At 40.0% G+C, this 72,089-nt stretch overlaps 3 protein-coding genes across 3 annotated transcripts; 2 read left to right on the top strand and 1 right to left on the bottom strand.

Annotated features, from left to right (window-relative positions):
• Window positions 1-32,491: 32,491 nt before the first annotated feature.
• Window positions 32,492-42,950, top strand: creb1b (cAMP responsive element binding protein 1b). Its single transcript, XM_084361317.1, has 9 exons — window positions 32,492-32,633; window positions 34,832-34,916; window positions 37,009-37,121; window positions 37,290-37,436; window positions 37,562-37,662; window positions 38,183-38,337; window positions 39,200-39,382; window positions 39,557-39,710; window positions 39,922-42,950. The coding sequence occupies exons 2-9, from the start codon at window positions 34,859-34,861 to the stop codon at window positions 40,064-40,066; spliced, it is 1,056 nt and encodes a 351-aa protein (XP_084217443.1). The 5' UTR covers window positions 32,492-32,633; window positions 34,832-34,858; the 3' UTR covers window positions 40,067-42,950.
• Window positions 42,951-47,471: 4,521 nt separating this feature from the next.
• ccnyl1 (cyclin Y-like 1) lies at window positions 47,472-61,799 on the top strand. Its single transcript, XM_084361166.1, has 11 exons — window positions 47,472-47,601; window positions 48,282-48,469; window positions 50,237-50,311; window positions 50,659-50,702; window positions 51,574-51,674; window positions 52,085-52,120; window positions 52,219-52,270; window positions 53,231-53,350; window positions 54,879-55,045; window positions 59,807-59,969; window positions 60,162-61,799. The coding sequence occupies exons 1-11, from the start codon at window positions 47,540-47,542 to the stop codon at window positions 60,276-60,278; spliced, it is 1,125 nt and encodes a 374-aa protein (XP_084217292.1). The 5' UTR covers window positions 47,472-47,539; the 3' UTR covers window positions 60,279-61,799.
• Window positions 61,800-62,295: 496 nt separating this feature from the next.
• On the bottom strand, window positions 62,296-66,860 carry fzd5 (frizzled class receptor 5). The gene has a single exon (XM_084361486.1). The coding sequence runs from the start codon at window positions 66,163-66,165 to the stop codon at window positions 64,411-64,413; it is 1,755 nt and encodes a 584-aa protein (XP_084217612.1). The 5' UTR covers window positions 66,166-66,860; the 3' UTR covers window positions 62,296-64,410.
• Between the last annotated feature and the right edge of the window lie 5,229 nt (window positions 66,861-72,089).

The following is a 72,089-nucleotide window of genomic DNA, read 5'->3' as shown; positions in this document are numbered from 1 at the left end:
TGGCTCAAATGACCTGGGAGCTATTGAAAAAATCGGGCGGTGTATTCGCCAAAAATGGTGGTTTTTCATTCAAATATTCATGAAAAATACAAATTCCACTAAAGTCCAATAAAACCTGCTGTGTCTCATTCTACCAGTATAACAAGACCTGTCGGCATTGATTTCGAGTCGATGGCTCAAATGACCTGGGAGCTATTGAAAAAATCGGGCGGTGTATTCGCCAAAAATGGTGATTTTTCATTCAAATATTCCTGAAAAATACAAATTCCACTAAAGTCCAATAAAACCTGCTGTGTCTCATTCTACCAGTATAACAAGACATGTCGGCATTGATTTCGAGTCGATGGCTCAAATGACCTGGGAGCTATTGAAAAAATCGGGCGGTGTATTCGCCAAAAATGGGGATTTTTCATTCAAATATTCATGAAAAATACAAATTCCACTAAAATCCAATAAAACCTGCTGTGTCTCATTCTACCAGTATAACAAGACATGTCGGCATTGATTTCGAGTCGATGGCTCAAATGACCTGGGAGCTATTGAAAAAATCGGGCGGGGTATTCGCCAAAAATGGGGATTTTTCATTCAAATATTCATGAAAAATACAAATTCCACTAAAATCCAATAAAAATTGCTGTGTCTCATTCTACCAGTATAACAAGACATGTCGGCATTGATTTCGAGTCGATGGCTCAAATGACCTGGGAGCTATTGAAAAAATCGGGCGGTGTATTCGCAAAAAATGGTGATTTTTCATTCAAATATTCATGAAAAATACAAATTCCACTAAAATCCAATAAAAACTGCTGTGTCTCATTCTACCAGTATAACAAGACATTTGGCCGTTGATTTGAAGTTGATGGCTCAAATGACCTGGGAGCTATTGAAAAAATCGGGCGGTGTATTCGCCAAAAATGGTGATTTTTCATTCAAATATTCATGAAAAATACAAATTCCACTAAAATCCAATAAAACCTCCTGTGTCTCATTCTACCAGTATAACAAGACATGTCGGCATTGATTTCGAGTCGATGGCTCAAATGACCTGGGAGCTATTGAAAACATGGGGCGGTGTATTCGCCAAAAATGGTGATTTTTCATTCAAATATTCCTGAAAAATACAAATTCCAATAAAATCCAATAAAACCTGCTGTGTCTCATTCTACCAGTATAACAAGACCTGTCGGCATTGATTTCGAGTCGATGGCTCAAATGACCTGGGAGCTATTGAAAAAATCGAGCGGTGTATTCGCCAAAAATGGTGATTTTTCATTCAAATATTCCTGAAAAATACAAATTCCACTAAAGTCCAATAAAACCTGCTGTGTCTCATTCTACCAGTATAACAAGACATGTCGGCATTGATTTCGAGTCGATGGCTCAAATGACCTGGGAGCTATTGAAAAAATCGGGCGGTGTATTCGCCAAAAATGGTGATTTTTCATTCAAATATTCATGAAAAATACAAATTCCACTAAAGTCCAATAAAACCTGCTGTGTCTCATTCTACCAGTATAACAAGACCTGTCGGCATTGATTTCGAGTCGATGGCTCAAATGACCTGGGAGCTATTGAAAAAATCGGGCGGTGTATTCGCCAAAAATGGTGGTTTTTCATTCAAATATTCATGAAAAATACAAATTCCACTAAAGTCCAATAAAACCTGCTGTGTCTCATTCTACCAGTATAACAAGACCTGTCGGCATTGATTTCGAGTCGATGGCTCAAATGACCTGGGAGCTATTGAAAAAATCGGGCGGTGTATTCGCCAAAAATGGGGATTTTTCATTCAAATATTCCTGAAAAATACAAATTCCACTAAAGTCCAATAAAACCTGCTGTGTCTCATTCTACCAGTATAACAAGACATGTCGGCATTGATTTCGAGTCGATGGCTCAAATGACCTGGGAGCTATTGAAAAAATCGGGCGGTGTATTCGCCAAAAATGGTGATTTTTCATTCAAATATTCCTGAAAAATACAAATTCCACTAAAATCCGATAAAAACTGCTGTGTCTCATTCTACCAGTATAACAAGACATGTCGGCATTGATTTCGAGTCGATGGCTCAAATGACCTGGGAGCTATTGAAAAAATCGGGCGGTGTATTCGCCAAAAATGGTGATTTTTCATTCAAATATTCATGAAAAATGCAAATTCCACTAAAATCCAATAAAACCTGCTGTGTCTCATTCTACCAGTATAACAAGACATGTCGGCATTGATTTCGAGTCGATGGCTCAAATGACCTGGGAGCTATTGAAAAAATCGGGCGGTGTATTCGCCAAAAATGGTGATTTTTCATTCAAATATTCATGAAAAATACAAATTCCACTAAAATCCAATAAAAACTGCTGTGTCTCATTCTACCAGTATAACAAGACATTTGGCCGTTGATTTGAAGTCGATGGCTCAAATGACCTGGGAGCTATTGAAAAAATCGGGCGGTGTATTCGCCAAAAATGGTGATTTTTCATTCAAATATTCATGAAAAATACAAATTCCACTAAAGTCCAATAAAACCTGCTGTGTCTCATTCTACCAGTATAACAAGACATGTCGGCATTGATTTCGAGTCGATGGCTCAAATGACCTGGGAGCTATTGAAAAAATCGGGCGGTGTATTCGCCAAAAATGGTGGTTTTTCATTCAAATATTCATGAAAAATACAAATTCCACTAAAGTCCAATAAAACCTGCTGTGTCTCATTCTACCAGTATAACAAGACCTGTCGGCATTGATTTCGAGTCGATGGCTCAAATGACCTGGGAGCTATTGAAAAAATCGGGCGGTGTATTCGCCAAAAATGGGGATTTTTCATTCAAATATTCCTGAAAAATACAAATTCCACTAAAGTCCAATAAAACCTGCTGTGTCTCATTCTACCAGTATAACAAGACATGTCGGCATTGATTTCGAGTCGATGGCTCAAATGACCTGGGAGCTATTGAAAAAATCGGGCGGTGTATTCACCAAAAATGGGGATTTTTCATTCAAATATTCATGAAAAATACAAATTCCACTAAAATCCAATAAAACCTGCTGTGTCTCATTCTACCAGTATAACAAGACATGTCGGCATTGATTTCGAGTCGATGGCTCAAATGACCTGGGAGCTATTGAAAAAATCGGGCGGGGTATTCGCCAAAAATGGGGATTTTTCATTGAAATATTCATGAAAAATACAAATTCCACTAAAATCCAATAAAAATTGCTGTGTCTCATTCTACCAGTATAACAAGACATGTCGGCATTGATTTCGAGTCGATGGCTCAAATGACCTGGGAGCTATTGAAAAAATCGGGCGGTGTATTCGCAAAAAATGGTGATTTTTCATTCAAATATTCATGAAAAATACAAATTCCACTAAAATCCAATAAAAACTGCTGTGTCTCATTCTACCAGTATAACAAGACATTTGGCCGTTGATTTGAAGTCGATGGCTCAAATGACCTGGGAGCTATTGAAAAAATCGGGCGGTGTATTCGCCAAAAATGGTGATTTTTCATTCAAATATTCATGAAAAATACAAATTCCACTAAAATCCAATAAAACCTCCTGTGTCTCATTCTACCAGTATAACAAGACATGTCGGCATTGATTTCGAGTCGATGGCTCAAATGACCTGGGAGCTATTGAAAACATGGGGCGGTGTATTCGCCAAAAATGGTGATTTTTCATTCAAATATTCCTGAAAAATACAAATTCCAATAAAATCCAATAAAACCTGCTGTGTCTCATTCTACCAGTATAACAAGACCTGTCGGCATTGATTTCGAGTCGATGGCTCAAATGACCTGGGAGCTATTGAAAAAATCGGGCGGTGTATTCGCCAAAAATGGTGATTTTTCATTCAAATATTCCTGAAAAATACAAATTCCACTAAAGTCCAATAAAACCTGCTGTGTCTCATTCTACCAGTATAACAAGACATGTCGGCATTGATTTCGAGTCGATGGCTCAAATGACCTGGGAGCTATTGAAAAAATCGGGCGGTGTATTCGCCAAAAATGGGGATTTTTCATTCAAATATTCATGAAAAATACAAATTCCACTAAAATCCAATAAAACCTGCTGTGTCTCATTCTACCAGTATAACAAGACATGTCGGCATTGATTTCGAGTCGATGGCTCAAATGACCTGGGAGCTATTGAAAAAATCGGGCGGGGTATTCGCCAAAAATGGGGATTTTTCATTCAAATATTCATGAAAAATACAAATTCCACTAAAATCCAATAAAAATTGCTGTGTCTCATTCTACCAGTATAACAAGACATGTCGGCATTGATTTCGAGTCGATGGCTCAAATGACCTGGGAGCTATTGAAAAAATCGGGCGGTGTATTCGCAAAAAATGGTGATTTTTCATTCAAATATTCATGAAAAATACAAATTCCACTAAAATCCAATAAAAACTGCTGTGTCTCATTCTACCAGTATAACAAGACATTTGGCCGTTGATTTGAAGTCGATGGCTCAAATGACCTGGGAGCTATTGAAAAAATCGGGCGGTGTATTCGCCAAAAATGGTGATTTTTCATTCAAATATTCATGAAAAATACAAATTCCACTAAAGTCCAATAAAACCTGCTGTGTCTCATTCTACCAGTATAACAAGACATGTCGGCATTGATTTCGAGTCGATGGCTCAAATGACCTGGGAGCTATTGAAAAAATCGGGCGGTGTATTCGCCAAAAATGGTGGTTTTTCATTCAAATATTCATGAAAAATACAAATTCCACTAAAGTCCAATAAAACCTGCTGTGTCTCATTCTACCAGTATAACAAGACCTGTCGGCATTGATTTCGAGTCGATGGCTCAAATGACCTGGGAGCTATTGAAAAAATCGGGCGGTGTATTCGCCAAAAATGGTGATTTTTCATTCAAATATTCCTGAAAAATACAAATTCCACTAAAGTCCAATAAAACCTGCTGTGTCTCATTCTACCAGTATAACAAGACATGTCGGCATTGATTTCGAGTCGATGGCTCAAATGACCTGGGAGCTATTGAAAACATGGGGCGGTGTATTCGCCAAAAATGGTGATTTTTCATTCAAATATTCCTGAAAAATACAAATTCCAATAAAATCCAATAAAACCTGCTGTGTCTCATTCTACCAGTATAACAAGACCTGTCGGCATTGATTTCGAGTCGATGGCTCAAATGACCTGGGAGCTATTGAAAAAATCGAGCGGTGTATTCGCCAAAAATGGTGATTTTTCATTCAAATATTCCTGAAAAATACAAATTCCACTAAAGTCCAATAAAACCTGCTGTGTCTCATTCTACCAGTATAACAAGACATGTCGGCATTGATTTCGAGTCGATGGCTCAAATGACCTGGGAGCTATTGAAAAAATCGGGCGGTGTATTCGCCAAAAATGGGGATTTTTCATTCAAATATTCATGAAAAATATAAATTCCACTAAAATCCAATAAAACCTGCTGTGTCTCATTCTACCAGTATAACAAGACATGTCGGCATTGATTTCGAGTCGATGGCTCAAATGACCTGGGAGCTATTGAAAAAATCGGGCGGGGTATTCGCCAAAAATGGGGATTTTTCATTCAAATATTCATGAAAAATACAAATTCCACTAAAATCCAATAAAAATTGCTGTGTCTCATTCTACCAGTATAACAAGACATGTCGGCATTGATTTCAAGTCGATGGCTCAAATGACCTGGGAGCTATTGAAAAAATCGGGCGGTGTATTCGCCAAAAATGGTGATTTTTCATTCAAATATTCATGAAAAATACAAATTCCACTAAAATCCAATAAAAACTGCTGTGTCTCATTCTACCAGTATAACAAGACATGTCGGCATTGATTTCAAGTCGATGGCTCAAATGACCTGGGAGCTATTGAAAACATGGGGCGGTGTATTCGCCAAAAATGGTGATTTTTCATTCAAATATTCCTGAAAAATACAAATTCCAATAAAATCCAATAAAAACTGGTGTCTCATTCTACCAGTATAACAAGACATTTGGCCGTTGATTTCGAGTCGATGGCTCAAATGACCTGGGAGCTATTGAAAAAATCAGGCGGTGTATTCGCCAAAAATGGTGATTTTTCATTCAAATATTCATGAAAAATACAAATTCCACTAAAATCCAATAAAAACTGCTGTGTCTCATTCTACCAGTATAACAAGACATGTCGGCATTGATTTCGAGTCAATGACTCAAATGACCTGGGAGCTATTGAAAAAATCGGGCGGTGTATTCGCCAAAAATGGTGATTTTTCATTCAAATATTCATGAAAAATACAAATTCCACTAAAATCCAATAAAAACTGCTGTGTCTCATTCTACCAGTATAACAAGACATGTCGGTATTGATTTCGAGTCGATGGCTCAAATGACCTGGGAGCTATTGAAAAAATTGGGCGGTGTATTCTCCAAAAATTGTGATTTTTCATTCAAATATTCATGAAAAATACAAATTCCACTAAAATCCAATAAAAACTGCTGTGTCTCATTCTACCAGTATAACAAGACATTTGGCCGTTGATTTGAAGTCGATGGCTCAAATGACCTGGGAGCTATTGAAAAAATCGGGCGGTGTATTCGCCAAAAATGGTGATTTTTCATTCAAATATTCATGAAAAATACAAATTCCACTAAAATCCAATAAAAACTGCTGTGTCTCATTCTACCAGTATAACAAGACATGTCGGCATTGATTTCGAGTCGATGGCTCAAATGACCTGGGAGCTATTGAAAAAATCGGGCGGTGTATTCGCCAAAAATGGTGATTTTTCATTCAAACATTCATGAAAAATACAAATTCCACTAAAGTCCAATAAAACCTGCTGTGTCTCATTCTACCAGTATAACAAGACATGTCGGCATTGATTTCGAGTCGATGGCTCAAATGACCTGGGAGCTATTGAAAAAATCGGGCGGTGTATTCGCCAAAAATGGTGATTTTTCATTCAAATATTCATGAAAAATACAAATTCCACTAAAATCCAATAAAAACTGCTGTGTCTCATTCTACCAGTATAACAAGACATTTGGCCGTTGATTTCGAGTCGATGGCTCAAATGACCTGGGAGCTATTGAAAAAATCGGGCGGTGTATTCGCCAAAAATGGTGATTTTTGATTCAAATATTCTTGAAAAATACAAATTCCAATAGAATCCAATAAAAACTGCTGTGTCTCATTCTACCAGTATAACAAGACATTTGGCCGTTGATTTCGAGTCGATGGCTCAAATGACCTGGGAGCTATTGAAAAAATCAGGCGGTGTATTCGCCAAAAATGGTGATTTTTCATTCAAATATTCATGAAAAATACAAATTCCACTAAAGTCCAATAAAACCTGCTGTGTCTCATTCTACCAGTATAACAAGACATGTCGGCATTGATTTCGAGTCGATGGCTCAAATGACCTGGGAGCTATTGAAAAAATCGGGCGGTGTATTCGCCAAAAATGGGGATTTTTCATTCAAATATTCATGAAAAATACAAATTCCAATAGAATCCAATAAAAACTGCTGTGTCTCATTCTACCAGTATAACAAGACATTTGGCCGTTGATTTCGAGTCGATGGCTCAAATGACCTGGGAGCTATTGAAAAAATCGGGCGGTGTATTCGCCAAAAATGGTGATTTTTCATTCAAATATTCATGAAAAATACAAATTCCACTAAAGTCCAATAAAACCTGCTGTGTCTCATTCTACCAGTATAACAAGACATGTCGGCATTGATTTCGAGTCGATGGCTCAAATGACCTGGGAGCTATTGAAAAAATCGGGCGGTGTATTCGCCAAAAATGGTGATTTTTCATTCAAATATTCATGAAAAATACAAATTCCACTAAAATCCAATAAAAACTGCTGTGTCTCATTCTACCAGTATAACAAGACATTTGGCCGTTGATTTGAAGTCGATGGCTCAAATGACCTACGAGCTATTGAAAAAATCGGGCGGTGTATTCGCCAAAAATGGTGATTTTTCATTCAAATATTCATGAAAAATACAAATTCCACTAAAATCCAATAAAAACTGCTGTGTCTCATTCTACCAGTATAACAAGACATGTCGGTATTGATTTCGAGTCGATGGCTCAAATGACCTGGGAGCTATTGAAAAAATCGGGCGGTGTATTCTCCAAAAATTGTGATTTTTCATTCAAATATTCATGAAAAATACAAATTCCACTAAAATCCAATAAAAACTGCTGTGTCTCATTCTACCAGTATAACAAGACATGTCGGCATTGATTTCGAGTCGATGGCTCAAATGACCTGGGAGCTATTGAAAAAATCGGGCGGTGTATTCGCCAAAAATGGTGATTTTTCATTCAAATATTCATGAAAAATACAAATTCCACTAAAATCCAATAAAAACTGCTGTGTCTCATTCTACCAGTATAACAAGACATGTCGGCATTGATTTCGAGTCGATGGCTCAAATGACCTGGGAGCTATTGAAAAAATCGGGCGGTGTATTCGCCAAAAATGGTGATTTTTCATTCAAACATTCATGAAAAATACAAATTCCACTAAAGTCCAATAAAACCTGCTGTGTCTCATTCTACCAGTATAACAAGACATGTCGGCATTGATTTCGAGTCGATGGCTCAAATGACCTGGGAGCTATTGAAAAAATCGGGCGGTGTATTCGCCAAAAATGGTGATTTTTCATTCAAATATTCATGAAAAATACAAATTCCACTAAAATCCAATAAAAACTGCTGTGTCTCATTCTAACAGTATAACAAGACATTTGGCCGTTGATTTCGAGTCGATGGCTCAAATGACCTGGGAGCTATTGAAAAAATCGGGCGGTGTATTCGCCAAAAATGGTGATTTTTGATTCAAATATTCCTGAAAAATACAAATTCCAATAGAATCCAATAAAAACTGCTGTGTCTCATTCTACCAGTATAACAAGACATTTGGCCGTTGATTTCGAGTCGATGGCTCAAATGACCTGGGAGCTATTGAAAAAATCAGGCGGTGTATTCGCCAAAAATGGTGATTTTTCATTCAAATATTCATGAAAAATACAAATTCCACTAAAGTCCAATAAAACCTGCTGTGTCTCATTCTACCAGTATAACAAGACATGTCGGCATTGATTTCGAGTCGATGGCTCAAATGACCTGGGAGCTATTGAAAAAATCGGGCGGTGTATTCGCCAAAAATGGTGATTTTTCATTCAAATATTCATGAAAAATACAAATTCCAATAGAATCCAATAAAAACTGCTGTGTCTCATTCTACCAGTATAACAAGACATTTGGCCGTTGATTTCGAGTCGATGGCTCAAATGACCTGGGAGCTATTGAAAAAATCGGGCGGTGTATTCGCCAAAAATGGTGATTTTTCATTCAAATATTCATGAAAAATACAAATTCCACTAAAGTCCAATAAAACCTGCTGTGTCTCATTCTACCAGTATAACAAGACATGTCGGCATTGATTTCGAGTCGATGGCTCAAATGACCTGGGAGCTATTGAAAAAATCGGGCGGTGTATTCGCCAAAAATGGTGATTTTTCATTCAAATATTCCTGAAAAATACAAATTCCACTAGAATCCAATAAAAACTGCTGTGTCTCATTCTACCAGTATAACAAGACATTTGGCCGTTGATTTCGAGTCGATGGCTCAAATGACCTGGGAGCTATTGAAAAAATCGGGCGGTGTATTTGCCAAAAATGGTGATTTTTCATTCAAATATTCATGAAAAATACAAATTCCACTAAAGTCCAATAAAAACTGCTGTGTCTCATTCTACCAGTTTAACAAGACATGTCGGCATTGATTTCGAATCAATGGCTCAAATGACCTTGGAGCTATTGAAGAAATCGGGCAGTGTATTCGCCAAAAATGGTGATTTTTCATTCAAATATTCATGAAAAATACAAATTCCACTAAAATCCAATAAAAACTGCTGTGTCTCATTCTACCAGTATAACAAGACATGTCGGCATTGATTTGAAGTCGATGGCTCAAATGACCTGGGAGCTATTGAAAAAATCGGGCGGTGTATTCGCCAAAAATGGTGATTTTTCATTCAAATATTCATGAAAGATACAAATTCCACTAAAATCCAATAAAAACTGCTGTGTCTCATTCAACCAGTATAACAAGACATTTGGCCGTTGATTTGGAGTCAATGGCTCAAATGACCTGGGAGCTATTGAAAAAATCGGGCGGTGTATTCGCCAAAAATGGTGATTTTTCATTCAAATATTCCTGAAAAATACAAATTCCAATAAAATCCAACAAAAACTGCTGTGTCTCATTCTACCAGTATAACAAGACATTTGGCCGTTGATTTCGAGTCGATGGCTCAAATGACCTGGGAGCTATTGAAAAAATCGGGCGGTGTATTCGCCAAAAATGGTGATTTTTCATTCAAATATTCATGAAAAATACAAATTCCACTAAAATCCAATAAAAACTGCTGTGTCTCATTCTACCAGTATAACAAGACATGTCGGCATTGATTTCGAGTCGATGGCTCAAATGACCTGGGAGCTATTGAAAAAATCGGGCGGTGTATTCGCCAAAAATGGTGATTTTTCATTCAAACATTCCTGAAAAATACAAATTCCACTAAAGTCCAATAAAACCTGCTGTGTCTCATTCTACCAGTATAACAAGACATGTCGGCATTGATTTCGAGTCGATGGCTCAAATGACCTGGGAGCTATTGAAAAAATTGGGCGGTGTATTCGCCAAAAATGGTGATTTTTCATTCAAATATTCATGAAAAATACAAATTCCACTAAAATCCAATAAAAACTGCTGTGTCTCATTCTACCAGTATAACAAGACATTTGGCCGTTGATTTCGAGTCGATGGCTCAAATGACCTGGGAGCTATTGAAAAAATCGGGCGGTGTATTCGCCAAAAATGGGGATTTTTGATTCAAATATTCCTGAAAAATACAAATTCCAATAGAATCCAATAAAAACTGCTGTGTCTCATTCTACCAGTATAACAAGACATTTGGCCGTTGATTTCGAGTCGATGGCTCAAATGACCTGGGAGCTATTGAAAAAATCGGGCGGTGTATTCGCCAAAAATGGTGATTTTTCATTCAAATATTCATGAAAAATACAAATTCCACTAAAGTCCAATAAAACCTGCTGTGTCTCATTCTACCAGTATAACAATACATGTCGGCATTGATTTCGAGTCGATGGCTCAAATGACCTGGGAGCTATTGAAAAAATCGGGCGGTGTATTCGCCAAAAATGGTGATTTTTCATTCAAATATTCCTGAAAAATACAAATTCCACTAGAATCCAATAAAAACTGCTGTGTCTCATTCTACCAGTATAACAAGACATTTGGCCGTTGATTTCGAGTCGATGGCTCAAATGACCTGGGAGCTATTGAAAAAATCGGGCGGTGTATTTGCCAAAAATGGTGATTTTTCATTCAAATATTCATGAAAAATACAAATTCCACTAAAGTCCAATAAAAACTGCTGTGTCTCATTCTACCAGTTTAACAAGACATGTCGGCATTGATTTCGAATCAATGGCTCAAATGACCTTGGAGCTATTGAAGAAATCGGGCAGTGTATTCGCCAAAAATGGTGATTTTTCATTCAAATATTCATGAAAAATACAAATTCCACTAAAATCCAATAAAAACTGCTGTGTCTCATTCTACCAGTATAACAAGACATGTCGGCATTGATTTGAAGTCGATGGCTCAAATGACCTGGGAGCTATTGAAAAAATTGGGCGGTGTATTCGCCAAAAATGGTGATTTTTCATTCAAATATTCATGAAAGATACAAATTCCACTAAAATCCAATAAAAACTGCTGTGTCTCATTCAACCAGTATAACAAGACATTTGGCCGTTGATTTGGAGTCAATGGCTCAAATGACCTGGGAGCTATTGAAAAAATCGGGCGGTGTATTCGCCAAAAATGGTGATTTTTCATTCAAATATTCCTGAAAAATACAAATTCCAATAAAATCCAACAAAACCTGCTGTGTCTCATTCTACCAGTATAACAAGACATGTCGGCATTGATTTCGAGTCGATGGCTCAAATGACCTGGGAGCTATTGAAAAAATCGGGCGGTGTATTCGCCAAAAATGGTGATTTTTCATTCAAATATTCCTGATAAATACAAATTCCACTAGAATCCAATAAAAACTGCTGTGTCTCATTCTACCAGTATAACAAGACATTTGGCCGTTGATTTCGAGTCGATGGCTCAAATGACCTGGGAGCTATTGAAAAAATCGGGCGGTGTATTTGCCAAAAATGGTGATTTTTCATTCAAATATTCATGAAAAATACAAATTCCACTAAAGTCCAATAAAAACTGCTGTGTCTCATTCTACCAGTTTAACAAGACATGTCGGCATTGATTTCGAATCAATGGCTCAAATGACCTTGGAGCTATTGAAGAAATCGGGCAGTGTATTCGCCAAAAATGGTGATTTTTCATTCAAATATTCATGAAAAATACAAATTCCACTAAAATCCAATAAAAACTGCTGTGTCTCATTCTACCAGTATAACAAGACATGTCGGCATTGATTTGAAGTCGATGGCTCAAATGACCTGGGAGCTATTGAAAAAATTGGGCGGTGTATTCGCCAAAAATGGTGATTTTTCATTCAAATATTCATGAAAGATACAAATTCCACTAAAATCCAATAAAAACTGCTGTGTCTCATTCAACCAGTATAACAAGACATTTGGCCGTTGATTTGGAGTCAATGGCTCAAATGACCTGGGAGCTATTGAAAAAATCGGGCGGTGTATTCGCCAAAAATGGTGATTTTTCATTCAAATATTCCTGAAAAATACAAATTCCAATAAAATCCAACAAAAACTGCTGTGTCTCATTCTACCAGTATAACAAGACATTTGGCCGTTGATTTCGAGTCGATGGCTCAAATGACCTGGGAGCTATTGAAAAAATCGGGCGGTGTATTCGCCAAAAATGGTGATTTTTCATTCAAATATTCATGAAAAATACAAATTCCACTAAAATCCAATAAAAACTGCTGTGTCTCATTCTACCAGTATAACAAGACATGTCGGCATTGATTTCGAGTCGATGGCTCAAATGACCTGGGAGCTATTGAAAAAATCGGGCGGTGTATTCGCCAAAAATGGTGATTTTTCATTCAAACATTCATGAAAAATACAAATTCCACTAAAGTCCAATAAAACCTGCTGTGTCTCATTCTACCAGTATAACAAGACATGTCGGCATTGATTTCGAGTCGATGGCTCAAATGACCTGGGAGCTATTGAAAAAATCGGGCGGTGTATTCGCCAAAAATGGTGATTTTTCATTCAAATATTCATGAAAAATACAAATTCCACTAAAATCCAATAAAAACTGCTGTGTCTCATTCTACCAGTATAACAAGACATTTGGCCGTTGATTTCGAGTCGATGGCTCAAATGACCTGGGAGCTATTGAAAAAATCGGGCGGTGTATTCGCCAAAAATGGTGATTTTTGATTCAAATATTCCTGAAAAATACAAATTCCAATAGAATCCAATAAAAACTGCTGTGTCTCATTCTACCAGTATAACAAGACATTTGGCCGTTGATTTCGAGTCGATGGCTCAAATGACCTGGGAGCTATTGAAAAAATCGGGCGGTGTATTCGCCAAAAATGGTGATTTTTCATTCAAATATTCATGAAAAATACAAATTCCACTAAAGTCCAATAAAACCTGCTGTGTCTCATTCTACCAGTATAACAAGACATGTCGGCATTGATTTCGAGTCGATGGCTCAAATGACCTGGGAGCTATTGAAAAAATCGGGCGGTGTATTCGCCAAAAATGGTGATTTTTCATTCAAATATTCATGAAAAATACAAATTCCACTAAAATCCAATAAAAACTGCTGTGTCTCATTCTACCAGTATAACAAGACATTTGGCCGTTGATTTGAAGTCGATGGCTCAAATGACCTGGGAGCTATTGAAAAAATCGGGCGGTGTATTCGCCAAAAATGGTGATTTTTCATTCAAATATTCCTGAAAAATACAAATTCCAATAGAATCCAATAAAAACTGCTGTGTCTCATTCTACCAGTATAACAAGACATTTGGCCGTTGATTTCGAGTCGATGGCTCAAATGACCTGGGAGCTATTGAAAAAATCGGGCGGTGTATTCGCCAAAAATGGTGATTTTTCATTCAAATATTCATGAAAAATACAAATTCCACTAAAGTCCAATAAAACCTGCTGTGTCTCATTCTACCAGTATAACAAGACATGTCGGCATTGATTTCGAGTCGATGGCTCAAATGACCTGGGAGCTATTGAAAAAATCGGGCGGTGTATTCGCCAAAAATGGTGATTTTTCATTCAAATATTCCTGAAAAATACAAATTCCACTAGAATCCAATAAAAACTGCTGTGTCTCATTCTACCAGTATAACAAGACATTTGGCCGTTGATTTCGAGTCGATGGCTCAAATGACCTGGGAGCTATTGAAAAAATCGGGCGGTGTATTTGCCAAAAATGGTGATTTTTCATTCAAATATTCATGAAAAATACAAATTCCACTAAAGTCCAATAAAAACTGCTGTGTCTCATTCTACCAGTTTAACAAGACATGTCGGCATTGATTTCGAATCAATGGCTCAAATGACCTTGGAGCTATTGAAGAAATCGGGCAGTGTATTCGCCAAAAATGGTGATTTTTCATTCAAATATTCATGAAAAATACAAATTCCACTAAAATCCAATAAAAACTGCTGTGTCTCATTCTACCAGTATAACAAGACATGTCGGCATTGATTTGAAGTCGATGGCTCAAATGACCTGGGAGCTATTGAAAAAATTGGGCGGTGTATTCGCCAAAAATGGTGATTTTTCATTCAAATATTCATGAAAGATACAAATTCCACTAAAATCCAATAAAAACTGCTGTGTCTCATTCAACCAGTATAACAAGACATTTGGCCGTTGATTTGGAGTCAATGGCTCAAATGACCTGGGAGCTATTGAAAAAATCGGGCGGTGTATTCGCCAAAAATGGTGATTTTTCATTCAAATATTCCTGAAAAATACAAATTCCAATAAAATCCAACAAAAACTGCTGTGTCTCATTCTACCAGTATAACAAGACATTTGGCCGTTGATTTCGAGTCGATGGCTCAAATGACCTGGGAGCTATTGAAAAAATCGGGCGGTGTATTCGCCAAAAATGGTGATTTTTCATTCAAATATTCATGAAAAATACAAATTCCACTAAAATCCAATAAAAACTGCTGTGTCTCATTCTACCAGTATAACAAGACATGTCGGCATTGATTTCGAGTCGATGGCTCAAATGACCTGGGAGCTATTGAAAAAATCGGGCGGTGTATTCGCCAAAAATGGTGATTTTTCATTCAAATATTCATGAAAAATACAAATTCCACTAAAATCCAATAAAAACTGCTGTGTCTCATTCTACCAGTATAACAAGACATTTGGCCGTTGATTTCGAGTCGATGGCTCAAATGACCTGGGAGCTATTGAAAAAATCGGGCGGTGTATTCGCCAAAAATGGTGATTTTTGATTCAAATATTCCTGAAAAATACAAATTCCAATAGAATCCAATAAAAACTGCTGTGTCTCATTCTACCAGTATAACAAGACATTTGGCCGTTGATTTCGAGTCGATGGCTCAAATGACCTGGGAGCTATTGAAAAAATCGTGCGGTGTATTCGCCAAAAATGGTGATTTTTCATTCAAATATTCATGAAAAATACAAATTCCACTAAAGTCCAATAAAACCTGCTGTGTCTCATTCTACCAGTATAACAAGACATGTCGGCATTGATTTCGAGTCGATGGCTCAAATGACCTGGGAGCTATTGAAAAAATCGGGCGGTGTATTCGCCAAAAATGGGGATTTTTCATTCAAATATTCATGAAAAATACAATTTCCACTAAAATCCAATAAAAACTGCTGTGTCTCATTCTACCAGTATAACAAGACATTTGGCCGTTGATTTCGAGTCGATGGCTCAAATGACCTGGGAGCTATTGAAAAAATCGGGCGGTGTATTCGCCAAAAATGGTGATTTTTCATTCAAATATTCCTGAAAAATACAAATTCCAATAGAATCCAATAAAAACTGCTGTGTCTCATTCTACCAGTATAACAAGACATTTGGCCGTTGATTTCGAGTCGATGGCTCAAATGACCTGGGAGCTATTGAAAAAATCGGGCGGTGTATTCGCCAAAAATGGTGATTTTTCATTCAAATATTCATGAAAAATACAAATTCCACTAAAGTCCAATAAAACCTGCTGTGTCTCATTCTACCAGTATAACAAGACATGTCGGCATTGATTTCGAGTCGATGGCTCAAATGACCTGGGAGCTATTGAAAAAATCGGGCGGTGTATTCGCCAAAAATGGTGATTTTTCATTCAAATATTCCTGAAAAATACAAATTCCACTAAAATCCAATAAAAACTGCTGTGTCTCATTCTACCAGTATAACAAGACATTTGGCCGTTGATTTGAAGTCGATGGCTCAAATGACCTGGGAGCTATTGAAAAAATCGGGCGGTGTATTCGCCAAAAATGGTGATTTTTCATTCAAATATTCATGAAAAATACAAATTCCAATAGAATCCAATAAAAACTGCTGTGTCTCATTCTACCAGTATAACAAGACATTTGGCCGTTGATTTCGAGTCGATGGCTCAAATGACCTGGGAGCTATTGAAAAAATCGGGCGGTGTATTCGCCAAAAATGGTGATTTTTCATTCAAATATTCCTGAAAAATACAAATTCCAATAAAATCCAACAAAAACTGCTGTGTCTCATTCTACCAGTATAACAAGACATTTGGCCGTTGATTTCGAGTCGATGGCTCAAATGACCTGGGAGCTATTGAAAAAATCGGGCGGTGTATTCGCCAAAAATGGTGATTTTTCATTCAAATATTCATGAAAAATACAAATTCCACTAAAATCCAATAAAAACTGCTGTGTCTCATTCTACCAGTATAACAAGACATGTCGGCATTGATTTCGAGTCGATGGCTCAAATGACCTGGGAGCTATTGAAAAAATCGGGCGGTGTATTCGCCAAAAATGGTGATTTTTCATTCAAACATTCATGAAAAATACAAATTCCACTAAAGTCCAATAAAACCTGCTGTGTCTCATTCTACCAGTATAACAAGACATGTCGGCATTGATTTCGAGTCGATGGCTCAAATGACCTGGGAGCTATTGAAAAAATCGGGCGGTGTATTCGCCAAAAATGGTGATTTTTCATTCAAATATTCCTGAAAAATACAAATTCCACTAAAATCCAATAAAAACTGCTGTGTCTCATTCTACCAGTATAACAAGACATTTGGCCGTTGATTTCGAGTCGATGGCTCAAATGACCTGGGAGCTATTGAAAAAATCGGGCGGTGTATTCGCCAAAAATGGTGATTTTTGATTCAAATATTCCTGAAAAATACAAATTCCAATAGAATCCAATAAAAACTGCTGTGTCTCATTCTACCAGTATAACAAGACATTTGGCCGTTGATTTCGAGTCAATGGCTCAAATGACCTGGGAGCTATTGAAAAAATCGGGCGGTGTATTCGCCAAAAATGGTGATTTTTCATTCAAATATTCATGAAAAATACAAATTCCACTAAAGTCCAATAAAACCTGCTGTGTCTCATTCTACCAGTATAACAAGACATGTCGGCATTGATTTCGAGTCGATGGCTCAAATGACCTGGGAGCTATTGAAAAAATCGGGCGGTGTATTCGCCAAAAATGGGGATTTTTCATTCAAATATTCATGAAAAATACAAATTCCACTAAAATCCAATAAAAACTGCTGTGTCTCATTCTACCAGTATAACAAGACATTTGGCCGTTGATTTCGAGTCGATGGCTCAAATGACCTGGGAGCTATTGAAAAAATCGGGCGGTGTATTCGCCAAAAATGGTGATTTTTCATTCAAATATTCATGAAAAATACAAATTCCAATAGAATCCAATAAAAACTGCTGTGTCTCATTCTACCAGTATAACAAGACATTTGGCCGTTGATTTCGAGTCGATGGCTCAAATGACCTGGGAGCTATTGAAAAAATCGGGCGGTGTATTCGCCAAAAATGGTGATTTTTCATTCAAATATTCATGAAAAATACAAATTCCACTAAAGTCCAATAAAACCTGCTGTGTCTCATTCTACCAGTATAACAAGACATGTCGGCATTGATTTCGAGTCGATGGCTCAAATGACCTGGGAGCTATTGAAAAAATCGGGCGGTGTATTCGCCAAAAATGGTGATTTTTCATTCAAATATTCATGAAAAATACAAATTCCAATAGAATCCAATAAAAACTGCTGTGTCTCATTCTACCAGTATAACAAGACATTTGGCCGTTGATTTCGAGTCGATGGCTCAAATGACCTGGGAGCTATTGAAAAAATCGGGCGGTGTATTTGCCAAAAATGGTGATTTTTCATTCAAATATTCATGAAAAATACAAATTCCACTAAAGTCCAATAAAAACTGCTGTGTCTCATTCTACCAGTTTAACAAGACATGTCGGCATTGATTTCGAATCAATGGCTCAAATGACCTTGGAGCTATTGAAGAAATCGGGCAGTGTATTCGCCAAAAATGGTGATTTTTCATTCAAATATTCATGAAAAATACAAATTCCACTAAAATCCAATAAAAACTGCTGTGTCTCATTCTACCAGTATAACAAGACATTTGGCCGTTGATTTGAAGTCGATGGCTCAAATGACCTGGGAGCTATTGAAAAAATCGGGCGGTGTATTCGCCAAAAATGGTGATTTTTCATTCAAATATTCATGAAAAATACAAATTCCACTAAAATCCAATAAAACCTGCTGTGTCTCATTCTACCAGTATAACAAGACATTTGCCCGTTGATATGAAGTCGATGGCTCATATGACCTGGGAGCTATTGAAAAAATTGGGCAGTGTATTCGCCAAAAATGGTGATTTTTCATTCAAATATTCATGAAAAATACAAATTCCACTAAAATCCAATAAAACCTGCTGTGTCTCATTCTACCAGTATAACAAGACATGTCGGCATTAATTTCGAGTCGATGGCTCAAATGACCTCGGAGCTATTGAAAAAATCGGGCGGTGTTTTCGCCAAAAATGGTGATTTTTCATTCAAATATTCATGAAAAATACAAATTCCACTAAAGTCCAATAAAAACTGCTGTGTCTCATTCTACCAGTATAACAAGACATGTCGGCATTGATTTTGAGTCGATGGCTCAAATGACCTGGGAGCTATTGAAAAAATCGGGCGGCGTATTCGCCAAAAATGGTGATTTTTCTTTCAAATATTCATGGAAAATACAAATTCCACTAAAATCCAATAAAAACTGCGGTGTCTCATTCTACCAGTATAACAAGACATGTCGGCATTGATTTGGAGTCGATGGATGGCTCAAAAGAACTGGGAGCTATTGAAAAAATCGAAATGAAATAATTGAAATAATTGGGCGTTGTATTCGCCAAAAAATGGTGTTTTTTCCTGAAAATATTCAATAAAATACAAATTTCACTTACATCCAATAAAAACCAGTGTGTCTCATTCAACCAGTATAGGACGACATTTGGCATTGATTCCGAGTCAGTCGGTCAAATGACCTGGAAGCTACTGACCAAATCGGCTGACGTTATCATGAAAAATAGTGACTTTTCTTTAATAACAAACCAGATATTCTGCAGCATTAGAGGTGTTGATCTTAAAAATAATTGTCCGCTTCTGTAGACTTACAGTCTACAGTTGCTGTGCCTGCACCGTGCCCACATGCGGGTTAATGCACAGGCTTCCCTAGGCTGCAGTCTCGGGGCCCCATGTGTGGAGGGGTCCTTGAATTGGTCAGATTATTTTTTAGAAATTTAAAGACACTTTAATGGAAAAATTCATTGACCTCCATGGAGTAATAAACAAACAAAACAGCACTGATTCGGCAGACATGGGTCACCTCATCCAATCAAGCTCATAGATTCAATTTGACCTACCTACATCACCAGCCATTACCTGTCAACCAAAATTTTGCAACGGCAAAATGTCTGACAAAAAACCCAGCGGGGTACAGAAGCGAAAAGTGCAGCAGGAGAAAGAAAAAAGGGACAGAGAACTATTAGGATTCCCAAATTAACGGGATATTTTAAGGCTGCTGGATGTCGGGGTCAAGAAGATGCGGAGGTGGAGGACGTTGACCGCGACCACCACGGTTCATCATCTTCTCAAGCTAGTGAGGAGAGTGAGACAGTGGGCACATCCACTAAAGAGCCAGCAGACACATCGGCTTTGACCTCCAGTGTTAGCCACAATATGCTAGCATCCACTAATCCTTCCATGAGTGCATCACCTGTTGCTGGGGGCCGACATAAAAAATAGCCTAGGGGCCCATGACTACCTTAATCCTCCTCTGGCCGTGCCGGACTCAAAACGCAGCCAGTGGGGGTTGCCGGATGACGGATGAGGGTCGTAAAACCGTACCGTAGCCGGAGGCGGAGCCGGAACGCAACACACATGCATCCAGTGGAATCCTTGGGTTATTGTAGTTATTTGCTCATATTACATAAACGAAGTAAGAAGTTTCACAGCTCTGTGCTGGGTCCAAAAACTGGAGACTAAGTCACAGACACTAAAGTTAACTGTCATGTTGTGCCTGTGACTCACACAAACCTACACATACGCTACAGTGGTGAGGCCAGTAAAAAAAAAAAAAATTGCATTGCACATCAGCTCCACAAAGGTTACGTGTTCGATGTGGCCAGAGCGTAGGAATAAGGAGCTGCTTTTGTCTACTTTGTATTTAAAGCAACATTATGTAGAAGTAAGCATTTTGTGCAATGTGGCAACCCCCGCAGCTTCTGAGTGCAACACCACTGTCATGAATACAAATCCCAGGTCTGAAACGATTTGTCAGACATAATGTAGGTGCAAACTACAAACAAAACTCTTCAACACTGTAACGTATTGAAAAGTTGTATCATCCAGCAAGCATGTATGCAATGCTGGGCAGAGTGGCTAAGACAGAGATAACATTCGCACACCAGTCTCGTTAGCGCACAGCAAGTTTTAAGGGTCACAATAATAAGATAAGGATACACTCATTGCTGAAGGTCTCCTCTTGCAGCTTCTCGTGTCTCCTCCTCCACTCCTTTAAAGGTTACAGTGGAAACAAGGACAAGACGGATGGAGCGGACAAAGCGAGAGCATTTGAACATCGTCCTATGTATGACAATTGAATATTGTGTTGGACCCAAAAGCGGACAACCAGACTGGAGGAGAGTTTAAAGGACTCTATTGTGTACTCAAAAGTGCACAGAAGTAGCTGGCAGGCTCCGGCAGAGGAGAGGGGGGGCTCTCAGTGAACAGGTGGAGTGATCCAGGGCTGCTTAGACTGGTGGCAGAGGTGCGCAAGGCTGGGAGGCAGGTGGCAGCTGCTGGTGATCAAGGCTCAGGTCAATACTGGAAACAACAAGGAGCAAACTGGGTTAGAGCTCGAGCCGAGTGAAACATACAACTAGGCAAAGAGGCAAAAATACTAAGTTTCAAGAGTTAGTCCACCACACGGTGAAGTCGATAACAATCTGGACGCGAGTGAAGAGCTGACCAGGGTATTGAGACACGCCCAGCTTCAGAAACGCACCTCTGAAAAAACACAAAGGCAAACAAGGCACCAAGCACAGGAGAAGATCCACATAGTGACTCCAAATCATGCCGTGTATGGAAGAGGTGTTTGAAGAGATGCACTGATGCTCCAAACACACAAGACCCCCTCACTATACACATATCATACAGCAGATATATATGTGTTAAGCATGTGAGAGAGAGAGAGAGAAAGAGAGAGAGAGGGTGATGGCAACCTATAGGCCTGAATGCCACGGTTTGGTATCCTTCAAGGTGACAGCGTTTTAAACTATGTTATTTCTGATCTGTGTGGGGTGTATTGCTGAGCAGTAGTTTTGTCACTGCTCATGAGGTGAACCACTTGGTGTGCATCCTTATTTTTGGCACTTTTATTATATTTATAAATGATATTTATAAATGCTGTTCTTCAAACTGTCACTGTCCAACATGTATTTTGCCTTTTTTTTTCTAATAATGTTTATATTAACACTATGACAGCTAGGAATATCACAGTCACAGCGGCAAATTATACCCTCCACATCTGCACAGACATTAGTGTCTGTGAGACATACATTTCACCAGCTGCTCATGTCCACGAGTGTCTTCGGACTGTACATGCCTACAAGCATGCTTTAGGGTTCTGACAAACAAGAACTAATGTAATTTATTCAGTTTATTGTCAGTTGCCACCCACGTAGTCTAATTCTAAACTTCTAAACCTTTGTCGTGCTTGCAAACACTGTTTCACATTTCCATGGATAGAAGTCGGACAATACTGTGTGTATGACTGATTTAGTGGGACACAATTAGATACAATTTTAAGATACAAAGATACAAAGACACATTTTTTTTTTTTTTTTTAAAGTCAGATTCCTTTAATTCCAGCTTTTAAGATATTAATAATTTTTTGTTCCTTTACTCCTCAATGACAGTAAACAGCATATTATTAAGGTTGCGGACAAATCAAGCCATTGGAGGACATCATCTTTTCATCTTGTGCTTTGGAAAAACACTGATCGACTTTTCATGCATTTTATAAACCAAACAACTAATCGATTAACCAATGTAAACTGACAGATTAATTGACAATGAAATAGTCATTGCAGCCTAAGACACAAACGAGACAAAAGTGCAGCATATTCTACAAATTCACTTGCTGCTGATGCGCTGAGCAGCCATCTTGGATTTTGAGGTTGGGATTGGTGAGGTTCTTCCCACTTCCAGAGTTGGAAATCCAACTTCAGGGGCGTGCCAGATGAAATTTTTAGTTTTTTGTCTCCTCACATTGTTTGTATTATTTCCACTTTATCTCTAGCCACAGGTCATCTCTCGTCTCCCTTTACTGTATTGTCTTTTGGTTTTTGCCGATTTATAAATAGAGTGTCCATAGATCTATTCCTTTTTGCCATTATGTTGTTGTCACTAGCTATCTGTTTCGGACAGCATCACCTGGTATTCTGGGAATCTGTAGACGTCATAGCTTTTGGCTTAATTTTAAGCTAAAAAAAGGCTGTACATTTTTCAGCGAAATTAACACGAGAGGGAACGACCACAGAAGCAATTTTGAGTATTCTGGCAGCGGTTCATATGTCTGTCTAATCGTGGACAGAATTGTGTCAGCACGGTAGCATCACAACCATGTAAGAAACTTTATGTAGATGAGATCAAAATGAAAGAGGGGTTCAAAAAGGGGTGAGGTCTGACCCATGAGTACAGAGTGGGTATAATGTTGTTATCATTACTGAGCAGTCAAAAGTGATAACCATAGCGCACCAACTGTACATGTATGGAACATGAATTCAGAACAAACCTGACAAATGTACACTGTTATAAGGGTCTAAAACACTGGATATATGAACATGGATGTCCTTTCAGACATGAGCTGATGGCCAAAGTATGTTCTTTCTTATCATACAAGTGCAGAGCATGTAGACATGTCAGCTAATGGTTTCTTTTTAATGGAACAGGGAAGATTGTCATTTATTTTTTATTTTGTAGGCTTTAGATGACTCTTCAGGCCTTGCCTGCGTCTGTGGTGTCTTGTTAGTTTGTTTTGCTCGAGCTGATTTCTAAAAAAAACAATAGAAAATTGATCACACACAAAAACAGGAGACATTAGATGACACGAAGCATTTCATCATTCAGCTGTTGTTCTGTTTTTTTTCTTCTTTGAGGTTAGCTCGGTGCATCAAGACCCTTAAATTCAACTTCTCGTATTGCTTTTTAAAGGTTATGACTGACTGTGACTGGCTGAATGGTTTCACCGTTCTTATGTGAGAAGATGCTGTCATTTAATGTTGTGTCTGCTTTCTTCTGTAAAAACACCAATCCCTTTTACTCTGAGACAGGGGGGGAGTGCTTGAAAAAGACAGACAGAGACTCAAACTAAGGTGAGTTGGGTGCACTTCCACCGGTGACTAAACAGACAATGTGAAGCAGCAAACAAACACGCTGTGAAGAATCCACATCCGTGGCATTATTTGAAAGGACAGCAGAACAAAACCAAACCATGTGAAAGGAAACAGCCTGTAACACGGTGAAACATGCTGATATAAGGGTTGTGAGGGAATCAAAGCGCTGTTTTCAGACCTTTTGTGAATATGAAGCTTATTGCTGATGGATTGTCACACCTTCACTTTGACCATTTCCCCTGGCAGGATTTCTAAATTACCCCCTGGACATCCTGCAGTCTTCAAAGCTTTTCAAAGAGCTTTTAGTTTGGCATTTGATTCCCTGCTCTTCCTTTCTTTAGACGTATCTGTGTTTCTTTTCTCTCTCTTTTCTTCTCTTTCATGCAAAGCACCTTGGCTGCTGAAAGGGACTGTTGGGGGAACCCACAGTTATTCGATGGAGAGGAGAGGAGAGGAGAGGAGATAAAGGAAAAATGGACACAAATCATCTGAAAGTAGACAAGGAGGGAAGAGAGGACACACTGGGACAGGAGAAGACATAAAAAAAGGAGAGGAGAAGAAAGAGACAAGGAGACAAGTGGAAAGGACAGAGGAGAAAGGAGGAGGGAAAAGAGGAGAGAAAAGAGAGGAGCAGAGAAGATGAGGTAATGACGGGGGGAACAGAAGAGGAGGGAAGAGCAAACAAGGACATGGAAGGGGAGGAGACGAGGAGACCACTGAAAAGAAGAAGATATAGACGAAGAGAGGAAACAAGGGGTGGAAATGAAAGGGGAGAGGAGACAGGGTGGGAGATAAAAGGGGAACGAAGAGGAGAGGAGCAAAAGTAATAAGAAGTGAGAGGAGGATAGGAGACAAGGAAAAAAGAAAAGAATAGCACGAAATGGGAGAGGAAAAGAGAGGGAGCGCACATGAAAGGAGAGCACAGTTGATAAAAGCAGAAAAGAGGAGAAAAAAGAAAGCAAGAGGGGAGGAGAGGAGAGGAGAGGAGGAGGATGAGAAGCCAGTCGTTCTTTACCCGGGGAGGGGGGTTTGCTCTTCCCTCTCTCCAACTGAGCCTCCTTTCTCAAGGTCAATCACCCACACATACACACACATGTACATGAACACACATACACACAGGCAGGTTGGCAGACGTGGTGCGCACACACACACACACACACACACACATTTAGTTGAGCTCAAGTAGAAAAGACGCCTTCTGCCTGCTTTTCTCTCTCTGACTCTCTGTACAAACCAGCCAAGTCTCAGTCAACCATCTGGAGATAAAAACACCATTCTTCCCACACACACACACACACACACACACACACACACGCACACACACTGTGTGTGTGTTTATGATAATAGACCAAATGCCTCTATTGATTCTTTCTCTTTCTGTGTCTGTCTGTCTTCTCTCTCTCTCTCTGTCTCTCTCTCTCTGTGTGTGTGTGTGTGTGTGTGTGTGTGTGTGTGTGTGTGTGTGTGTGTGTGTGTGTGTGTGTGTGTGTGTGTGCGCGCACTTCCCTCTCCCATTTTAAAATATTCCCCTACACTCCTCTTTTGGTCAAAAATTTACCACTTCTCCATCTCAATAAGTCATTCACTATGACTGAGCTCTAGAAATACATTTTCTCATGATTTCTGTATTTCTACATCTAGTATGACGATCAAAGATTAAAATGTTTGTAGCCGCTGAACCAAGGGTAACGTTTCACAGTTTCTTATGAAGGTGTCATCAACACTCAGGTGTTGGTGAAAATGAGCAGCGGGGGATTAAGTTAAATGAAAATTGATAAACCTTGTCTGCACAAAAGACATAACTGAAACACAGAGGTACTGCTTATGAAAAAAAGGCAATCATGAACATGTTGTGGAATATTAGGCTGGCAGATCTGAACCTGGACAACAGCAGCCATAGAAATAATTTGGGACTGCACCATCAATATCGGCAGGAAAACGCATCTCATTTATACCTGGTGTTAACATGTGATGTGTATCAGGAGATTTTATGTACTGTTACATTATTATTGATTACATTATCATAATACATTTGGACAATGAGAAATGTATGTTAATGCTCATCCTAAAGCAGCACTTGGTAAAGTTTTGTGTTGCTCCACCCTCAATTTCATCTTTTGAACATGTTCCTGTACTGTTGGCTGTGTGTTGTATCCCCATTTCTACCAGATCCTGAGAAATTGTTTGCTACAATGTTTTTTATTCAGCACCCTCTGAACGGCCTCTTCTTCTCCAGTGCTAGAAACAGCTTGGACATCTTCATCTTCTTTTGTGAGACAGAAGAAAAACAGAAGCACTGGTTGTTTCAGTCGCCCGTAAATGACTTAAATGACAAAGCCCACTATAACAACAGGAGGAATTGTGACTCATGTCCTTCAGGGGCAAAGGAGGAAGCGTGATGTTGCTAGAGCCACATAGTCTACTGATGGAGGTGGCTGAGTGGGTCAGTCAAATATTGGGTTTTCACATGGGAGACCACTTTTCACCTGCTGGTTCCTACCAACAGTCAAGGTTGGTTACTTTTTACACAATTGTTCCCTGACCTCAACCCAGTGGTTATTATCGTAACCATGACTACAAAGGTCCCGTGGCCACAATGAAGTCTTAAACCTAACCAAACCTTAATAATAGCAGTGAATCAGAAAACTGTAAGTACTTGCTGTTAGCACACCTCACAACACAAACTCATCCAGAGAACAGTAGCAACAAATATGGAAACTGTGACAATGGCTACACATTACTCTATGTTCAGGTCCTGCAGTTACTACTGTCAGATGTTGGTCCACCACAAACACCCAGAGCAGCTTCAGTGCTCCTTGTCATAGATTCTTTAAATTTCTGAACTTTGTTGGAGGGATGAACACCTTCCAACAGACATGGTGTTTTGTTGTTAGTGATGCAGACTAAGGTGTTTAGATGGTGAAGTCCATAATTCAGATATGTTTTAACCATTGTGTGACCTGCATGGAAACCTCTGTATTCCTTTGATTTTGATTGTTTTCCCGTTTGTATATTTTTATATGCAGGTTTCTCCAGCTTTGTACTACCGCAGTATTCTTTAAATTTCTATTAATTAAGATTTTATTGCAAATTAGAAAATGGTACTCAAGCAGTGACATGTAAGATGTTGAACTATTGTGTTTTTACATACATGAATGTTGCCTAACAGACGACTGTCCTGCATAACCAGAAAACAACTAAAAACCAGCCGTGTTGAAATCTCTAATGGGACATGGGATGAGCCCATCCACCCTCCTCCCCTCCTGTGTGTTTTTTTTTTTGTTTTTTAAACTGGCTGCAAATTCACTGCTGTTCATTACCCAGGCAGGGTCAATTCCCCAAACAATGTGTTTGGTGTCACAATAAAAAGGGTGTTTTTTATGGCGTGTAGCAGTAAAATGCTATTAAACAGATAAAACACTGGCAACGAGCATCAGGAGTATTATAAAAGGAATTGCCTTGATAAACTCCACATATCTGCGTGATGACACACCAGCAGCTCTCTTGTCTCTGTCGCTGGGGAGGAGGAGGGGAGGCAGAGACCGAGGAGCACATGGTCGGAGAGTTTACACAGCTCTACAGCGCCTCCATCTGGAGAGATTTAAAAATAAATGAATAAAAAAGGCTGCTTTTATGTCCTTTTCTGTCGAGGTCTGGCTCCATGTAATAAAAAAGGAAAATGACAAGGGGACAAGAGGGACAGAAAAATGTACTTAAATTCAAATGAACTTTTGACCTTTTTGTGTTTTTGTTGTATTTTCCGTAGAGCTTTAAGCTTTTCTACATCACAGTGATTTGTCACATCAGAATAAGGGTGTTGTATGCAACCTGACAGAAAATTAACTGTTTGAGTATATTTCTACATACATTTTTTAAGACATGTAACGCTGTCACTAGTATAACCTGTATTTTTCAGGATTCTCAGGGGTTTGGTGGAGAATCATGGAGGCCAATTGTGAAGATTAAATTAAATATCCCATCCTGATATTTACGGGATATTTTGTTTTGGTGCTCAGAATTCTAACCCATGATTAGGTTGAATAAAACTGGCTTGAGTTCCATGTTGGTGATCATTTGGTTAAATAAAGCTCTGTGTCCTGAATATCACAATGATGCACCAGATAAATCTGCAAGTTTTTTTTTGTGTTTGTTTGTTTTTTTGGTTTTTTTTAGGTCCTATCAATGTTAAACATTGTCAGGTGCATTTGTATGTTTCTAAGGTAAGGTGTGTATTCCAGTGTACCTGCAGAGCTACTGTGCATTAAATAATCTCATGCTTCCCTCTGGTGGTTACAGTGAGAAGGACTTTGATAGACCCTATTCACAGCAGGGACTTGGCTTGTCACACCATGAAGAAAAACCTTTATTTAAGCCTCGAACATCACTGAGATTTCCATCATTTACAATGATGTTGAGATACGCAAAAATATGCAGCTTTAAAGGGGAAAGATGCACCAATTTAAGTTGAAAAGGTTAAAAAATGAACCAAATTAACAACAGAATGTTGACATGATGTCTGTGTATTGTTTTGCAGAAATTTCTATTTAAGTTAGCAAGCTAACCATGGTGTTCCTGCCTGTCCCGGTACCTGGCAGTGTAAACACCAACACTTGGAGCAGTTCCTGAGCTCCCAATCCGAACAGCTAGCTGCATGGCTAACTAAGCTAAAAGCTACAGTTACCAACAGTTAGTAGTTACTCCACTAATATACTGCCCCTATTTGTTTTGAGTATGAATTTGACTGGTGGCCAATTCCTTCATATTGTGCCTTTAAAATATTTGAAAAGAACAATACCTTATTGAAAACTTTTCCACACAGGTTAAGTGTTTGAGATCATCATATTGAACTGTCCAGGGGAAGTGAAAGTGTCCATCTTTAAGATGTTTTGTAGATATCTCCATGTGCTCGGTAGAGAGAAGCTGGATCCGTTTCTATAAATATCAGTTTTTATTGCAGTTTGGTGATATTTTCATGGTGATGTTTAAATGTAAATTGTTTATCAAGGCAAATACCTACATTAATACTCTCAATATTGCTGCCATCTAGTGTGGATAGGTGTAAACTGTTCAACTCTATATCTCACTCTAGAAAAAAGCATAAACTTTGTCTTGCTTGGAAGAATTATTATTATTATTATTATTATTATTATTATTATTATTATTATTAACTTAAAGCTGCTTTAAATATTATTTTCTTTTCATAATTTAGCCCATTTTCACAAAGCAGGTTTAGTGAAAACTCTGAGTCTGTTAACCCTGAAATGAGGGAAACTCTGAGTTTCCCTCATTTCAAGGTAAGGTGAGGTAACTCAAACCAGAGAAAGAGGGGTAACTCTAGCTAGTTGATCAAACTAACTTAAATCAGCTGTTCTGGAACCGAAAACTCAGAGTTTCCTATCTCAGAGTAGATCAACTCAGAGTTCAAGGTTAGACTCAGAGTTTGTTGAACCTGCTTTGTGAAACGGACCCCAGGGCTATATGATTCACACTGCACTTCTACTAGCCCTGGGTTAAGCAAACAAATGCTTTGAAGCTAAGCTGAACTTTCTAAAATGTTGTCTTACTACTCTTTTTATCTTTAGGTCCGTTTCACACTGGCACCTTAGCCCAGGACTTAGTTGATTTTCTGGTGATGACCCTGAATAGTTTGGGCTAACCCTGATCTGGACCAGGGCCAGCGAGCCCTAGGCTAAAGTCGGGGTCAGCCCACTTTAGAATTTGGCAGCGTGAACACTTTCATTAGCGAAGGTAACAGCGCAGTGTGAAAAGCACTGTAATAGAGTGTTTGGTAAGTAACACATTTCTCTCCTCCTTCTGCTCATGAGGTAAAAGAGACAATAAAGTTTCTGGTATCCCTGCCCGCTTTATCGAATCAGGACAGAGAACTCCGTCAAGAGGCTACTCTGTCTGCTTGTGAACTGCAGAGATTAGGTCACTCCTGTTTACCAGCAAGAGTTTGATAGGGAAAGCTACCAATTCCAGTGCTCCCACTGAGGGCTTATACTACCAAAACACACAAAGTGAGGAAAACTGCTTGAAGAAAAGAAAGAGGCAAAGAGAGCTGCCTTGATAAAGAGAAAGGTGTCGTGCAAGTGTGGTGATGCAGAGAGGAGGGAGGAGGGTGCAGTTTTAAGGCTGACAAGTGCATTTTAAAGATCACATGAAAAAAAGTTGGAATTCCTCAAAAGCAAGTTGTGCAGAGTCAGCAAAACTATGCAAAATAGTGTCATCCACATAAAGATGGGCATTACATTGACTTAGAGAAGAGGGTCATTCATTGTCATTTTTTTTAAACACAAGGGTTTTAAAACAACATAATTTGATAGAAATACTTTGAGTTGGTTATTCACCAGTGATTCCAGGATTTTTGCCAGACAGGGAAGCTTGGTTATTGAGATTGCTCTTGTCTCCTCCCTCGTACAAAGGAATCACATGAGCAGATTTCCAGGCACTGGGAAATTTACCAGTTGAAATTGAAAGACTAAATATGTTTGTTACCTGCTCAGTACTGGAAAGCTTTAAACAGAACGGAAAGTTTGTCTGCTGTGGTCAATTTCCCGGGACCAATGGTTTGTAATGCATTAGCAGGAGTATCTGTATAGAGATTGTTTACTTACTTCATGTCACAAAGGTGTCCAATGGCGGTGTGGTGTTGCAGTGGTGGGCAGACAGCGAGAGTTTCTCAGGTTTTCCCAGGTATGTTCCCACAGTGGTTAACTGAAATGCCCATAAGTGTGAATGTGAGTGTAAATGCCTGCCCAGTGATGGACCCTGTGATGGACCCTGCCTCTCGCCTGATGTGAGCAACAACAGGCTCTAGACATCCTAAACTGTGCTCGGGGCAGAGCATGCCGTGGAGAATTACCATAAGAGCCCCACACAACTAAGAGTGTGGGGCTCAAACAAAAAAACAGATGTTCTAAAAGATAAACCTTCATGATGAATAGTCCTGAGTGTAGAGTTGAATGGTAAAGTTGACAGCACCTCCTAAATTCTTGGCTCATTGGCTGGGCGTGCTGTATTATTCAATGCAGAAAACAGCTAATGTGGTTAGTTATTGTTGTGAGGCAGATGTAACAGACAGCGTGTGTCTCGTCCAGTTCATGTTACCGAGCAAGGTCATAAAATCCAAAATGTGCCCCTGGAGGACCGCTTTGAAAATACTGGGTGCATTTAAATTTTTTTATTTTGTATTACTCGCTGCTGATCTAACATAAGCAACGTTGGCCTAATGTGTGCCCACAATTCAAATCATGAGTGTGACATTATAGGGAAACTTTATTACTTAAAAACAACAACAAACAATAAATCAATTGTATTTACATAGCCCAAAATCACAATCACATTGCCTCAGTGGGCTTTACAATCTGTACAATGAATGACATCCTCAGTCCTTAGACCCTGGATTCGAGTGAGGAAAAACTTAACCATATTGAGAGAAAAAACGGGCGGAAAAAAGATGGAAGAAACCACAGAGGATGGATCCCCCTCCCAGGACAAACAGACATGCAACAGATGTCGCATTTACAGAACAGAACAACAAAATCACAATTTACAAATTGCATTGACAGAATATCTGACAAGTGTGAATCCAAGAGGACGACTGAGCAGGCCGAGGCATCGCCAAGTGGTGCCCGGGCCATGACCTCCTCTCCACTGGGTATGACCATCCAGGAGACCGCAGAGGTAGATGAGCTTCAAAAAGGTTACAATCTCCCAGTTATGCTCCGTCAGTGCACCAAGAAATGAACCAATGAACCTGTGGCAGTCTACTCTGAACTCTTATTGGGCAGTAGCACATGTGGAACTGTATTCTAGCAGAGGTATTTTCAATAGTCTACACCAATATTACATAAGTCTACAAGTAGGCTACCATCTAACTATGAGATGATAGAAATTGTAAATGGTCAGGCCACGTAACAACTCTTTTAGAAAGCCTTTCCCAGGACTATAAGCACACTGTACAGGTGCAGAGGTTTAGATCTGAAACATCTGTCTCCACACAGTGGTGAGAAATGTCATTTAAAAAAAAACACATTAAACTTACCAGATACAAATGGTTACTGAGGATGATTCACATACCTCAAGGTAAACGGTTTGGGACTGCTTATTAAGTCGGAAGTAAATTATGTATTCTTCCTCTATATTTCCTACTTGACTCAAACAAGAGTCATGTTTATAACCATGTTCACCTTTAAAAAACAATTAAAAAACACACTTTTATCACCGTGATGAAGGCGCTCCGTGCCCGTCCTATGTAGCTAAACAATTAATGTTGTTCTCCCAAACATAATTATACTCTGTTAATAACTGCTCATTGTCATGTCGCCACGCGCTTCCCGAGGACAGAGGTGGTCGTAATGATCCGCCTCTCTTCGGTATTTCCCGCCCTTCCTCGTGCACACGTCGGTGCTTTCCGGCCAGTGTCGCCATCTGCTTTTTCGTCCTTCTCCAATCTCCGTGTTGTTGTTCCCGGTGACGCGGCGGAGGTGTAGCCTGACGCGGGCTCTTACGTGTCGGCCAGAATAAAAGTGGAGCTCCGGAGGCCCGGGAGTGACGAAGGGAGTCTGTATCGGTAAGGACGGAGCGGTGTCCGGGGCTCAGAGAGATGGGACGCGGCCGTAGAACGTTGTCGGTCTGGTCGGGTTCGGCCCGGAGGAAACAAAGAGATCATGGCGCCGCGGTGTGTTTGTGGCAGGATGGAGGGAGGGGAGGCTGCGGCTGCCTCAGAGGAAACGGAGCGAAATGTGCGGCTCTGACAGCGGACCAGGAGGGATAGTTTGTGGGTTGACACATGGGGAACTGTGACAGGACTGTGGCGATGTTCACGCGCTCAGCTGTCACGGTGCTATAAAGGACGCAGCTTTATGCGCACAGATTTGCGCCGTTTTTCCCCTTAACGGTGCTTTGAAACCATCAGCCGCAATATGTTCATTTATTCCTGTTTTCGACTTAATTAGATGTCATACAGTTGTAATATTTAGTAGTCTACATCTGCTCACATCACCTCTGCCCGATCGATAATCATCCCGTTCTGTCATTTATTCAGCGGTGATGGAGATCGGCCGCTGCAGGCCGTCGCGTTTGGTTTGCCCGTTGCAAAACATGAACTCAGGCCTGGAGACTGAACACGCATCTTGTGTTTTTTTTTGTTTTTATGCCGTTAACATACGTCGCGTTTGTCTCTCATCTCCCGGGATGTGACCGGCGTGTGCGTTAAGGGGGGGGGGGCGTTGCCCGGCCATGTGGCTCCGCTGTCACACACGGAGCATCCGAGTGATTTTTGAAAAGCAGAGGGAGAAATGTGTAAAGCCAATCATGCAGCGGAGAGAAGCTACGCACAGTGTGAGATCACAGTGAACAACACGGCCCAGATCACACTGAGCACGCTGCTCACACACAGATCTCTGTTGAGATGCGTTAATATATCAGGACCGGTCCAAAGCAGCAGGAACACAATGTGTGAGTCAGCTGCGTGTCTCAACAAGAAGCTTCACTTCTCCTGTCTAGACTGTTAAATCCCAGAGGTGTCAGATGCTATCAGAAGGGAAGAAGTCTATTATTAATACAGTTTAACTACACTTTGTGAAGTTAATTAAAATGAGTTAGAATTAATTTATTTTACTCAAACTATTTGTTGTCTCTTGATAATGAATTTATCATCAGGCCCAGCTCAGACATGGTAATAATGATATTAAAGCCAGAATAGCTTTTAGAGTTTGGGGATAACTGTTGGTCATTTAGGAGAACCTTTTTAAACTACAATGAAGGGATTATAATATACTTATCCCACTTTATATTGGCTAATTAGCCTATAACTGTTTAAGGTTTTTTGTTTTATTTTGTCAACCAAAAGTAGACATGTTGAGAAGTACACTTGATGCAGTCAGATTATGTATTATTATTATTTTCTTGTGACTGGCATCATCCAGGAAAAAAAAAAATCAAATTGAATCATTATATTGACATATTGTTGATTGATACCAATTGCTACTTTTTGTTCATTTTATGTTTATTGCAAGAAGACTAGCAATCATTTTGTGGAAGCAAATGGGTTCCAATGAAGAATAATCATAATAGATTTTTCTTGCTACCTTTACCAAAAACCTGGCTATGCTGGCAACAGTGTAGCTATTTCAGTAGTAATGCATTAATAAAGGCTGAAACTAACAATCGTTTTCAGTCAAACTGCTGCTAATTTTCATGATTCGATAATCATTAAGTCTGAAATGTCAAAAAAAAAAATCTGAAAAATATTCATTGTCAACAGTCCAAAACCCAGAGGGCTCTATGTCTGGCGCAGTGCAGAACAAGCATCGTTGCTTGTTTCAGACCGAGGCAGTTGGCATTTTCACGCCCACGTTGTACAATTGGTATATTAACTTGTGGTCAGCTGTGTGAGGTGTGGTCAGGCGCACTGATGGCGCTCTGCTATCTTGACCAACAAAAAGCTGGTCTAAAGTCAAAGGCGCAGTGTGTTTTCTGCTATTTAAAGAGTGCATTATTGAGACAGTAAGATGCACCTACACAGGCTGCTTTAAGTTATTTTAAAAGTTTCCATGAATGCAGTAATGTCACTGTAAACACATACTGTGGGACATTTAATCAGCAACTCTTAAAGCTAAGGGGTAAAGTCTCCAGAGAAAACAGAATGAAACTTTCAGCTTCTGAAATAAATATTTGTAGACAGGATCGCAGGATTTATCAGCTGCTTCACTCCAAACTATTTTACTGTATGAACCTGGACTGTGTCTGTCATCTTTTGATATGTAGAAGAACACAGAACATTATTTGCAAGAAATGTTAACCAACCCGGTTGACGAATCAGGAGTTTTCTACTACCTGAGGATTGCTGAAGGTAATTTCATTAAAATTTCCTCATTAAAGACGCACAGTGTTTCACCCATCTGCAATTGATCAAAATGATCATTTTTATGACCCGTCCCATCTGATCTGAGGCCAGCACACACAGAGGGACGCTCAGCAGCGCTCCTCCTCCTCCTCAGTTAAATATTAGTGTGTTTTCTTATGTGCAGTCAAACAGAGTTGTTGAAGGGACAAATAATTGGGAGGCGACAGAGGCAGCGGGTCCAGCAGCTGAGGTCCACATACCTGTCCCTCAGTGAAGAGTGCCACTGTTAATAGCGATGCTCCAGGCCCTGGTGCACCTGGCTCTTAAAAGGGAATTGGAGAAGTCGCTGCAGCTCAACAAAATGTATCACTGCCATATACTGTAATTGCTTTGTGAAGACAGGATTTAGTCGATTAACCTGGCCATTAAAAACATCTTTCACACTTCTAGAAAGATGAGGTGGTCTGAGTACTGGTGTGACAGATGATGACGCTTGTTGTTCGTACTGGTGGCAGAGGGTTGTAACCACAAAGGGAAATGTAGCTGTCATTATGAAAAAGTTCAGCGTTTCGAGCACTTATTGTAGGCTGTACATGTCAGTCATAGAGCCACCTCATCTAGACAGACTGTGTACACTGTATCACCACACCTCATTTTGGACTTCAAGGGGCAAAGTACAACCTAAAGGAAAAGTACAAACCAGTAATGATGAAAGCAAAGCAGGAACATAAAACCAGGAACAGCAAACCAGAAAACACACCACGGGGAGACACGGGGACGGGGGCTCAGGTGAACAAACAGAGGCAGCAGGGAGAACAGGCTTAAATACACACAGGGCGGATTGACAAACAAGACACAGGTGGACACAGAAAAAGGCTGGAAATCACACAAAAGGAGGAAGCGAAAAACCACACACGGCATATGAGTGCAGGACTTCAAAATAAAACAGGAAATCACAGAAACACAGACAAAAACATGACAAACTGAACACAATAAGCTCCATAAATGTAAGATTATGGCATCTTGATTGGCGTCATACTGATTTTTATTATTTTGGTTTTTTTAATTTCAGTTTATATTTCAAGTATTACACTGTAAAAAGTTCTATCTTTAGTGACATCTATAATCTTGAAAGCCTTCAAGATCCCATTCATAATTTTATTCATGGTCAAATGTGTTTTCTTCAGCAGGTCACAGTCGCTGAGTAGACTTTGCCTCATTTAGAACCAAGAAAAAACCTTTATGGTATAATTATAGTGTGATAAACTTTGATATGAGTGGTCAGAGGCGTAAATTGAACTTAACGCATAATTAATCATGAAAAGATGCAAACATTCAGCCTCCCACACATTTTCAAATGCCCATAACTTCATACTGAATTTTATGACTTCACTTCTGTGCAGAAAAGATTACCAACTTTCACATCAACTTTTCTTTTAGCAATAATAATAATCATTTTGATAATTTATGATCATCATTACTGACTCAATGACTGACTGTGCATGTCAAAGTGTCCTTGACACGACATTTTGCATGGCAGCCTCTGCCATCAGTGTATGAATGTGTGTGTGAATGTGACAAGTGTTGTAAAGCACTTTGAGTGGTCAGTAGACTGGAAAAGCTCTATAGAAATGCAATTACCTGATCAGTCATTTGGAATGACACATTACCAGGAACTGAGACATTTGTAGTTTCTTTACAGATGTACTATATAGAACCTTCTAAGCACCCCTCATGATATTTTAGATAGCTGCGATCAACATATACAGATCTGTTAGGGATGTTCTTGGAACTAATCCAGGAAATTGTTGTTTTAAGGGAACCTTTGTTACTCAGAGATGGTATTAGCTGAGAGATGGAGGTCAGTATTCTTGTCATTAATGACTTCTTGGCAGCCCATTCAAAATCTTTTTCATGTGCATTTCAAATATGATTTGTCTCTAGATTTCTAGTGTGTTTTACCAAATTTGCTGTGCTGATTTCTGTTTCTGGAACACGATTACCATTGTGTTTACTCATATGTGATACTACAGATGTTGTGGCTGCAGCTCCACGAAAGTTCACTTTTACCAGCTTCTCTTTAACTCTTCATCCCCAGCTCAGCCAATGAAGATGGAGTCAGCAGTGGAGGCTCAGCAGGGGGTGGAGACTGCTGTGACTGAGACAGAGAGCCAGCAGATCACCCAGGCACAGATCGCTACTTTGGCACAGGTAACAGAAAACTCGTGTATACTAAAGAAATGAGTTGCTATTTAGGTTCAGGAAGTGCAGCTGGTTTCCAAAAGTTTTAAAAACACCAATTTTGATGGCGCAGACGTTTGAAGAAATAGTCAGAGTGCACGTAGCAGTCAACATGGTCACATCACTTCTAAATTTCAGGTATCCATGACAACGGGCCACGCCTCAGCTACAGGTCCCACGGTAACGCTGGTACAGCTTCCCAACGGACAGACGGTTCAGGTCCACGGTGTCATCCAGGCTGCACAGCCGTCTGTTATCCAGTCCCCACAGGTCCAGGCTGTACAGGTAAACACACACATATGCACACATATACAATACTAGTTGAAGGTGTTTCACCACAATGTACAGCTCATGATGTTAGAAGGTTTTTTTGGTGCATTTATGTCTGATTTTTGTTTGTTTTTTTCCAGATCTCCACCATAGCAGAAAGTGAGGATTCACAGGAGTCAGTAGACAGTGTGACCGACTCTCAGAAGCGCAGAGAGATTCTGTCACGACGCCCCTCATACAGGTAGAGTGTGTGTGTGTGTGTGTGTTGTGTGTAGGAGACCACTAACACCACCATGATGTCCCATAAATACAAAATTTTACACTTAGTTAAAATTTTAAAGGTTACTTGTTACTTTTTTTATCTGCATCTATAACTGCTTAGGGTGAAAACTGCATTTTTTTTGCCATTGCAAACACAAATTCATATTTTGTCTTTGTCTTTTTCAAACTTGCTGATTGAGCACAAAAGTGCAATTCTTTTTCATTTGCTCCCCTTTTTGTACCAAGTTTGTGTAGCATTTTTTGTAGTAGTAGTAGTATAGCAAACCTGGCGAACATGGCGAAGTATCTTATGATCTAAAACTCTAGGATCTAAAATCTGGGGATGAAAATGAGTTTAAAGCAGTGTGCTCTTCTGGCTGTGTGTCAGTGTAAACCAAAACAGTGAGGGTATGGTTACGCTCATCTAACAGTGATACAAAACAGATGCGATATTTCACATGAATAATGTGAAACAATTTCCATGCTGTTTCTCTCAACAGGAAAATCCTGAACGACCTTTCATCTGACGCACCAGCCGTCCCTCGTATCGAGGAGGAAAAGGCTGAGGAGGATTCATCCGCTGCTGCTGCCACCCCCGCAATCACCACAGTCACTGTCCCGACACCCATCTACCAGACCAGCAGCGGCCAGTACAGTAAGCGATAGATAGCTCTGTGGAGCTGCTGGAGTAAACTCAAACCAGTTGTTACTACTACTACTCTTATCGATACTCATCAATTATTTTAATTAGGAAAAATTAATATTATTTATAAAAAAGAATGAATTCAGGACAGGAAGAATGTATTTGTATTTCAAATTTAACAAAATATTGTTTCTAGATGAGCAACAGTGATGTTTGCAACAGAGAAACTCACTAAGTTACTACATAAACTTTGAAATATCCCCTTTGAACCAAACTTAAGATCTACATGAAATAAATAATACTCCTGAAAAGTTTGAAACTAATGTAGAACATAGAAATCAGTCGCAAACGCTCATCCTGTCCTCTGTCGACCTCCCTCTGCTGTTACTGTGAATTCACTGCCTGACAGGTAGAGGGAGGAGATGCTGCTTTGGGCTTGTCAAGGAAGTGTATCTAATGTCACCTTGTTTTGGAGAGCTTCTGCCTAGAAGACAAAAATGGATAAAAATATCTTTAGAACGCTAATAGACAGTTGTGATGAATCTGGTCAATGATCCAGCTATTTCATCTTGCTTCTTTTGTTGAGATTGATTCTTTTCTTTAAGGAAGTAGTAAGTTGTTTACTCGGCGACTGTCTGAGGGAGTATTTCATCTGACACAATAGTTTGAACAGAATCATCAAAATGTGAACATTGAAGGTGTAAGGCATTAAAGCAGTCAAACACTTCTTGACAAATGAAATCATGATGTTTCCTGGCCACTATGAATAAAACACATTTTTGAACAGTGTTTCTTTTTCTTCTCTTTGATTTAATGAACTCTCACTTGTTCCCACTCTCCTTCTGGCAATCTGTCCCTCTCATCAAACACACAGTTGCCATCACACAAGGCGGAGCCATTCAGCTGGCTAATAACGGTACAGATGGAGTCCAGGGCCTTCAGACTCTGACCATGACCAATGCAGCAGCTGCCCAGCCTGGAGCCACTATCCTCCAGTACGCACAGACCAGCGACGGCCAGCAGATACTGGTTCCCAGTAACCAGGTGGTGGTCCAAGGTGAGGGATTTCTGTTTTCATTGGTATCAATGAAGTGGTTGTTAATAGGAATGAAACACCTGATATTTGATTTTACACCTTTGAATGTACCCATTTTATTTAGTTTTGTGTTTTATTATGCAACCTTGCAGAAAATAACTTTTTCTTTCACTCTCTGTCAACCACACCTTTCAGCTGCCTCAGGTGACGTCCAGGCCTATCAGATCCGAGCAGCCCCTGCCAGCACCATCGCCCCGGGAGTGGTCATGGCCTCATCCCCCGCCCTCCCTACCGGGGGCGCCACAGAGGAGGTCACCCGCAAACGGGAAGTCCGCCTCATGAAGAACAGGTATGAAAAGAGGAGGAAGTGTGTCTGTGTGTTTTTATCTCAGTAGTGGCTTTACTGTTGTATCAGAAACTTCCAAATATCCAGGCTAATTCCTTTGTTAAGGGTAATGACCGAAATATGTCTCAGAATACATTATAACAGCCCACCGAAAAGGTCCCAACGGCCACCAAAATGAATAAGACAGACAAACTGTGTGTTATCCCTCCTACAGAGAGGCAGCCCGTGAATGTCGCAGGAAGAAGAAGGAGTATGTTAAATGCCTGGAGAACCGAGTGGCCGTCCTGGAGAACCAAAACAAGACACTAATTGAAGAACTAAAAGCCCTTAAAGACCTTTACTGCCATAAATCTGAGTAGTTGCTGTCCTGAACACCGAGCTGGGGAAAGTAGCATTTCAGTTCTTTTTAAATATTTTTACTGTTTGATTCTGCCTGCCTGGCCCTCCAGTTTGCACACTGCCGGCTCTTTTTGATGAAGTCGCCCCAATCCAGTTTTGTGTACACTACCTTCTCTTCAGCAGGCTGTCAGTACCATCATTTAAAGTACACAAAATCTTTCCAGTATCACTAAGGTCTTTCAGCGTTTATCATCCATGTCTGATGATGGACACTAGCACAGCGCTAACTGAAACTTTATAGTCTAAAACCATCATTAAAGGGTCAAATCAGCTGCTGACAGGGGTCAACATGTTGCTCTGAGAGAGCCTTCTTGTTCTTGTAGATTTAAATACCCAAATAAGTTAGTATAACACTGCACTCATCACAGTCATTTTAGAGGTACTTTGCTGGAAAATGTTGTCCAGTGAGGATGAGGAAATACTATCCCTAAATCTGCGTTAAACAAGAACCTCCCTGTGGTTCAAAGGTGTCAAAGGCTCTTTTTTTTAAGTATTTTTGGGGCATTTTCATGGCTTTATTGACAGGACAGCTTGAGAGATGACTGGATATGGGATGGCGGGGTGGGGATGGCATGCAGTGGGGGGCCACAGGTCGGACTTGAACCCTGGGCCATTGCATCATTGGTCCAGTCAAGTGTTTGCTTTGTCAGCAATAATGCCCAGCAAGTTGTCCTTTAAGCATCAGCATTGTTGCTCTTGTTACCTGCAGTATAAATGACTTTGCCCACCGATTTAAAACAGGTGCTTAACTGTGGGCAAGAACTGTTTATTGCTTCCTGATAGGTGATTTTACAGACACCTGACACATATTTATAAATTAAAACATTCATGGCCATGGTGTAACTTTACATTCACGGTGATGAGTTAAGTTTGACAAGACCCAGCTTGTAAAAAACACTGATTATGAAGACTTTTGAATACGTTGACATTGTGACATTTAAAAATGCTACGAACTGTCGATGTAGAAGGAAGTGGTACTGTGTGTCTCCATAGTCGTGTGGACATTTTATAGTGCAAGTTTCTGCTATTTCATCACAAATGGTTGTCAGAGATTTTATTCCTTTTTATTGTCATTTTTTACCGTTGTTAGATAACGACAGTAATGAGGCAGACAGGAAATGGGGAGGGGGGGTATGACATGTGACAAAGGCTGCCAGTTGGAATCAAACTGCAGTCATGTGGCAGTGTAGTGTATGCTGCCATTCGATTTAGAAATATTAAACAAATATTGTTTTTACAACCTGGGGTCACATTTTTATAATTTTGGCCATCATTCCTGCCAGATATGGTAACATTTTTCTCTCTAGTTTAAAGGTCCAGTGTGTAGGGTTAAGTGGTGTCTAGCGGTGTGGTTGTAGATTGCAACCATCAAATTTTTCACTGAAAGTTGAATATTTTCAACTCATGTTAATAGCATAATTTCTGTTTCCCAGCTTAAATAGCAGCAAATTTGCATTTCTTTGCTTCTTTTCATTGACTTTGGCCCCATTCTCAAGGCAGGAGTATTGCTATTGTTATTCCGCCTCGTTCGTTACAGAGGCAGAATGGGGGGACAGTTGCGTTACACCTCTTCGCCAGCAGAGGTAGTAACAGAGCCACAATAGAAGCGAGTCAACCTCTCTGTGCAAGGGTAAGCCAGCAGCGCGGGACAGGGGAGTGACGTTTTGATGGCGTTCACAGTCTGACAACTAAACAGATCCTTCACTGGATATCGGTCAAAATAAAAGAGAAATGTCCAACACTTCAACCCACTAAAGCAACATTACAAGACCAAACAACAGTAATATGGTAGCAGATAGTGTCTTCGGCAAATTATATGGGGTAAAAATAACAGAAATTTATACATGGAAAAGTTGCCGTCACCCTGTTGGTTTTACCGACTCTCCGTCACATTTCCACCCGAAAAACAGTGTCTGTCCCCGGCATAGGCCCAGGCAGCTGCTTTTGTTACTGGCAGTGATTTAATGAAGGAAAGTCAGAGCAACCCGGTCCGCCCTCCCTACCGAGTCTTCAGTGAACTTCCCCCCGGAAAGCAGCATCCCTCTCTGTGCATGAGAGACAGGGTCCGCTGTTTACTGATGGTGATTCTGTGATGTATATAGAGTAAAAAACATATCTTTTCGCTTTCCATGACACACCAGGATCTCAATCGCAACACATTATACCAGTATCCATATGATTATAACAGTAACAGTAATATATATTACAGTTTGCCTTGACATTTTCTGATTTACAGGTAGAAAAACACACACATGATATGTTATGACATTATGATGTGCACTGTCACGCCTCTTGATTCAGCAACGCCGACATGCTGTATGAAATGACACACTGGAGCGTCGCAGTGCAATATGGTGGACTCCTTGGAGGAGGACCAGCTCCTTCTGTAGATATAAAAGGCTCATTCTACATTAACACAAACAGATTCAGATGATTATAATAAATACATTCATTATTATAATATTATTATTCTAATGTTATATTCCATTTCTGCCAAAAGATCCTCTTGAATTGTACAAACTGGACCTTTAATTCCATTATACAGCAACTCAAGGGGCCATTTTAACTAAACATTTTGGAAGTGAAAACATCCACATATATGTAAAAGTTATTACCTAAACTGGTTGTTGCAGAAGAACACTGTACTTACTGTGGATCTGCACACCAGTAGTTTTTTTTTTTAAGGCAAAGCACAATTTTAATGGATGTTCAGGTGTGTTCATGGTTTAGATAATTGCGACTGTGTTTATAACGCAGCCCTCCTGTGGTTCGCCGTCTCTCCATGTTAGCGATGAGTAAAATGAGTGATAATTTCACTCACTTGATGTCAAAGAGGACAGAAAAGATGAACCAGGTTGCACAAAAATGCACATTTATTGAGTCATTTAACACCAGAGACTTGAGACTAGATATTTCCAAATCCAATTCACGTTAGGTTCAGCATCATCTATTTGTGCCACGGTAAACTGTCAACCAGTCACTGTCAGTTTCCATGATATTTCATTTTTCAATGTGTTACAATGTTGTGTCTGTTTTGCAGTATCTGTTAAATGGTGGTAAAATATGGATTGGACTTGGGATCGCAGGGTTTTTGTTTGAATTTGTAGCAGATCCGATTCTTTGTGAAATCTACAGAAGATTTAGGCTACAATCACACGTGTTTAACATTAATAATCTATGTGCATTCTGTTGAAAAGAGATCGATTTTTATCTTTTTTGTGTGAGATTTTTGAAAAGATCCATGTACGTATTTGTCTGTTTATTTTTTTATATTACTGTACATAGATGCTACAGCATGTGTAGACCTTGTGTATTTCTGTTTATTTGATATGAAAAACATTTCTCATGACTTGTATGAAAACAACTTTGCATATTTGTAACATACTTTAATGTATAATAGAAGACAATGTGAATTCATGTAATCCACCAGGCCTACCACCGTCATGGCAGCTAAGTGTATGAGAAGAGGCCTTTGCTGGATATGTTATATTTCAGAGAGCTATACTCTGTTTAGGGTTGACACAGTGAGTGTTTGTAGAGAAGAGTGAGTCTGTTGAGAGCAGTCGGGTCCACAACATTTATCACATCTTATATATGTATATATATTTTCTATTATTTGGAAACTGCATAGCAGAACCCTTGGTGGCTTCAAACTCAGCCACATATGGTTATGTTGTTAAATGTAGATGTATTTTTATTTCATAGACCTAAGAAGAGATGGCTCCATCAGTAATTTTTTTTATATTTTCCAATTCATCAAATGAAAGCACAATTATTCCTTCCACAGGAAGCTTTTTTACATTTGTTTTATTGTACTTTGACTGTTATTTGTTTTATGAAAAGGCTTAAATAGAGTTATTTAATTTAATTTTGACATTAGATCAAACATTAAGTTAGTTATTCCTTATCCCATGTATAAAATGGATTAGGATTACGATTAGGAACCTGAATTCTCTCTAAAAATAAATATTTGACATTTTTGGGGTAAAAAATAAACTCCAAATTCTTAATAATTTCTCCAGCTCACTGTTGATGTGTGAAATTAGCAAACTCATATAGTTGGAGTTATATCCTGGTAACGATTGTTTTTTAACTACATCAAAGTTCATTCTTGACTTTGGAAATAGTTGTTTGACAAAATCAGTATAACTCAAGGTCCACTTAAAAGCTTTTTCCAACACTTTCAAATGCATCTCTTCTTCAGCAGATGGAGTTCACTCAGCACATTAATCATATATGGACAAGAAATATTAACACAATTCTCCGTTCAGAGATGGGTTGTTTGGTTGAGAGCTCTGTGGACCTTGAGTTAACATTGTTTTGATTGCAAATCTCTTTCTGTGTTTCACAAAATAAGTTTTAAAACTTCAATAATGAGGTGAGACAAGGTTTGAGGGTGCTAATGGTCGCTCTAACAATAAGGGTGTGTTCCTTAAAATGTTTTGTTTGTGTTTTCAAAAAGAACATCAGTTCATGGTAGCTCTGCCAGTTTATTTTTTTCAGTTTGAAACATTTTGATATTGTACAGTAAACAGTATGTATTTTTAATGTATATTGAATTAAAGGTTTGGATGAGCTAAAGAAATCACACAGCACCTCACACTTGGGAGTTTTCAGAAGGCTTTGAATGCATCATCGCATTTTGACCCACAACACATTAGCATGTACTGTAGCTGTACATGTTGCCCCTGTTTTGCTCTCCTCCTACCTCCTACAGCATTATGTTTCAAGAAATGTATGTGGAGAGAACAAAATGCAGAAGTAATCTTTCTGTAATGCATTTGAAGGATTGAATTGAAAAGGAGAGGAAACAGTTTATTTGGTAGAACCCCTATTTAGTAATAACGGAGTAATCGGTGCCAGGGAAATAACAATGTGTGGGTAACATTCAAAACCTTCAGAAACTTGAGATGAAAACTTTTGTAAGTATATTCTGAAAAAAAAACATTTCCACCTCTTGTTATTCATACATCCAGTGCTGGTGCTGAACAAATATCTAGTAATAATCTTTTTTCTGTTGATTTGATATAGTGAGCCGAACTTTGTGATGTGAATACACAATATCTTTCCAACAAAACAAAAAGTGTTTTGATTTCTGTGCCAGAATAATTTATACCCAGGCTAGGGCTGATTTGTGCATGAAACAGATTGTTATCAATGTGTGTAAAAGCATATATATATATATATATATATATATATATATATATATATATATATATATATATATATATAACCATAACCCTTCTAGAACAGTTATAACATTTTTCTAACTTTTAATGTGATCAGTTTCTATATTGCCTCTTTTACAAGTTTCAAATGCCATGTATTGTATAGTATCTTGTAGAGACGAGGTCACCAAATGATGCATTATATACTGTTTGTTTCCACCTTGTCACATTATAAAACTATACCAGCCCATTATCAGGCAGTGTTAAACTGGCATTACATCACTCTTTTGTAAACACTTGCTATGTCGCAATAAACTGCTCCTGAAGATTGTTATGTATTGATTATGAATGAATCAATCTTATGAACAATACATTCATGAAAGACACTGATGATGATTGGGTAAATTATGAATTTAAAAAGAAGTTTACAATTTCTTTGTTTTATATAATGGATGATTTCATGGTATTTACTACTCTTTCTTACAGTTTAAGTACAGGTGTAAAGTACATTTAAATATAAATGAGTACAATGGACCATTTAAAAGAAAAAAAAAAAAAAAAAGCCTTTAGCGTTAGATAGCGTTAGCAACATGGCTACCACTAACGGCCTGACTACTGTCCAAAGCAAAAAACAACCGTAAGATTCCCAATTTGACCAAGAAAACCCCAATGTCATTTCTATGCAAAGACAGGGTGAAACACCCGGATGCATTAAAGAGTAGGCAGGTTTTGTTACTCACTAATCAAGTAGAAAGAATGCTAGTTTTGAGCTGGATCAAGTCCTGTTGGTAAGTTTACCAAACTCATATGAACAGGGGCACAGACTTTGACACAACACCTGTCGTCTCCATTGAGTGAATGCCGATCCGTTCACTCTTACCTCAGTTTCAATCCCCCTCTTCACCTTCCTTGCCTCCGTCATCAGCAGCGTTCTTTTTCTGTTGCAGTACAGAGTTCTCACAGTTATTCCAGCTGTACCACTGTTACCTGGGGTTAGCGACCAGGGAAAACAATGCCTCTCCTTTTTTTGGTTGCACAATGGCAGACACATTTCCTTTGTGTTGTAATTCATCCTTCATTTATGTGGGAAAAATTCAATCACGGTGGGCAGGCTGAAGGGCATAATGAAAGCAAAATTTACAGGTATCCAATCTCAATGCAGATGGTGTCATTCTTCTAAAGCCAATCCACCGTGCAATCAGTATTTACTTCAGAATAATATGTTAGAGAAAAAAGGTGTCCGTTGCCAGTTTAAGTGCCATTTGAAGAGCTACATTACCATTTGTTTACTAAAGGTTCGAAAAATGGCACTTTCAGAGTAATTTACATAGTTTCACGTTCTCATTATTTTTACTATGCATTTTGACAGTAGTGTAGTAGTACACCTTGGAGTACTTGGCCTAAGAGAAAGGAGTTTCATTATCTGCAAAAAGTATAATAATTACAGAAAACTGTATAAGGATGGAGGACTAAATTCTCAATTACAAGTCAAAGTTTAAAAATATTATCATTAAAATATACTTGAAGTATCAAAAATAAAATTATAGTACTTACTTATGCATTAATATGTTGCTGTGGGTCAAGGTGGAGTTAATTTTAACTATGTCCATTCTGTTGGGTAGCAATTAATCGTATTTTATAAAATGATCCTATGTTTTATATATTAAATCTTATTTAAAAAGTAACTAGTAACTGTACCAGTCAGATAAATATATTAGTAATGTTATGAATCATATTTTGAACTATTTAATGGGAACGAAGACAATAAAATATATAATATTCAAGATACAAAATAAATATAATAATAAGAGCAAGACACTCCTGTATCTCAATTTAATTTTTCAATTTAACAAGCTTTATTGGCATGAATGTTTTATACAATATTGTTTTATACAATATTGCCAAAGTATACCAATATCTCTCTCTTAAAGCTTGAATGAGGAGGAGGGGTGTACTGATTGACAGTAGGTAGTACAATACAGGACGGGTCTGTGTTTTCATTGTCAAAAAAGGGTGTGGGTCGGTGATGATACAAAAATAGTAGCGTTGTAAATACATCTCATCGGTTTAAATCGTCTCCGACAGACAGCTCCCTCAACCAATGAACAACTTCTAAGGATCCTTGTTTTGATTTGTCAGCCAATGGGAGTGAGTGGAATTCCCAATTGGGCGGGGCTACTACATCCGTGCCAAGTTGTGCCATTTGTGAGCTCCTCAACAGACGGCGGTGGTGGCGGGGAGTACATCCAACACAAGTCGGCACTGATGGGGGAGTCCGGGCCAGTAACCAGAGTTGCTTGTTTAATTAGGAACAGGATTAAGGCCTGGTCAGTCTGACTTCATTGAGAACTTTTCCACTACAGACTTGGATTTTCTCCTTTTTACCTCGGTTTTCTGCTGGAGGCCACAGAAACCTCGGGCTGGATTGGGCTGTACACTGATCCGAGTGCGAGAAGACATCCGTGGGCTTGTTTGGGAAGTCTCATGAAATGTATTAACCAGAAGTTGACGGCTTGAGGTCCTAACATGTTTATTTTGTAGAGTCGGTGGTGTTTACACGATAGCAAAAGGTGGAATTACGGTGCAGTAGAAAAAAGTTAATGAGACAAGCTAACTTGTTAGCTAGCTTGCTATGATGCTAGTCGGCTAGCTACCTAGCAGCGAAACTCTAGCATGTTGAATGAATGAATGAATGAATGAATTGACGACCACCTGCATTTAAGTGCTTCCTGTTATTACAGTAACACGTCGAATATTGTATAAGACAACACTTTATTTTCTACAACAGAGCGAGCCTGTCCGGCTAACTCCTCTTGACTGTTACACTAAGCTACATACCCACAAATGGACAGGAATGCGATTCCTGGGAGTTGGTGGACGGCGGCGATTTAGCACTCAAACAGTGTTGCGCTATCTCCGACAGTAGCGTGGTAATGTTTGTGAGGCTGGGGGGAGCTAACTTTAGCTAGCTAGAAATATTTGCACTACTTGGTCTTGGCTGCTACAGTGTGAAGCTTACGCCCGGTGTCGGAATGGGGAACACGGTGTCATGCTGCGTCTCGCCCGAGTCGAGCCCCAAACTACCCTCGAGACAACCGGTGGAGCGGCTCGAGGAGTTCCAGACCAGCACCGAAGTGAGCGATGATAACACCGTGCCCTACCTGCAGCATATCAGCGACAGAGAGGTCCCTGACGGTAGGTGTCCATTTGATACTCAAACACATGTGATGAGAAGACAGTTTGAACTTAATTTTTCCTTTCCTGTGTTGGATCCCATGGACGTCACACCCATAGTGTTTGTGGGGGAGTTTCCTCCTAGTCCAGGCCCTGCCAGAGTGAAGAAGTCCCTTATAGGACTCCAAAGTACATAAACTAATGACAGAATCAGCAGATATCCACACAGTATGTCCACACCAACTCAGTTTCTTGTATCGGTATAAGGATCCCCTCCATTAATATTGACAATATACAACAACTTGATGATACACTCTTTCACACAGCAGGTAAATGCACACACAGACAGGCTCTTTAGCTGTTGCCAAGTTGCCAGACGTGTTTATTGCCATCCTGCTGCCAGCATTGCACTGATGATGAGAACAGTCTTAGACAGCACTATTTAGATGGGCACTGCATCATAGTGATTACACTGGCATCACATTACAAATCCAGACATTTATAAAGAAAACAAGCCCCCCCTCTTCTCTGAGCCACATTAACCTCTCAGAAATCAGCAGTAAAAACAAGCCCTTTGTCATTTTAATGCCCTGCCTTTCCCAACCTCAGCTTTATTTCAATGGCCAATTATTGATCAGGGCGGGGGACAAATTCAGTATAAACAGAGTACTCAGAGTGTACTCGGTGACCAAGCCCAGTTTTGTAGTACTATCAGTCGTAGGGCCACCACTCCTCTTTGACTCCCAGACATGCGTAGTGTTCATTCCATTCATGTTATTGTAGACAGAAGTGCGTGCTTCCAGTCTGGCGAGAACCGCTGTTGGCAGGGCAAGGGTCAGAAGCTGCCCAACTGTCCTTCGTACATTCCTTGGGTCTCCTCTTACTGTCCTCACTTCACAGATGGCTGCCATCACCTAATCCTCTGTCCTTTATGTAATGTACTGTCTGCACAGATTTGGAGAACGAACACAGTTCACTAAGTCCTGTTTAAACTGGTAGTGTCTTCATGTTTGCGTTGCTTGAATTTGCCCTTCTATCTCTATTTGAAAGTACACAAGTGATTGGTCTAATACAGTAGCTACCAAAACATTTCCATGTAATGTAATGTATAATTGTAATGTATAAAAAAAGGTTGATTATTGTAGTTGTGTTTTGTTTTGTTTTATCCTCTAGCCAAAATAATAGATTTTTTTACACACAGTAGCAAGCGTTGTATGATAGTGACATAATACTTCTCTGATATTTACATTTTGGATAACAGACTCGTCAATCTATTCTTGCTTTAAAAACAGTTGTCTGCTGGTTGATGGGAATATTGATATGCAAATCATACCCATCTCTGGTAGACCGTAAGCGTGTGCTTATTATGCTCACACACAGTGATTGGTAAAATGTTCAGTAAAATCTGAAAGTAACTGGAAAAAAATATCTTTCAACAGATTGTTAAAACCTGACTTTCAAGTGAACAGTGTAGGAATGATAGCCTTTTTTATGCAGAGTCAGTTCACAACTTAATGTTTTTACGGTCTTGTTTGGTGATTTATGTCAAGTCTGTTTGACTGTTTTACAGTAGTTATTTATAATGGATAATGATAATCAGCAGAATTATACTGTGTGCTATAATACACAATATAGTGTGTGAGCTTGATCACTGTGTCAGCTAATGGTTTCCTGTTTTCTCCTTTGGCTTCTCCACTACTCAGCAGTGAGAGCTGAGCAGCACACAAATTGCCCTTTGTTGACAGATTGTCTCTATAAAACACTTCCGTGTGCTTTTTGTTTCCTCAGAACTGGCCCTGGAGTCCAACCCATCGGACCACGCCCGAGCAAGCACCATCTTCCTGAGCAAGTCCCAGACAGACGGTGAGCAATTGTAACATGACACACACACACACAGCAGTGATTCACATTAACTGTCTTCTTCAACAATGCATGGTGTGTAGTTGTCTAACCTTGGCTGTTTTGATTAAAATGGTCATTACTTGCTGGAGCCACAGGCATCTCACATAATCAAATCCATAAGTTATTAAAACGGGTCTTTTTTTCTATTCTCAGGCTGTTGTAGATATCTTTAATTAACTGTAAACTATCTCCAACACAATTCTGGTGTTATACTACTTGTGATTCTGACTGTTACCTTGTTTCAGTATAACTAAACACCGATTCCTGCTTCAACCTGGCTTTTGTTGAACATCTGTCTTCCTTTACAGTACGAGACAAGAGGAAAAGCAACCACATAAATCATATCAGCCATGTAAGTGTCATAAATTTGATTGCCTAATTGAATGTATATGCTAAGTTATGTTGTTTTTACTACAAGTCAACAGAAAGTGGGCTTTTAATGGCAGATATAATAACAAATGTTTGGAACAGGAAAATGCTAATAGCTCATTAACTCTCACCCCTCAAACAACAACAATCAATACCTTTGTTCATAACTGGATATGTCAAAGTAACAAAATCCAGTAAACATCAAATTAATGAAAAAATCTGGAACTGAACCTCAGACTATCTGTAAAAAATCTTTGTGAGCGGTCGTAATTTTTTTGAGCTATTATTTTCCTTCAAAGCCACGAATTCCAGTTGAGAAGCCTGATATTAAAATGAGTCAGTTTGGGTTTTTGAAGGTAGCTTTATGAATTAATTGTTGCCTCTGCATAGGTATTTTTTTGTTTGATCTAAACGTCTCTATATTTGCTAATTTTGAACTAAATCCAGACTGTCATGCAAGTGTTAAGGGTTAATCCAGAATTATATTGCTGTCAGTATGGAAAACCCCATGATACTACATTAGAGCACTAAAGCTGTATGAAAACAGAATGGTGGCATTTTACTGACAGTATTTGCTAATGCCCAGTAATTAGATAAGGCTAGTGCATCCAGCTCAAGTGAAGATACACCAGAAAAAACACAATCTTATGAATGCCAAAACTGATGACCAAAGGAGTCACAAAATATCTCATCATATATGACAAGTATGTACATCAGTTTACAACAGCCGGTACAGCTGCAGAGAAGTACCTATTTTTTTCTTGCTTCTCGAGTGTCAAACCAGCGTAAATTCAGCCATAAAGACTGATTCCTGTCTCTTGATCAGTACATGTTGTTGATTTCGGTATCTCAAGGTATCTCCTGGTCCGATGTCAAAGAAATACAGCTCCTGTTCAACAATCTTCATCGACGACAACACCGTCAGCCAGCCAAACCTCAAAAGCACAATCAAATGGTGAGAGAATTTCACACACGGAAACACACACACACACACACACACACACACACACAATGCTGTGCTGTCCAAAAGTCACTCATTTCGCATGAGACAATCCTGTTGCATCACAGCGTGGTAATCTTGAAGTAATACTTCATGGATGCATGACTGAAACAGCTGTTCTTACGCCTAATTTAGTACAGTCCTTTGTATTGACATAATTTTGGTGAAGCCGAAAACAACATTTCAGGATTATCTCAGTGTATTTAAATGAAGCCTCCTTGCTGGATCTGTGCAATTGTTTGTCCACACCACACAGTCAGACACACATGATACTATTCTCCAATTGATTTTATTGAAGCTATAAATCACCAAAATTAATCCACAATTTTTGTCTTTTCCACAATTTTCCTCTCTTTTCTCTCCAGTGTCACATTAGCAATATACTACCACATCAAAAACAGGTTGGTGCACATTTATAATTTAATCTGAATCATGTCATTTGTGGATTTTTGTATTGCTAAAGCTGGTATGTGTTTGAAGTATGTTATGTGTTCTTTAGGGACTCGGACAGGTCACTGGATATCTTTGATGAGAAGTTGCACCCCTTATCAGTGAGTATGTTGATGAGATTTCCTCAAACTCAGTCTCAGAGTCTCAGCACCTTGCTCCCATCAGGAAGACAGGTGAATGAAGGGTCATTCCTTCAAGCCAGGGGTTTTGATTAATCAAGTAATTTGTCATATATTAAGTCCATCTATCCAACCAGTCAGTGGCATTAAGATCTTGCTGCAGTACTTGCATATAAACCTCACAACTGGAAAACCTTGACCACCAATGTGACAAGATCAGAGATGGGATCTGGTACAAAAGTTTCTTTCTTTTTACTCCCTCTTTTGTTTCAAACTAAGGTAGTTCAGCACTGCCTGGTATTAAGGGCTGTCCATAACACTGTGCCAACAGTTAAAATAACATGAACCGTAGTGGTAAGTAGCGCATCATTAAAAAAGGCTGTGATTCACTAGTTAAAAAAAAACCAAGAGGAAAATATTATCCTTTCTCATCCTCTCTTGTGGCTTTTATAAATGGTTTCCATTCGGTTCTAACCTTGTGATAATGAGGCATGAGTGGTGTCTCATTCTACAATGAAGTTGTTTTACTGCCGTTCCTTAATGTGAGTTTTTGAAGGGCCAGTCCAATCTTCAGATGACATCAAATAGAGATGAGGGGTACAAGGGAATTTTGGGACAAACCCAGTATCAATGTTGACATTATCACATTATCACACTTGTAAAAGTAACACTTGAATGAAACAAACATTACAACTATATGACTGCTTGCTTGTGGACAGTATTTTTCAACCTGGGGTATGTCCTTTAAGAAATTGATCTTGGTGCAAACTGGAAGCTAGAACGGTGGAAAAATCAAAAATGTAACACTTTGTGCATATTCCAGTTTTAAGAAATTGATAATGGATTTTAACACCAGAACCAAAAAGTACCTTTCTGACATATCAGAGTAGATGACTTCCTTCCCTCAGACGTGTGTGTTTGTGAACTGTTTGTCCCATATAGAGAGAGCCAGTACCAGATGAATACTCCCGTGTTGACCCAGAACACAAAGTGATCTACCGCTTCGTCAGAACACTCTTTAGTGCTGCACAGCTGACTGCAGAATGCGCCATTGTCACTCTAGTAAGTATGTCTCTTCATAATGCTGTGGTGGACACACTGACACTGGACACCTAATTTAAGTGTTTGAGTTTAAGGACATATTAGGCAGTCTTATTCAAATCAGACACTCCCGTCTATAGTATATTATTGTTATTATAGACCTTTTGAGTCTCGTATCAGGACATTTTTACAGATGCCTCAGTCTGTATGCAGCAAGTGGTGGACTTCATGAGGTTAAATACTGTTATTATTATAAACTGGACACCAGAGGGCAGTAAATGTCTACAAATTGACTTGTCCCAAATACCACTTCACAGGTGAGTGTTTGTGTTATGATCACACAACACAGATTCTACATCAGAGAAGATTCAAAAGCATTTGAGGCTAGGAGTAGATGGATCCTTGATTGCATTCAATAAATAGGAATAGGATTTTTATAAGACCAATCTCACAGGTTTGGTTTTTTTTGCTCAATGTTGTAACAGACTGTGCAGATATGTTGCAGGATGTAGCGATCAAAGAGCAATGTGAGTCAAAATAGACTCTGAAGCAAAGCAAATTAATCATCTTGTTTTCAAAATAGCAAGCAAGCCTGAATTTATATCACCATAATGTTCTAGTTTTTACAGTTAGTAGCATTTCCTTTCATTTGTTCTCACCTAGTCTGTTTCCACTGAGTAAAGTATGAAAGAAAAATAAGACCATACCATCAGCCTCAAATGTCTGTGCTGGTACAAGAAAATAAACAGTAGATGCAACATTTGTAAAGTAGTGGTCTAACTCGTGGAAAACACTGCCTGCTTGTATAGTGCTTGACGGCTGCGTTTCTGAACTGCTGCGGCTCACATACGTGTGTGTGTGTCCACACAGGCAGCGTTGCTGTTGCAGCGTGTCTCTTACCTGCCTTATCTTCTTACATGGAGTTTGCCTTTAATAATTATCAATAAAAATGCTTTTGTGATTTTCCTTTACCCTTGTTGAAAGCGGGAGAGGGAAAGAAAGACAGTGCACAGGAAAAAACTGCCTCTCCCCTGTTGTGTGTATTCTCTTCGTGTCTGTGACATATTCTACAGGTGTAGACATTAAAACTGTTGTGAAATGCTGGTATGATGTCAATATGACTGTCTACAGGTCGTTTTCAGGTCTATTTTTGCCGAGAATCACTCGCATATCGCGGTAAAAATAGGTCAAGACTCCGCTTGACACACGAACCAGCAAAGCTGTGGGACCTCCAACTGCCTCCCACGCGTGAGTAGAGCAGCTCACGCAACTGTGTCTGCTCTAACCTATTAACATGGACGCCAAAATATAAAGCAAGGCATCTGACACGCACAAGCGCTGCTCATGCAGGCAGTGTGTTCAGCCCGTAATACAGTTACATGTGTATTACCACAAAACACATGTATAGGGGAAATTTGCTGGTTCATAGTATGTGAACTTTGACATAAGCCAGCATCAACCTGACTGTTCTCCATGGTAATATTCAACTATGAAAACTTTGTGAGTTCCAAATTAATATTTTGACCTTTAATTGTTCTTCTTCCTGAAGGTGTATTTGGAACGCCTGCTAACCTACGCTGAGCTGGATATCTGCCCTGCCAACTGGAAGCGCATTGTCTTGGGAGCCATCTTGTTGGCTTCTAAAGTCTGGGATGACCAGGCTGTGTGGAATGTCGACTACTGCCAGATCCTTAAAGACATCACTGTGGAGGACATGTACGTCTGTCGTTTTTTTATAGCAAACACACTGAAAATAAGGAAGATGTAGACAGACACAGAATAACCTTTTTCAATCACAGGTCATTCCTGTGGGGGGAGGCATCATAGAAAATTTCACTTTAGATGGCATGTTCTGACAACAGACAATAAAACTCTACAAAGTTTGTAATTTAGAAACCAGACCCTGCTACTTCCCCGTTAGCTCTGCTTAACGTTACACACCGGAAATCAATTCTTCTTCACTGCTCTAAAAACCAACACAGGAAGTTGCGCTGTTCTGAAGAAGAAAAAGAAGAAGATTTGACGCGAGTCAGACAGAGCTAGCATCATGTCAGCTATTTGGCGATATTTTATACCGGATAACCCCACCAGTAAAACGGTGACATGTTCAATATGCAAGGCTGTAATTTCAAGTGGTGGCGTGAGTGTTGCCAATTTCAACACCAGCAACCCTATAAAGCATCACGTGAAGGAGCGCAACAAAACTGCTCTCTCTAAACCTTATGAGATAGTGAGGGAACACATTTCATGTAGGCTGAAAGACGTGCAGGCAGTCAGCTTTACTGCTGGCATTTGGACCACCGACGTGTGCCCCATGTCTTTGCTGAGTCTGCATACTGGGTGGACACAGTATTGCCGTCAACATTTAACCCTTAATAGTGCAGTGCTTCAAGCAAAGGAGTTCCTCGAGTGAGTTTTAAGGGAATTATTTATTCCTAGATTTATTTAAGTTGCCGTTGCACTATTGTTTTAAACGGTTCTATTTAAGAAATGATAAATGGTATCGGAACATCTCCAGTCTAGTGTCTCTTGAATATATATCCCCAGCTCGTAGGCAATCTGTGTATTGGAAATTTGATGTGAGGTTTTTGCAAGATGCCCATTTTTTGCTCTATTTTTAAGGATTTTTGGGTGGATTGGAGAGAAAGGAAGGAGGAGTTGGAGTTGCTCAGGTTATGGTGGGATGTGGGAAAGTGCCAAATCTGACTTTTTTGTCAGTTATATACAGCTTTTGCTACTGTAGAGATGAGGAGAGCAATTGGAAGGAATGGAGGGTAGCATAAAGGATGTTGAAAAAAGACTTATGAAGCAAAACACTCCAGAACAGAGGCAAAACCTGGCTGTTGAGCGAGTCAGTGTCACAGGTGGTGTCTGGGCGTTCCCCAGGTGGGGATGGTCTGCCGGCTTATTTTTATAAAAGCTTCTGTTCAGTACTGGGCCCAGGTGATGGAGTGCCTTTGCGTAGGGGAGCTACCACTCAGCTGTCGCAGGGCAGTCCTTACTCTGCTACCTAAGAAGGGGGATCTAAGTGACTTGAGGAGCTGGCAGCCGGTGGGGGTGCTCTGTGTTGATTTAAAAAATGTTTCCAAGAGTCTGGCAAACTGGCTAAGGGGACACTTGGAGACAATAATGCACTGTTACCAGGCTTACTGTGTACCAGGACGTTCAATTTATGACAAACTGAATCTCCTGCGTGACATGATGATGTCATGATATCTCTTAGGTTAGATCAGCAGAAGGCCTTTGACAGGGTGGACCATGGGTACCTGTTTCAGGCTTTACTTGCTTTTGGAGCTGGCAAATGTTTTGTTACTTGGGGCCTCATGTCTGGTTAGTTAGCTTTTAAGACCCCTATTGTAGTCTCAGCCTATGCAGACGATGTGTCAGTGCTGGTTAAAATGACCTGCAGGCAGTAGTAGGTGCACTTCAGACTTACCTAAAGGCTTCATCTGCCAAAGTGAACTTGGGGAAGTGTGGGGGGTGGAGGCAGTTGGAGGTCCCACAGCTACCAGGGGGTATTGGGTGGAAAAGGCAGGGGCTGAAGGTGTTAGGGGTGTACCTGGGCCCTGAGGGCTGTGTCAGTAGGAACTGTGATGGGGCCTTGTCAGCTATAACCATGAGGCTGGCAAAGTGGAGGTGGCTCTTCTCTCAGGTCTCCTACAGAGTTTGGACACTGACGATCATCGTTTTGGTGGCTTCTTCACTGTGGCACAAGCTGGCGGTTCTTAGGGCGCACTCACACTTGGCCCAGTTGCTTCGTACTGTGCCAAAGCACAATTGTCCCTACTCCCCAGTCTACCACTGGCCTGCGCTCATATTGCTTCAGCCGCACCTCTTCCAACTGTGCCAGGGCTAAGGAAGTGTACCGTGCTTGAGCACAGTATTCACACTAGTCAAAAAAACTTTGGACTTTGGCGGTCAAACCTGCTTGGGCGTGACACGGATTGCCTAGTGTGAGTGCGCCCTCTACCTGCAGGACTGTTGGAGAAGCTACAGAGGACTGGTAAATTTCTTCTGGTCCAGTCATCACTGGCTCAGAGCTGCAGTACTGTATCTGCCAGTACATGAGGGTGGATAGGCTCAGGCTCTAAGCAGCCCAGAGGATGCTGTATTGCGCAGATTTTTGCTGGGGAGACCCAGCACAGGAAATGTTGCATAGGGCTAGTGTCACTAGGCCTCCACTTTTCCCAGTGCTGAGGTTGGTGGCAGGTCCAGAAGGTTGGCAGGAAGAAGGAAAGCTGCTGTCCTTTGCCTCTCCGAGCCAAGGTTTTTTTGAGGATGTTGTAAAGGGGAAAGTTTTGTATGCAGCGTTAGTGAAGGTCAAGAACTTTTTATACAATAATCAGTGGCAGCGCTACCTTGAGGGACAGATGATTGCAGGTTTTAGGTGGAGGGTGCTGTATAAGCTCCCTCTCCCTAAGAGGTCAGGGGATCTGCAACGGAGGGTGTTGCATGGGGCCCTGGCAACAAATATGTTTCTGTCTAAAGTGGATTATAATGTGGGGGAGGGCTATGTATTCTGTAACATGCCTGAGTCTGTACATCAGGTGTGTGTTGAATGTCATTGTTTGCTGTCTTTATTGTCTTTACTCTCTGCTGTCTGTGGGAAGATGGGAGTGGGGTTCTCTGAGGGGCTTCACATACTGAGGCCTAGGTATTCTGGTCGGACCAAGGACAGAGATGTTCTAATGAATTTTCGTTTTGGCCAGGCTAAACAGGCTACTTGGCCCACGAGACGCAACAGGTTGCAGGGTTCAGGGCTGGTGGACCCTGAGTTCTTGTTTGAGGGACTGGCTTTTTGCGCGCCTTAGGGAAGAGTATAAATATTACTCTTTTGTTAGTGACCTTGATTCAGAAGATGCGGTGTGTAGACAGGGCTGCAAATACAAATCCACTTCATCCCTGCCGGCTGAGGAGCGCAGGGATGCGCACACACCTGTGCAAATATATCAGCAATTGCCGATTGATGGGCTGAGGGTGGCTGGTTGGAAAGTCTTAACTTATTGCCCAACCCTAATGTACAGTGGTACATCTGGTAGACATGCTTTAATAAAGGTGGTTAAAAATCAAGTCTCCCTCTCTCTCTCTCTCTCTCTTTCTCTCTCTCTCTGTCACTCACTCACTCACTCACTCACACATACATGCATACATGTCTGACCTACACTCTCTCAACCCTGTTTTCATTGCTACCATTGAAGTGTCTTTGTGCGCCTAGTCGGGTCTGGATGGAGGGATGGCAAGAAGAGTAGAGAGGGAAACAGAGAGACACACAGACAGAAATGCAGGGGAGGGTCTCAAGTGCTCTCACTGCTTCTACATAATGGCCCTGGCTCTCGCCCACTCCATTAGTTGCCCTGGGAGACCAGACATCACACACACTCTCACTCTATCCACCTTTGCTGACCAACAAAGCATCCTAGATGCTATCTCCTTGGCGACCACCTCCCTTGGCTTTTCTCATGGCTGTGATGATGAGGAGGAAGGATGATGGAGGCTGCAGGCGAGAAAAGATGAACTGTGGCACTGATACATGTCTGAGTACCTGCGTGTGTGTGCGAGATCTCTGTGGAAGAGATTTGATTCAGTGTCCATGAGCACTTCCTATGCTAAAAGTCAAAGTCGGTGCACAATGATGTTTGTTTCATTTCAGTGTTGCGCTCAGTGTAAGTCTTCAACTCGGGGTACTGTCAATCAAACCATAATAAGATGGTGATAAGCCACAGCCTCAGTAGGGACACGAGAGAAGAGCATTCACGTCTCAGGGTATACCTTGTCCTTTTCTTTTTTGGGGGGTTGTGGTCTCTGGATTCCATCTTCTTAAATGTGAATATTTTCTGGTTTCTTTACTCCTCTATGAAAGTAAAGTGAATATCTTTTGGTTGTGGACAAAACAAGAAATTAGAGGACATCACCTTGGGCTTTGGGAACATTTTTCACCATTTTAACATTTTATAGACAAAACAATTAATCAATAAAATAATAAACAGATAAATCAACAATGAAAATAATTGTTAGACGCAGCCCTTTGCAGTGGCTTTTCTGGATGACAAAATGAATCTAGGAATATGTGTTTTGTTTTTGTTTTTCTGTTTGTTTTTTACAATTAACATCAGCAGAGACACTCATGATTGTTAAAAGAATTGTCATAAGATTTTCAAGAATAAAACTTTGGTTTTGTATATTTTATAACATAATGCACCTTCTGTCCTTTGAATAACCGTATGTAGCGAAGAAATGCGTCTTAGATTTGTTCAATTATGTGAGGAGGTTAAATGGTTTGCTGAGATTTTTAATTTTTAAAGTTTGCTTTTATTTCTTCACCAGGTGTTTTAGGATTCTAATCCTCTGCTCCTCTGTTACACTCAGTGTAGGTTACTAACCTAGTTACTATCAGCTTCCGTGTTAGAGTAGAGGTAAACCTCTGTTTGGGAGTATTGTCCATCTGGGATAACCCTCAGGTATCTTTCTACCTTCTAGGAACGAGATGGAGCGCCACTTCCTGGAACTTCTCCAGTTTAATATCAACGTGCCAGCCAGTGTCTATGCCAAGTACTACTTTGATCTGCGGCAGCTGGCTGATGACAACAACCTCAACTTCCCTCTGGAGCCTCTCAACAACCAGCGCGCCCAGAAACTAGAGGTAAGCTGCCGTCCTCACACCTCAACCAGTAACTGCAGGTTGTTTCATTGCGTTGCGCCTGCAGTATTTCCTCTTTGCTCTGCAGTAAGCAGACTGCACTCTTATTCTAAAAATGCAAGCACCTCAGATTAAAGCACAACCACTATTTCAATGAGAACTTTTCAGTAACTGAGTTTTTATTTTTGTCTTCAGGCCATTTCAAGACTATGTGAGGACAAGTACAAGGACCTGAGTCGAGGAGCAATGAGACGATCCTTCAGCGCTGACAACCTGATAGGTATACGACACTACAACGCTGTGCTGTCATAGGTCAGGTCTGGTTTCCAAAGCCAAGCTACCCACCACCACAGCCAGCTCCGGACGGTCATCTCACAGGGTCAACGCAGCCACACCAGGCAGGATTCAGCCTTGAAATGCGACAGTACGACCTGACCAAACAGTAGTTTGACTGTAGAGCTGCGTGATTCTGAAATTAAACGTGAAATTGAGGTGTTTATCTAAACCTTCCCCACACAACTTGTTGTTACAAACCCCTTATTTATTTCTTACTTGTCCCTTATTTCCCCAAGAAAGTGTTAACGAGGAATTGCTCCACCGCAGTCATATCCAAGGGATAGCATATGGACTATAACAATGCAGCCTTGAAGGATTATGCTGGTGTTATTCTAGATTTTTAGTTGTTACCAAATCCCACTAAAAGACTAAAATCAAGAATATTTAAATCCCTCTATCTGTACTTTATGAAATGCCTGCACTGTCTGTTTGACTGTAAATCACATATTATGTCACATATCAATTCATTTCTTAGAAAGGCTTAGTAATTCCTTAAACATTAGCCATAATCAAACATTACTCAAAAAGGAGATAGTGTATTGGTCCACTATTTTTAGTGGTGGACCAATACACATATGCTAGTGAGTAGTTACTACAGGAGGTGTGGGAGTGACTTAAAATAAACAGTACACTACTACAATGTCTGTGTGTGTTGGTAGGAATGAAGGAACATGTCAGCCAGGTGCAAACTGATGTGTTTTTAATAGTTTATGGACAACACTGAAGCTCCATGACAGAGGAATCTGATGAACCAGGCTTTGGGTACACAGACTATACTTGTTAGTGGGGTCAATTTATAGTTGGGATCATATAGTTTCATGGGATTTGTTAAAAATCAGAAAATATAGAATATCAGCAGACATATTGTTTTAGGCATGTCACATCAAATGCAAACGCGGTTCCTTGTCAATTAAAGTTAATACCAAAAGTAACTTTTGAGAGTGTAAAAAAGACTTCCCGTTTACTGTTCATTCCCGTGGTGCTGGATTCTGTTTCAGTAATCTACACATTTGAATTTGGATGGAGCGTACAGCGTGTCTCAGATCACAGACTGTTGAACTATTCCACAAGAGTGGACTGAAGTTAACAAACCTCCAATCAGCTGTCACGTGTCTGCAAATCATGAGTGCCAATCTGGGATCAGTTTCACTTTTCAGATATACTCAGGTGGTCACTGCTATGGAATGGCTCGATATAGCGGTAAGGTTGACATAATGACAAATTGAGGTTGGGTCCACACTGTCCAGCCTCCGTATTGTGCTCCTCAAATTCTGCCATCCTGACCCCACTTCAAAGAACCCGTCAACGGATGCTTGTCCCAGGCCCCGAGCAGAGCTGTCGAGCAAGCTACATAGATACTGAGGGGGAAAAGAGACTGATGGATATTCCCCTCCTTTTTGCTTACTATGTAGGCTACTAGCTGTGAAATTTATCTTTGTTTTTAATTAAAACAAACATTTGCAGATGGAGTATTTTAAATAAACACTAATCATGTAACAAAGATATGTTGTAATAATTTGTGTTGTATGTATGATGTGACAATGATGTGTTTGACCAGCTGTGCTGCCAGTTTAACCAGTACAACTAGTTTATAACCGGTGGCAGTTACAGGGTTTGGTGTGTGTGGTGAATGTGGAACACCTCTCCTGAAACCACTTTTGATAAAGTTTGAGGTATTTAGGTATTTAGTGTGGCCATTTGGGTGTAATTTCAAAGAAATTTTAAATATGTTGCTTGGTAATTGCTGCCTAATTACCACTAAATCTTTGTGGCAAAATCAACTTTTAGATCAAGCAATTTAACAAATGTTATTTCCTTCTAGTAGAGGTTCAGCACACATTCTGATGTAGTTCAAAAATACACAGACACAATGGTCCACACAACCTTATTCTTGCACACTTGAACCACTGAAATGGGAAATTGCTGTGCTCTTCAGTGTAGAAACCTCAGTAAAGGCTGAAACACACAGACGTACATGACACATGCACCAAACTCAAGATCAACTCAGTTTTAATTCCACAATATGAATCAAAATCTACAATATCTGTGTATCCTTTGAGTAACTCTATCAATATGAAAGCAGATTTACATTTAAACAAATAAACCTAAATGTCAGTTTTTACCAACACTTAACTGGCAGTCATCATCATTCATATCATCACATCCACTCGCACAAGTCAGCCTAATAAATTAGAGAAAACGCCTAGCATGTGAACACACAGTAGTCTATATAACACAACTGGGCAACAACATAGAATGAAAATATCACAGCAGGGAGGGAAAGGGCAGAAAACAATATGCTTCATCTTTATATCTCATTTAGTACACATTCTGTCTTCTAATGTCACTTTTTGCACTGACGCTGTGAGTCATTTGTAATTTTTGTGGTCTGTTTTTGTACTCTGGAACACAAAATGTGAGGTGGGACCGATCCACATTAGACCACAGATCCCTGCCTGTAAGATTTTGTTGTCTAGAACTAACTTATAGTATGGTTACATCAAACTCTACAGATTTACATATCTAAATAATGTAAACACAGCCAACGGTGATGGAAAAGCAGTATTTTCCAAAAGTGCTTATATATGCTAGAAATTGTCTTAAATAATGACAAATGTTGTGCTTTTTTGTCCAAACAACAATCTACTTCTTATTTTTTGGTCTATAAAATATCAGAAAGAATGTAAATGCCTGTCACCAAGACAGCGTCATCAAATTAAAATGATTTTGTCCGACCAACAGTCCAAAGCTTAAAGATATTCATTAACAGTGTTCATAACAAAAAAATGGCAAATTCTTAGATTTGAGAAGCAGATTTTTGACATTTTTGCTTTAAATGGTTTTAGTAATTATTTGATTTATGACAGAAACTTTTGCTGGTTAAATGTCTGTTGATTAATCTGTATTTTAAAAAAAAAAATTTTTTAAAGTACATGACCCTGAGATCTGTCAGTCCATTGCAAGAAATCACTCAAAGAGTAGAGGTTCTCAAAGTAAGGTCCAGGGTCCTGATATGGTTCCTCTGGGAGACCAAGCAGGATTGCCACAACATACATCATTGAGAAAAATGAGAATTATTTAATAGTAGATTTAATGTTACCATTAGTTTTTGTAAGCCATACCTATTTTGGACAGTTTTGGTAGAAAATCTTGTTCAACAGAGGGTCAGTGGTCCAATGTTGATCTGCTAGGGGGTCCCATATGTGGAGCACATTAAGTGAGCAGTTCCATTGTGAACCAGCAGGTGGGGATAAAGGCTATGGACCATTTCATCCTGCAGCCTGAACCTGATCACAGCAGTTCCTTCACACATGGACAAAACTAGTTCACACTTTTCAGAGACAGACTTCAGTGACAACTGTGCGTATAACGGTATGCATTTTAAAGAATTAAATCCTTCTTTCTATTCTAATACTTTTATTTTATTCTATAAATCCAAGTCTGAGAAAACCTATTCGAGGACAGTTTCTCAGCGCTTTTCACTTTGTAAATCACACAAAACACTCCAGATATCACACTCAAGTACTGACTTGACACAGCACATTTATGTACAGGTTTATACAATTCAAATCAGGCAAGATTTGTTTCTCTGGTGTCATAAACATAGCTTGTGGCAGTGGCATCGGTTGGTTACATACTAAACATCACACTATACAGCTAATTTAATTTTCTTTTTACAGAAAAATTATACAATATATACATAAATAAATATGTTTACGTCTCAGTGTTCAGGGTAAGCAGATAGAAAGAACCATGTGTGATTCCATCATGGATCCACGTCAGTGTGGGCTTTGAGGATGTTTTATCTCTAAGTTTCTTCATCTGTTTCCACGACCAGAGTCAGTTTCACAAAAGTCAGACTTCCCTTTAAATATTCTGTGTTGGATTTTCTTTAGTTTCTGTATCTTTTGGAGCAATGTGTTTCATATTGTCACAATTGTCTATTTTTTGTGAGAGCTGAGACTCAGAGCTCAGTGATACACAAGTACATCTAGCAGATGTGTGTCTGCACTCACATTCTGGGTGTTTGGATACTTTAGTTTATTTCACAGTATCCAGACAGGTGACCGTACATCAGTCCTCTTAAAACGTGTCACTGTGCCTCAGTTCATATATGGGATGGAGCAGCTTTATGATAGATCCCTGATGTCAGCCCAGTTCCAGTATGTCCAGTTAAAGCAGTACTAGCCTCACTGTACATAGAGGGAGGAGCAGTGGCTTTCTGCAGCCAGCAGGGGCAGCATCGAGCCACAAACCTCCTCCAAGACTCCAGGGTTTTCCCTGACCAAATCCAGACTCCTGAGGTGATACCCACCACCAAGCACATAAAGTACTTGAGCATGAAGATGGCGTAGTCTGGGCCCACGCCCGAGCGCTGGCGCTCAGATGGGCAGGAGCAGGCCAAGGCTCGCTCCCAACTGGGCCGATAGTACTGCTCATAGACCAGGCAGGCCACCACGATGGTGGCGGGTACAGTATACAGCACCGTGAAGAGTCCGATGCGGATCATTAGACGCTCCAGTTTGTCCGTCTTGGTGCCACCTTGCTTGATGATGCTCCTGATGCGGAAGAGGGAAACAAAGCCGGCAAGTAAGAAAAGTGAGCCGGTGAAGAGGTAAACCACAAGAGGTGCGAGTACAAAGCCCCTCAGATTCTCCAGGCTCTGGTTCCCCACATAGCAGATTCCGGCCACAGGGTCCCCGTCCACAGAGCTAAGAGCTAGGACAACGATGGTCTTGACACTGGGGATGAGCCAGGCGGCGAGGTGGAAATACTGAGAGTATCCTGCGATGGCCTCACTGCCCCACTTCATTCCTGCAGCCAGAAACCAAGTGAAGGACAGCACCACCCACCAGATCGAGCTGGCCATGCCGAAGAAATAAACCAACAAGAAGACAAGGGTGCAGAGAGCTGGACCAGTGGTGTCGTAGAGGATATACAGCTGGTCACCACCAACACTGTTGCTGGCACCACATGCCACTCGCTCATGACCTGCCACCAGGCGGATGATGTAACCCAAAGAGACGAAGAGGTAGCAGGCAGCCAGGAAGATTATGGGCCTCTCTGGGTACTTGAAGCGTTCCATGTCAATGAGGAAGGTAGCAACGGTGGTCAAGGTGGAGATGAAGCACAGCACTGACCAGAGTCCCACCCAAAAGCTAGTGAAGGCGCGTTCATCGGCCGAGAAGTAGGGCTGGTGGCAGGGCTGGGCACAGTTGGGTATGGGGCTGGTGTGGACCTGGCTGTACAGAGTGTGGGGATCCCTCTTGATGGGGACCAGGGGATCCCGACAGCGGCACTCCCTGTCACACTGCGGGGGGCTGGGGGGTCTGGTCCGGGGTTTAGGGGTTGGTTTAGGGAAGGGTGGAGCCAGGGTGGTGGTCTCACTGCTGTTCTGGTCCATACACAGGGTTTCGTCGCCCAGTTGGGGCAGCTGTTCGCAGCTCATCCTCTCGGGCCACTCGAAGCCGTACTGGCTCATCAGCGGGGAGCAGCCTCGTTTGGCCCGTTCACACACAGAGCGGCAGGGCGGCAGTGGCTTGCGGTAGTCTGGCAGGCAGATGGGGGTGTACATGCTGCACAGGAAGAAGAGCAGGTCTGGAGAGCAGCGGATCCGGACCAGGGGCCAGAACTGGTGCACCTCAAGGCCCACTTCCTCCTGGGTGTCATGGTTGAACTGATTGGGCATGTAGGTAAGGTTGTAGCCGATGCCCCTGCACATGGGCACAGTTATGGGCTCACAGACCAAATCCTTGGAGGCTCCTAACGTCAGACCAGGATACTGGAACAGCAGCAACAGAAGCAGCACAAGGGGCCTCGGGAACACCGGGCTGCATGGCACATGCCTCACCGTGGATGCCATATAGAATATAAGTATTGAATTGTGTTAGAAAGATAAGTTTAGAGTCAATAAAGCAAGGAAATAAGAATAAATCAACTTATTTTCATTTAGAAGTCCATCCCGGATGCCTGGGAAAACAAAACTTCTTCTGCTGAATAGATCAGGACCAGAGGTTCATTCTGCTCCAGGAAAGAGAAAAAGTGCACCTTTTCTTAATGATTAAAACAAAACAGGCTGAACTCCTGACAGTAAATCCAGTTTGTCCGTAAAGGTGCACAGTGCGCCAGGAGAGCCTCTGCTGTCAATCATTCACCAGCGCTCCCGCGAGCAGTACGGAGAAAGTTCATCTCCGGTGGTCACGTTCCAATAAATTTAACGACCCTGTAACATTTTTACCAGCCCTGTTCGCTCCTGGCAGGTCACACGCGCCAGAAAAAAGTCGCATCATGAGATTCACGGTCGGTGAAAGAGCGTAAAAGCGTCCCAAGAAGGCAAAAATCACAATTCAACAAAAATGTCTCTGCGCCTGAATCCCCCGTGTGTGAAATCCACTTGACGTCTCCTCTTCGGGTTTATTCCGTCAGTCATGAAAAAAATAAATAAAAAGCTTTGAGACACATTCAGCTCCTTCTTTTCAAAGTTTCACAGGTGTCATGTCTGCTGCCTCCGCGGGGAAACAGAATGAAACAGTAATAATCCGAGCAGTTCTCCAGAGCATGAACGTATTCCGTGTTGTGACGCTGAGCAGCGCGGCTGCAGCCTCCACTGAGCCTCAGGACGGAGTAAAGTCCGCCGAGCCCGCAGCACCTCCTCATCACACACACTGCTGCGTTCACGGCCTGTCGGAAATGTCACAATTGGTGTAAGAGATACGGAAAAGAAGTATGAAAACAACATCCACAAATCAACAGTTATGAAGTGAAACGTGAGAAATTATAAATATCCTATCACATTTTTTTGTTTCCACTTTGGGATTTATGAATTATACCATCATCATTCTTTATGTGAGGCAAAATACACAAAGGCTACAATTATAGACATAATGGCACGAAAAAGAGAAGTGCAATGAAATAACTGAACACAATTTTATAATCTAACTCAATTTAAAAAGTAGTCAAAAACAACAGTTTAATTTTAATGTCAGCGACGACCCAAATGACTCACCACTGTGATTTATGTACGTCAAGCATCCTTGTGATTCTGCAGGATGGTAATTTACCTTTGTGTTTTAAGGTACAATTTTGAAGCACACGAGGAGGTTTTCTGTTACTATATAATTTTATGCTATAGGCATATTGAACGTTTTTCTTCATAGGCTCCATAACTTAAACAGTCAATTATCAAACTTTTTGCAACTCATTTTCTGCAGACTGACTAACTGGTTGATCAACCATTTGTTATAACTCTAGTTCTTTCATTTACAGTGTATAGTCATAGTATTTATAGGCCCAGAGGCAGCCCCCGCAAAACTACTTAAGCACGTTATGTTGTGTTTATCGTCCACCATCCGCACCTGAACGCATCAGTGAGTTGTAGGCTGTTTTATGACTTCCTGCATTCGGAGGTAGGAGTTTTCCAAGAGAGCTTGAAGGTATTAGATGATGGATAAAGTCTCCCCACCCACTGACACCCCGATCAACGACCACACACAGCAACAGTTACATTCTGTGACATTTGCAATGATCCACTTTATTGATAACATCTATAGTAGTTCAACCTGTTTTTCTCATACTTGCAGGCTGTTTATCACCGTTTTGGTTTCTTTTTCATTTTATGAACATTCTTTGCTCACTACTTTTTTCCTAATTTATTATCCAATATGTCCATTTTACATCATTTGTTGATCTCAAACAGCCAGTTATATTTGCAGTCCTGTTTGCAGTCCAAAATCTTCTGTTTTTTCTTCAGGACCAATTTAGTGTTTCTGTCCTTTTGATGTCATCATACATTGCCGAGGTGTATGTATAGAGGAATAGGCTATTAAAATGATGTATACTATATGTTTGTTCAGAAAACCTGTCCTTGACTTTTGGCCGAACACTAATCTCAGTTTGTCATTAACATCAGCCGACACTGTGTTTGTCATTTCCTGTTGGCTGTGCTTACATGACAACAGGACTTGATGGACAGACACCTTTAATGATACACATACAACAGACATTGAACTATATGCAATCATAGCAGGCTGTTGTATTCTTACCCTGTTGTTTCAAGTCAGTGTAACATCACAGAGCTGAGTGCTGAATCAGAATAATTAAAATAAATCTGTGGCACTTGATTACTGATCTAATGACTCTGCTCTGTCGACACACACACACACACACACACACACACACATACAGAGAGCCATATCCCACATCGGACAAAGGTCACAACGCTCTCTTGGGGACAAAGGTCTCAAAGGGTGTGTTTGTGTGTGTGCTCAGTGTATCAGCCAAGACAAATCCTTCTCAGCCTGATTTACCTTCCCTCAGGTTACTTTGATAAAGGAAAGCAAGCGGCGAGGAGTTCAAGCATGGATGAGATCAATCTATCATGTGTACACACAAACATACACACACACACAGATACATACATATGTGATTACTTGTGGTTACTTAAGTGAGAGCACATGGAGACATGACCTGCATCCATTGCTGATCAGATAACCACGGGACAAACCTCCATACCTATACTGTTACCTTTTCCCACTAACGTTAACATCAACCTTAAAACCAGGTCTTAATCCCCAAACAACCATTGGAGGAAAATCAGAACACCAGATTAACATCCTTATATAAAAACAACGGATAACACAATCAGTCTCGCATCATAGTCTAAAACTCAGACTGGTCCTCATGAAGATAGAAGTACAAGACCACACACAGTGTGGGGCAAAAAGGGGAAAGTCATTTTTTATTAAAGATGAATCTACTTTGTTAACTTATCAAAAATTAACTACTTATGGCCAAACAATTAAAGGGACAGTTCACCCCAAAAGAAAAATTCAGTCATTATCTACTCAACCCTATATGATGGAAAGTCAAATGATGTCTGGTAGTCCATAAAACATTTCTGGAGCTTCACAGTAAAACAGTCTTCACTGTCCCCATCTACTTCAGTTGTTTAGGAGGATGCTGTGATGCTGTTTTGCCATGAAGCTCTAGAAATGTTTTGTGTGAGAAACTTGAGCTGACTTTCCATCCGTATGAGGATGAGTAGATAATTGCTGAATAATAATTTTTGGATGAACTGTTCATTTAAGGACAAAAATGCCAAACTATATATGTTTGAAGCTCTCATCATCTTGTCAGAGGACCAACAGGGAGTGTCCAGGAGGAGGACTCCAAATAGGGTCAGTCAATACTCAGAAGGGATTGGGCTAAATTTCTTAATTTCTAAATGATTTATTGGGATTTGTGCTCGTTATAATAGAGCTACAGAGCCTTGTAATCAAATTCGTGGAAAAATTTGACAACTTGCTGGAAAATTTGGGATCTAAAACAGCGCCAGAGTAGACTGAAAAACCAACCTTTTAAGTGTAAGAGTAATTCATCAATTAAGCCTTGCCTTGTCTTTGACTAAATAACCACATCCTTGGGCAAATACACATATGTTGTCTCATGCTTTTATTTGAGAGTTGACAGTGAGACAGAGAGGGAACATGGGGAGACAAATCCATGTCTGTTAGCGCCCACACATGACTTTCTGTTGACTCGATGTAATCTTGCTGCCTTTTAAACCTCCCTTTGTGCTCAGCCCGAACACACCTTCAGGCTGTCTACTTGCAAATGATGTAAACGTTACTACAGAACATTTTTCAAAAGCGCACTGATTGTGTTTTTTCACCCTCCCAGGCAGCCACGTTCATGTCAGCACTGCATGAAAATCAACATGCAGAGACTTGGAGCCTGTTTGAGTGAGGCGATCCGTCACTGTGAACAAACATCACGTGGGTTTTTGTTGGTAGAGTTACGTTACTGTTGTCTTGCTCAGACTTTTTACATCAATCTGTGTTTGCGTCTGGCTCCGTTGAGACTCAGCAAGTTAATGTTAAGCAGAGGTGTTGTGCTGGTGTCATGTGAAAGGCTTATGTTGTTGATTTAGACGCATTAAAGATACATAAAACTGCTTTGAACAGACTTTATTGGCATTAGTTTTATCAAGGACAGGACACAACAAGTAAATCAAAAGTTTTCAGTGGAGTATAAAGACAGCATCAGGCTGTATGTGCTGGTTCATACATTATACAAATCAGCCATGCAAATAAGTATCATAACATCTGCATGAAAAAATCTCCAAACTTTAAAGATACACTTTGCATCCCCTTTATCAACGAGAGGAACAAGAACCCCATCGTACCAAGATGAACAGTGTGTGGCTTTGGATCTGTCTGACCTTCACAACAGAGACAGCAGTTTATATCCTGTCTCAGAACAACAAGTAAGAGACTGTTGCACTTTTGCAAGATGCAAAATGTAACACAACCTCTTCACCAAAATGAAAATTTGAAAATACTCTTGCTCAAGTCAGTATGCTCAAGTGTTTACCAGATATTACAGATGCCAGCTGCGGCTGCTGCTATATTGTCTTTGGACAAAACAATCTCACATCAAGGTCCATTTAGTCACTGTTCCATAGAGCTTTCAATAATACCACATGGTCTTCACAGCATGTTTACATGTATGTTCTTAACTCTTTAAACCATCCATTAATTTGGAGTCATGTTTCTGTCCATCTGATGAATCCAATGAAGTCCAAAATTCACCCTTATAGTTGTTTTTGGTCTCTACTAAGTCCTGATGGAAAAAACAGGGTCTTTAGCTGCTAAATGCTCCACAACATTGACCAGCTATAGTCACTATGTTCACCAGCTAGTCACTATGTTCACCAGCTTGTCATTTTCACCAGCTAGTCACCATGTTCACCAGCTAGTCACCATGTTCACCAGCTAATCACTATGTTCACCAGCTAGTCACTATGTTCACCAGCTTGTCATTTTCACCAGCTAGTCACCATGTTCACCAGCTAGTCACTACCAGCTAATCACTATGTTCACCAGCTAGTCACTACCAGCTAATCACTATGTTCACCAGTTAGTTACTATGTATACCAGCTAGTTGCTGTCTGTGGTTTTGTGCTAACCAAGTGGTGTACAATGGTTTTTTAGAGATTTTCCAATGAAAACTGTGCTGAGAGTGGTGAGAGTAAACCAAAACAGTGAATTTGTGGGTCGGACAGACAAACTTTGAGCTGAAAGTCTCTGTAAAGCTCCATAAGGCTGATTGGAGCAACAGATTAAGGTGTTAATTTGTCCTGAGCAGCCCCTTTCACATTGTTTTTACATTGTCATTTGATACATTGCTATTGTAAAAATATAAGGACACTTGAAGACCTCTCATCCATGTTGTTGAAGCTCAGATCAAAATTGCATTGTTTCGCTTTAAAGGTGAAATACGACATCCACTGCCACTAGAGCACGACCATCTCAGACTAAAACAAATGGACATTTAATTAACTAATACATTTGGAAAAACAAGGAGCTGCATTTGAACAGACACTGCTCACATATCTTAGATCAAACTAACACACTAAGCAGTGCTGATCAAACATGAATCAATATTTTGGATGCCACTATTCCATTATATCTTTACAAAGAACATTTTTTGTTTTTGTGTCAATATTAATTTCCAAAATACATTATATTTAACCTTTAAACAATTGTCACTTTGGTAATAAATCAATGTGACTCTACAGGAAGAGCTTCATAGCTGTGAGGAGGTAAACAGGAGACATGGAAGCAATATGTACTTTAGGTTTTGGGACCTGAGTTTGATTTTGTGTTCGTCTTTTTCCAACAGGTATATTAGTTTTCATCAGATTTTAGTCACTAGACATTTGTCAGTGTTTTTAACTAATATGCATTTACAGTATATTTGCACTTGTGTGAACCATAAAATGTCATT

This window comes from Pagrus pagrus, assembly GCF_965226575.1.
Source record: "Pagrus pagrus genome assembly, chromosome: 9".
In the NCBI taxonomy this organism is placed as follows: domain Eukaryota; kingdom Metazoa; phylum Chordata; class Actinopteri; order Spariformes; family Sparidae; genus Pagrus; species Pagrus pagrus.
The sequence above is the reverse complement of the archived record's forward strand: the minus strand, read 5'-3'. Positions and strand labels throughout refer to the sequence as shown.

Coding starts and splice junctions, on each gene's coding strand:
- ccnyl1 (XM_084361166.1), top strand. CDS start 47,540: ATGGGGGAGTCCGGGCCAGTAACCAGAGTTGCTTGTTTAATTAGGAAC. Junction 50,312..50,658: donor GAGCAAGTCCCAGACAGACG/GTGAGCAATTGT, acceptor CTTCCTTTACAG/TACGAGACAAGAGGAAAAGC. Junction 59,970..60,161: donor AGCGCGCCCAGAAACTAGAG/GTAAGCTGCCGT, acceptor TTTTGTCTTCAG/GCCATTTCAAGACTATGTGA.
- creb1b (XM_084361317.1), top strand. CDS start 34,859: ATGTTAACCAACCCGGTTGACGAATCAGGAGTTTTCTACTACCTGAGG. Junction 37,663..38,182: donor TCACGACGCCCCTCATACAG/GTAGAGTGTGTG, acceptor TTCTCTCAACAG/GAAAATCCTGAACGACCTTT. Junction 39,711..39,921: donor GTCCGCCTCATGAAGAACAG/GTATGAAAAGAG, acceptor TCCCTCCTACAG/AGAGGCAGCCCGTGAATGTC.
- fzd5 (XM_084361486.1), bottom strand. CDS start 66,165: ATGGCATCCACGGTGAGGCATGTGCCATGCAGCCCGGTGTTCCCGAGG.